At 39.3% G+C, this 72,089-nt stretch overlaps 1 long non-coding RNA gene and 1 pseudogene across 2 annotated transcripts; both read left to right on the top strand.

Annotated features, from left to right (window-relative positions):
- The first annotated feature begins 1,290 nt into the window (after positions 1 to 1,290).
- On the top strand, positions 1,291 to 1,465 carry LOC127485382 (U2 spliceosomal RNA; annotated as a pseudogene).
- Positions 1,466 to 26,770: 25,305 nt separating this feature from the next.
- Positions 26,771 to 62,510, top strand: LOC127493236 (uncharacterized). Of its 2 annotated transcripts, none has more exons than XR_011385324.1 (3): positions 26,771 to 35,195; positions 35,874 to 36,024; positions 60,104 to 62,510. It is a non-coding gene; the product is annotated as an uncharacterized lncRNA (long non-coding RNA). The 2 variants fall into 2 exon arrangements; XR_011385325.1 differs by lacking the exon at positions 60,104 to 62,510 and having other exon boundaries at positions 26,771 to 34,704; positions 34,845 to 35,195; positions 35,874 to 37,374.
- Positions 62,511 to 72,089: the final 9,579 nt, after the last annotated feature.

Below are 72,089 nucleotides of genomic sequence, written 5' to 3'. Positions count from 1 at the left end.
CAGTGGATGGAAGACCTCCCTCTCTTTCTGCCTCTCCTTCTCTCTCTGTGTAACTCTAACTTTAAAATAAAATAAATAAATCTTTTTAAAAAATAAAATAAACAATGGGTGATAAAAATCTTGAAATCTTTATTTTAGTTAGTAAAATCTGATTTGATCATAGGAATAGATTTGCAGACACAGATTCTGGCTTGCATAAAAGATTTTGTAGAGTTCAACAATGGCAGTAGTACTTCTGCCAGCTTCAATAAAACAGCAACTACACTAACAGCAGACACTCCCCTTCTCATTCCTCAGTCGTCAACTTTCTAGCCATTGTCACTTAATGTGCTGCTGAGAGAGATCCCTTTAGGAGTCCAGAAAACAATTGTCAACTGACTGTCTTTCTAGGCTGAACCATGGCACCATTAGCGACAAGGAAGTGAAATTGATTTGTAGGAGGCCAATATTTACAATGCACAATCCATTGGGTTAGTTACAACTATTCAATTTCCGAATGAAATAAAGGACTTACTAAGTAAGAAATTATACTTTGAAAGGACGAAAAAAAAAAAAAAAAAAGCTGCTGGATGATAATGCAGTTTTGCTTTATTTGATATATTTATAAGTCTGTGTTTTTCTAAGATGCTGTATAACACTTCTGTGTCTCTCCTGTGATAGAATGTATTCTTTCATGGATTAAAGCCACTTTCTCATTTTTTTTGAAACTGGTTGAAAAAGATGAAGACATTTGTGACTCACCAAAACATGCTAGCTTGTGACTCTTGCTCATAGAAGCCTGTATGTCTGAGAGACATATCCTCCCAAATATGGGCATAACTGGGCTGTTGCTGTTACTGTTGGCCTTCTCTGTTTAATCCAAAGATCAAAAGCAAAGTTCAGCGTAGTTATAACCTTCAGAAAAGGGATAGGGAGGGCTATTTGCATCCCCACAATGTTGGCTATGACCTACAATTGGGAATTAATTATTTTATTCATTACAAATGTATGAAAAACTTATTGTGACCAGACATTGGTGGAGATGAGAATAAAACTGCACAGTCAATGACCTAATGGAGGTACAAGCACAGGATTGGAAAAGGACTATAACAAAGAAAACCAAAATTTACGATGGAAAGACTAAGGTAGAAAAACCAAGCCTGGAAGCAGGTGGGAGCTTCCTCAGGAAATATCTAGACCAAATCAGGTCTGTCAGTCCCACATTTATTAACTATTCCATCAGGTCTTACTATTATTATTCTCATTTTTAAAATGTAGAAGTAGATGTTTAGAGTTTAGAGCTGACTTTTCATCACTTCTCTGCCTTTTGGCTAAGATCAAGTGTAGTACCTGTTCTTATCAGAGCTGACTTTCCCACACTGGTTATTTCCAAAGCATTAAAGGACAATTGGGGGGCCGGCACTGTGGAGTAGTAGGCTAAGCCTCTGCCTTCAGTTTCAGCATCCCAAATGGGTGCTGACCAGTTTGTGTCCTGGCTGCTGCTCTTCTCATCCAGCTCTCTGCTATGGCCTGGAAAAGCAGTGGAAGATGGCCCTAGCACTTGGGCCCCTGCACCTGTGTGGGAGACCCAGAACAATCGCCTGGCTCCTGGCTCCTGGCTTCGAATCGGCGTTGCTCCAGCCGTTGAGGCTATTTGGTGAGTGAACCAGTAGATGGAAGACCTTACTGTCTGTTGTGCGCTCGCTCGCACTCTCTCTCTCTCTCTCTTTCTCTCTCTGTAACTCTCTCAAACAAATAAATAAATGATCTTTTTTTAAAAGAGAGACAATTAGGAAAACAGATATAAAATATCTTGCAGAAAATCTTATGAAGAAGGTCTAACACAAATCCCTCCAGTTGTGACCTGAGCTGCTGCTAAAAGGAAACAAAAAATATTTAATTCTGGACAATAGTTTAACTAGAATTAAATGATGCTTTCTTGCATTGCTTCAATAAACATGTAGTATTATCTGCTTGGTGACTGATCTAGATGTTTGGAAATTTAAAGATGGGTAGACAAAATGGCAGACTTTGAAAACATCCATCTGTTGGAGGTAGAGCCTGGAACAATGATCAAGTCTTGTCGATTTTACTTCCATACTCTTCTCTCTATCTCCAGTGCCAGCAGCCATCATTTAAAACACGGTTTTATAATACATACTTTTTAGCTTCATCATCTCATATCTTACTTCCTTTCAACATATTCCATGTAGCCAGATATCTTTTTAAAATCCATAGTTGCACATGTGGCTTTTCTAAAATATGCTTATTTATTTATTTGAAAATCAGAGTTAGAAAGAAATACAGAGAGAAAGAGAGAGAGATTTTCCATCTGCTAGTTCACTCCCCAGATGGCCACGGTGGTTAGGGCTGAACCAGATTGAAACCAGGACCCAGGAACTTAATCTAGGCCTCCCACATTGGTGGCAGGGGCTCAAGAATTTAGGCCATCTTCCGCTTATTTTTCCAGGCCATTAGCAGGGAGCTTGATTGTAGTAGAACAGCCAGGACATAAACCAGCATCCGCATGGGAAGCTGGCATTGCAGGTAGCAGGTTTGCCCACTTTGCCACAATGCCAGTCCCGTACATGAGTTCATGTCCTAGCTGCTCCAGTTCTGATACAGCTCCCTGTTGATGGCATGAGAAAACAGTGAAAAATGGCCCAAGTGCTTGGGCCCCTGCCCCCATGTGGGAGATGTGGATGAAGCTCTTGTTTCTGGCTTTTGCCAGGCCCAGCCCTGGCCATTATGGCCATCTGGAGATGGAAGATGTTTCTCTGTGTGTGTGTGTGTGTCTTTCCCTCTGTAGCTCTTTCAAATAAATAAATCTTAAAAATTCGGAAAAATAATTAGCTCTTTTTGAATATATATGGACTTTTTTTCTTTTCATCATTCCCTAAATGCACAACAGCTATTTACGTAGAATTTACATTGTATTGGATAGTGTAAAGCATCTATATACGGTTTAAAGTATATGGTTGGATGTGCATAAGGTGTATACAAACACTATGTCATTTTGTATGAAAGATTTCAATATCCATAGGATTTTGGTTTCCATGGAACCAATACCCATGGATATTGATAGACATCTGTACTAGAAAGTAGAAAAGTTGTCCTTTTAATGAGAAACTATTATTAAGTTTTAATTTAAGGTGCCAGGAAGAATGTCTATAAAAAGATAACAGGGTTATTGTCAATTTCATTCCTCTTTCTGCTGAAAAATTATGTATCAGAAAAGAAGCAAGTGAGAGAGACAACCTAGGCATGGTGATAGTTTGAGTTTAGCAGGTGTGATAGTGATTTTGAGAGTCAGATTGATTGGATTAAGGATTACCCAGAAAGCTGGTAGAGCATTAATCATGTACAATGCATCATTAAGCAAGAAGAACAACTTTTTCTGCTCAGAGAGAAATCCAGGTAGCTGGAATTTCATCAAATTATTGGACCGACCCCTGTTTTGCTATGAAGGTTTTTCTAAAGGATATTGGCATTTGAGAATGTGGGTTAACAGTCAAAGATCCATCTTCAATCTGCACAAAGGCAGATTATTCAATTAGCCGGGGGCACAAATGAGGAAGATGAACAACTTCTTTCTCTCTATAATGGAGTCAGAATTCCTTTCTTCAGTTGTTGGATGTCAGGATTCCAGGTTCTTTCTAAACACAAAGATTCCAAGCCTTTTTGTCCAGAATTCACATCAGTGGTGCCCTGGGATCTCTGAACTTGAGCCTTGGACTGAGAACTACACCACTTATTTACTACACCTTCTGATGGATCTATCTTACCAGCTGCCTTGGTTCTACTGCTTTCAGATAGCCCTTCGTGAGATTTCTCATCCTCTGTGATTGAGTGAAACAATTCCTGTAAATAATTTCTTCCCTCTCTCTCTCTCTCCACATACACAAAGCCAATTCATGGGAACTTCAAAAAGTTTATGGTAACAAGTAATTAAGATAAGTTTATGTGTGCAAAAATTTAAATAAATACATGTATAGTTTTTATAATATGCATTTTCCATGAGCTTTTTGAAATCCCTCATATACGTGTGTGTGTGTATGCATGATATCAATTATGCCTCTCCAGAGAAGCTTATCTAGAACAGAAGTCAAGTGTCAGAACTCTGATGGATAGGAATTCCTACATGACGTATTTAGTTCTGCAAACATCTTCATATGAACATGATGCATTCTGTTATCCTAGTGAACACTGATGGACCTCTGGCCTTAAATCAACTTTGAGCTTGCCTAGGGCCTTTGGAGTCTTGCCATGAACCATAAAGCACAGAATGCTGCACAGAGTGGAAAGATAACATTATGAAATTTATTTCTGAATAATTCCTCTCTCTCAGTAGTTCTTAATGCTTTATTTCACCTACAAAATCTAGCCAGATTCTCTTCTTCACTCTACCCTGGTTCTAAACCTTGCTGAATTATTTTGCTGTGCTCAATTCAATAACTTCCTTCTTTGAAAAACACTGAACTTCAATTGTGTTCCTGTTGGCTCAGTTACATGAACTCCTGAATAAGTCTAGATTAATTTCTACCAGCATTCCTAAGTTCTAGGCCCTTAGCTATGTTTCACAAACCCAAATAAATGGAATCAGATTGATGTGATTATGTGTGTTCTTTGAGCAGTCACATAAACGGGAACACAGATCTAATTCAATATTCCCATATGTGATCTACTCATGCTTAATGCCAATATTTTACAAAAACTCAAAAATTTTACCAAATACTTAGTGTTTACCACCAGCAGTTCTTATTGTCTACTTGGAATTTATTGATGAAAAGCTGTACCAGTCCTCCAGATTCTGCATATTTTTGAGAGGAGTATTTAATCCACAGGAAATGACAAAGATCATTAAATGTTTAACAAGATGCCCTTGGGGTCTCATTCGTTAATTCAACAAATATTTATTGCATGCCTACAATATGCCTGGCACTGAATTAGGGCTATAATGATAAACAAAACACAAGCCTGGTCTTTGGTCTCACAGACTTTACAGTTTAATGGGGTAAAGAAAATTAATCAGGAACTTACAATATAGCATGCTAAGTGCTAAAATAGATGTCAGGACAAGTCTTTATGGGAAGGCAGCTTTGTCAATAGGCAGGAGGAGGAGTACTTAGGGAATGCTTTTCAGAGAAGATGACTCTTAATTTGATGTGTGAGGAATAGGCATAATTTAGCCAAGCAAGTGCAGGGCGAGTGTTGGGGATGAAGGGAAGGAGACTCCACTGAGAGTGAGGGATAAGCCTCACAGGGTACTACAGTGAGGAATGGTGTGCAGCAAAATAAACTAGAGAGCAACATGAGGGCCAGAGCATGAAAAGCTTGGTCCAATAGCAGGGTCTTTATCTGAGTGCTCTAGAGATTATAATGGTTTAAAGCAGAAATATAATGTGATTGGATTTACATTTCAGAAATTTCTTTGTTATTTTAAAATGAGATGTGAAACTCCAGTTTTCAAAGGAAAATGATGAACCAAGAAAGATTCATAGGAGGTGCTCCCTGGGTTTTCTTTCAGGTCATAGGTTCTCTTAGATCTACTTGGTTTCCAGTCTCTGGGTAGTTTTTAGATGCCATTCCTGAGTGTCAGGCCCACACACAAACCCAGCTGTGCAACCTTGTCCTTCTTCAGTTTGGAAGAGATATTGTCATCAGCCTGCAATGTATCTTTGTATGGTTCTCCAATGTATAAGTCAAAAAGTCTTAAACCAACAGATATGTTGGACAGAGAAGATTGGGACTACCTTATTTCATGAATGGGAGGAACATGAACTTTTCATTTGGGTAGTAGTACGGTCAGTTTCTTTTGGCCCCAAAGGAGTTCTATGTAGTAAGGTAGGTGGACACCTGTCTGAATTGAGTGACAGATCTACAGAGGAGCCCTGTGGCTGACAACAAATGGCCTGAATATTAGCTGGCTCTGTTCCAAAAGCTCCAAAGTCATTTTCTATCTGAGGGAGGCCACATCTCTCCCTGGGTATAGCGATTTCCAATTACTTTAAGAGGAGGAAGGAATAAGGGAAATTTCACAATCCGACAGCCAGGCCCCTCTGGGAGGCTTGTCCTGAATGCTCCTCACCTCTGAGCTCCTTGTACACTGCCCACCCACAGACTCCTTTATGAAGTTTAGCCAGCAGAGCTCCCAGGCCCCAGAGGGAAATGGCCTAATTAAAATCACACTTCACACTGCCAAATTGGATATGCTAGCCTCAGCTCCAAGAATGTCTTGGAAAAGTATCTGGAGTTGAGTGAGTCTTTCCCAGAAGGGACTTTTTCTTGTAAAAAAAAAAAAAAGGCTAATTCAGCAGGTGGGGGAGGCAGGAATCTTGGTTTTAAATTTTCTGCTAGTCCATGGCACTTTACTTGTTTTCTGTCTGTGCCTCTGAGACTCGTTAAACATGAAGGGGCTTCCATCTCCTCTCTTCAGATGAATACTGCCAGGATGACAAGACAGGGCTTTAAGCATGACCAGTGCTTACAGATTATAACATCAGATAAAATGAGATTTGTGTTTCATTTCTTGCTCTATGTTTCAATAACTGTGCAGGGCACTTCATCGCTTGAAACCAGGGTTTCCCTCTGTTAAATGGGCATAGTTCGCAGATGCGTAAAGTAGTTGGCACATTCTATGTACTACAGAAATGATATCTCTTAGAGTGGGTTAAACCACTGTTTGTGATGCCTGCATTCCACATTGGAGTGCCTGGTTCAAGTCCCAGGTCCTCTGCTTCCAACCCACTTTCCTAGTAATGCACATCCCGGGAGGCAGTGGATGATGGCTCACGTACTTGGGTCCGTCCCTTTGCATGAGAGACTCACATGGAGTTTCTCTATCTGGCATTGGTCTGGCCCAACTCTGACTGTTGTGGGCATTTGGGGTGTGAAATAGCAGACAGAAGTGGTACCTCTCTCTCTCTTCTCTCTCTCTCACTGTCACTATGTATTTCAAGTAGATAAAAACAGACAATTTTCAGAAATGATGCCTTCTATCACTATTATTTATCATATTCTTTTGTATTACTAAAATATTATCAATAGAGGATTAGATTAAAGAATTAAGAAATTATTAATCCCCCTTGAATTCCAGCTATTCATTGATTGTTGGATCTTAGAAAAGTAATTTTGCCTCCATGAGCCTCAATGTTGCTTTCTATGAAAAGAGGAATTTGGAGTAGCCAGTCTCTAAAATTTCTTCCAGCTCTAATATTCTAGAATTTTAGATTCATCAAAGATTGACTTTCATTGTTCACTTATCCATTCAATCAACAAATATTTCAAGTATAACCCAGTGCTTATTCAGTGCTTCCTTTGTACCATACACTGTACTCCACAGTATATACAGATTGTCTCACGCAGACCTCATGTTCATACACTTTGTAATCCCAATATACCTTATGTTTATTTTAACATTTGCAGAGAGATTCATTATCTAATTTCTTTTGCATGGAGATAATAATTTTATAAAATTTGATAACAAAGATAAATTTAATAAGTAAGTGATTTTCATGAGACAGATACTGTGCTTAATTCTGGGCATGCTGTTTTGGACTTTTGTATCGCAATAGACTTTCTTAGTGTTACTTTCTCCTGGACCTCAATTGCTGGTACCAACTCCATCATCACTATTCCTCCGCAAGCATGGTTCATAAGTTTACTTCCATGATTAATTTTTGTCTACCTTATTTAGTTAAGAAGGTTGCCAAGTTAGCTAGTAAAACGTTATTTATGGGTATGTCCTTGAGGGTGCTGCATTTGAATTAATGAAGATCTCACCTATGTGGTTGGGGATCATCAACATATTGAAGGACCAATAGAACAAAATAGTAGAGAAATAAAATTTCTTCTATCTTTTTCAACTAAAACATACATTTTCTTCTGCACTGGACATTATAAATACTTATTCTTGGGCTTTTGGACTCTAGTACTTCAACCAATGCCACCTCTGTTCTCCAGCTCCCTATTCCATTTCACTGGTTTTCTGGACTTCAGACTTGGATTGGGAGTTACACCACTGGATCCTTTGGTTTTTTAGGTATTTAGTTGTAACTGAATTATACTACCAGATTTCCTTACAGCTTACAAATGCCAGATAGCAAGATATTTTATCCTCCATAATCAAGAATTACCTTTACAATACAATGGTCAATCTCATTTTCTGAGGTCTTCATGACTTCTCTGGGGCTGACTAGCATATTCTCTAGGAAGGTCAGTCACCTATCTCTCAGATGCAAAGCCAAACTGACAAACTACATGTCATTTTTTTCTTCATTTTTTCCACATCCAAGATTCAATGTGAAAAACAGAAGGCAGGCAAATGAAATCTTTTCCTTTCTCTGTCTCATGTTCTGAAGGCTGAATTCTCTATACAACCTGCCTGGAGTGTTGCATATGACCAAGTGAGTCCCTGTCATAGTATAGCTATGGATCTCTATGTTTCATCAGAAAACAGTGGGCAACATAGCAACTGATGACTTTGCATTGTGTACTCTCCCACCCCTCACTTTTCTTCTCAGCATTCATAATTCCCTGGATTGCATCTGCCCAAATTAAGTATTGGCACTTAGCCTTTGGAACAAGCACTGTTTTTTGGGGAAGTATGGTTAAGATCATACAATATCATATTGACTTCTCACTGTACCCATAAAGATGGGAACTATTTGAATTTACTCTTCAGAATCCACTTGAGGTTACAAATTGTTTTGTATATCAAGTCTCAGATTCTTAATTACTTCATTTTGTAGGTTCTCTATGTCCAGATTACTTCTGCAAGCTTTTTTTTTTTTTTTTTTTTTTTTTTTTTTTTTTTTTTTTTTGACAGGCAAAGTGGACAGTGAGAGAGAGAGAGACAGAGAGAAAGGTCTTCCTTTGCCATTAGTTCACCCTCCAATGGCCGCCGCGGCCAGCGCACTGCGCTGATCCGATGGCAGGAGCCGGGTGCTTATCCTGGTCTCCCATGGGGTGCAGGGCCCAAGCACTTGGGCCATCCTCCACTGCACTCCCGGGCCACAGCAGAGAGCTGGCCTGGAAGAGGGGCAACCGGGACAGAATCCGGCGCCCCGACTGGGACTAGAACCTGGTGTGCCGGCGCCACTAGGCGGAGGATTAGCCTAGTGAGCCGTGGCACCGGCTTCTGCAAGCTCTTTTCATGTTCATGTGACTTCTCTATTTTTCTATGCTACTCCAGCACAATTTAACTGCTTGACAATCAAAATTTGTAGAAAAATTTTTGTGAAACATTTTTGCCTTATATTTACTTTAATCATTTCCTTTATTTAAGACACTTTTCCTCCCTATTCATATATCTTCAGTTTTTTGTCATTTAACTGCTAATTTCAATGCCAGTTTTCAGATTTCCATGATTCCTCCAGTTGATGATTTCTCCCTTCTCCTGGCTTTTCTAGTAATTTTTCTCCCTGTTGCTTTTTTTTTTTTTTTTTTTTTTTTTTTTTTTTTTTTTTTTGGACAGGCAGAGTGGACAGTGAGAGAGAGAGACAGAGAGAAAGGTCTTCCTTTTCCGTTGGTTCACCCTCCAACGGCCGCCGCGGCTGGAGCGCTGAGGCCGGCATCCACGCTGATCTGAAGCCAGGAGCCAGGTACTTATCCTGGTCTCCCATGTGGTGCAGGGCCCAAGGACTTGGGCCATCCTCCACTGCACTCCCTGGCCACAGCAGAGGGCTGGCCTGGAAGAGGGGCAACCGGGACAGAATCCGGTGCCCCGACTGGGACTAGAACCTGGTGTGCCGGGGCTGCAAGGTGGAGGATTAGACTAGTGAACCGCGGCGCCGGCCCCTTTTTGTTTGTTTTTAAAACATGAATTTTCTTTTGTTATTTTTTAAAACATGGATTCTTTTTACCAAAAAAAAATTTTAAGGTAAAATACACGCAAATGGAAAACTAGTCAAAGTATTCATAAAAGCAAAAACGTTTTCCCATGCCTTCCTTCAACTTCTCTTCTTTGTATGATTCCATTATTATAACTTCCTTTTATATGCATTGGGGCAAATACAAGCATGTACACCACAACTTCCTATGTAAATGATTTTTATAAGTCACAAATATTGATGGTACTAATGATGCTGTTTTAGTTCATTTTAAATTAAATTAGTTCCCAGAGTTCTTGGCACAGTATTATATTTAGTTCTACCTATTTTGTTTTGTTTTATTTTTTCTTTCCGTTTAAGCAAAGATAGATTTTAAAATTCATTTTGCTTTGAGAAAAAGGTGGAAAATATCAGGGAATTAGGTTTTTTTGTTTTATGTTATATTTAGTTATCTTCTATGTTTATCTTGTCCAAGATATAAGCCACACTCACACATCTTTGTTGTCTTTGTAATATTTTGCATAAGACTACTCACTTAGCAGGTGTAAAATACACATGTGTTGTTTTGTGTCAGGACCTTCTGCATACTTTCTTTTTTTCCTTTACCCATCCTTAGCCAAAATTCTTGACCTGATTGTACTTGGCTACATAATACTGAATGAATCCCTTTGATCTTAGTATCTCCACTGCCTAGGAACGTTGTTGCATAAATCAAAGAATAAATTTCTCTATCCTTGTGCTTGTAACCATCAATTCTAAATTGTCTTTCAATAGGTTTCAACACCAGTGTAGCTGTCACTGTTGTTGCCAAAATAAATTCCCTTCCATCCACCAGCAATTGTCAGTCTAGGCTGCTAACAACTTGCAGCACTCACAGCCAGACAATCTCCCTTGATCAATGGTGAGTCACAATGCTACAATAGCCTGGGAGGCAGCCCTTGCCTTCAAACTCCTTGAGAATCCTGCAGTAAATAACTGAATTATACTGGGACATAAAACCAGGTCCATCTGCCTCTGGATAGGGCAAGTGTATGGCAGCAATTATGCTTCACTGTGCCTGTTGGACTAAGATTAAGCTTTGCCTGACTTCTTTTGCGCTATTGGCAAAAGTCTCTATATCTTTCTCACAAAGAATGTTTTCTAGTTGGTAGGGATTTTAGAAAGCAAAGTAAATTGTCGGAAAAATACACATACACAAACACACAAAAGCAGCATTTCAATGTAGCATAAGCACAAAAATGTCTATCATCCAAGCTTTGTGCAGTATCAACCTGTCTACTCAGCAATGTTCTCCCATTGATTACTCTTGCTTTCCACAACCCCAAAGAACAAGTGCAAATTTCAGTTTTCTTCCAAAACTAATTGCACATCCTTCTTAAAATCAGAAATTTATTCTAGGTCCTTGTATACCTCTGCATCAAAGGCCATAACCCTATGTATATTGCATTTTTCAAAGAATTTCTTATTCATACAGCAGCCTAGATGTCTTTCCTTTTTTTCTCTTCATACTTTGTTTTCTGAACTCACAGCTGAATCTTCTACTGGCTCTTAGGGATCAAGAGCAATAATTTGAAGTGGCTTGGTAGAAAGTTCCATGGCAGAAGGCCAATTATCCCTTCCAACTGTTCAACCCAAAGAGAATGGAGGGAGAAAAATAGAGCACTCTGGAGGCAAGAATCCTTGAAAATCCCCTTCTCATTTAGTGAGAGTGAAAAAGTTCTATTCATGACTTTTACCACCAGGTTTAGGCATCTGCTGAAAAACAACAAGGAATTTGGAATATCTGCTTAAAATGAGTGTAAATATTTACCCACATATGCTGAAATATTCTTGTGACATTTAGTCTGATGCATACTGCCAGGAGAGAAGGAAGCTCCTGAGCCAAACACAGGATTTTTTTTTTTATTTTTAATCTGTCCTAGGAGTCGAGCAAACATTTGCAATGATATAAAATGTATTAAATTCACTGACCCTGGAATTCATAACTGGTCATGAACAGAGTACTATCTTGCTCAGAACTCCAGTGTTTGCAAACTTTACATTCCATACTGTTCTCAATATTCAAGAACATGAAAAGTCTTATTCATATAATCATTGTTATAATTAAACAGAAATGTTATGAACATTTGTCTTGATACTGTAAAAATCACATTATGATTAGTAAATTTATGTCACTATGTATAGAACATGTATACTAGATGAAGTATTTTTATATAGATGATCCAGAACATACTAGGCAATCCAATGTTTGTTGACCCAACCACTCATTCATACTTACTTGGCATAGGCTCTGTGCTAAGCATTGAGCATGTGATGTGTCATTTACTAGGAGGATTGATGAACTCAGTACTGAATGTAATTTTTAAAAATGTTAATCATGTCTTTTTTTAAAGATTTATTTATTTACTTGAAAGTCAGAGTTACACAGCAAGAAGGTGAGGCAGAGAAAGAGAGAGAGAGAGAGAGAGAGAGAGAGAGAGAGAGAGTCTTCCATCCCCTGGTTCACTCCCCAGTTGGCCCCAACGGGTGGAGCTGTGCTGATCTGAAGCCAGGAACCAGGAGCTTCTTCAGGGTGTTAAACCAGTGCCCATATGGAATGCCAGCACTGCAGGCAGCAGCTTTACCCACTGTACCACAGTGCTGGTCAGTACTGAATGTATTTTTTTTATTTCAACATGGAGAAAAACTGACCATCAAACTGGACAAATCATTAGAAAGGGTATTTTATTACTTAATAATCATGTATCAGATCCTAGACCTAGTAGGAGTTGAGCTGAGTGTGTTGGGACTGGGGGCAAGGGGCAAGGGGCAAGGACAGATGCCGATGATTATGGACAGCACCTTACATAGTGGATGTCCACTTCAATGAGGGAAACCTGAGTTGAGTTCCTGGCTCCAAGCTTTGGCCTGGTTTAGGCCAATCTGGGGATTGAAACAACAGGTGGGAGCTCTCTCTCTCTCTCTCTGTTTGTCTCTTCTCTCTCTCTGTTTGTCTCTTCTCTCTCTCTCTCCATCTCAAATAAAGAAAACAACTTAACAATGCAAAATGGAAATGCCAGAGATTTACAGGTGATCTCTCTGGCTGTAAGAGAGGGCACATGCAGGGGTAAATGATGGAAAGAACTCAGCTGTCACACTTTTGCAGGTTCCAGATCATAGACGGATTCTAACGCTGTGCTAAAGAGTTCAGATCTTTCAGCAAGTGGTGGAACCAGCACCAGAATTCCGGAGGAGCACTTGGTTCTCTTTCCTCTCCCAGTGATACACCACTATGTCTTGTGTGTTTGCATGTGTGTATGCACATGCGCATGTGCTGAGGACTCTATTTGCTATTGTTGCATTTGGAGAGCCGTGGGGGAGTTGATGAGGACTGGATATTCATCTAAGGGCAGTGTAAATCACAAAAACATTTCCATTCCAGGCACATTTAATGGCTTGAATCAGACTAAAAGAAGTTATATGAACAGAAAAATTGTTTGAACATTCCAAAGAAGAGAAAAAAACAATGTTTGTAATTGGATAAGAACATTTGTGACTTCCTTGGGGCTACTAAAGTGCTTGAATGTTATATGTGTTCTTTGTAAGTTGTGAATGTTCCTTGTAGACACTTTTAACAGGATGCTTTTATTTATTTATATTTTAAGCTGATGATGCTTTGGAACATTCCATCTGGTCTGCTGTCCAAGCTGAATGTTCCCTAGAACTGCATTAGTGGGAGAGGAGGCTCACATCCTTTCCTTCTGCCTCAAATATGTTCCCTATTTCTTTACTTGGCCAATTTCCATGAATTCTTCAGGTCTCAGTGAAGACTTTCTTGAATTCCTCAGCCTAGGTCAGCCCTCCAGTTATGTTCTTTTTGTAGTGCTTTGTATTTTTCTTTTTGTGTAAAATAAAAATTTTACCTTAGGTATATTATATAATTATATATTAAATATTATTCAAAAATTATATAACTCCGTGCATGTTCATGCTCATTTTCTCCACCATTCCATAAAACGCCTGGGCTTAGGGAGGGTATGCTTCACTCAATTCATGTGGGTGCTTAATGAATGTGTGTTAAATGAGTTAATGAAAAACAGATTAAAATCAGGATAGATCATCATGATAAGCAATTTGCTGCTTAAAATATATAATTACTGTTATCAGAGGATGAAATTTATCTTGTAGTTTTATGAATTATGGCTTCAGTGAGTTATTGATCATTTACTCTGTATCAGGCTCTGCACTAATCATTTGATATGTAGATTTTGTACTTAATCTTCACAACTTCATAACAGTATATGAGATGCATACTTGTACACAGAAGTAGTACAGGAAGTAGTTTCCCCTGCCACAGACTTTTTCCAAGCTCCTTGAAAAAAGTAGAGCAGTATGAGTAGTTCTGTCCACTTCTGAGTAGAGGCACTGAGTCTCTGATATTTTATTTCCATGGTCCACCTTCCTTTTCTACAATAAGCTTTGAGATAAGGCATTGAAAATAGAGTCAGATGAAAGGAACCCAATACCTGTAAGACTGAATGTTAGATGAACAACTCCTAAACACAGCCAAGTAGTATTTGAATAGGACATGACTAAGCAATGATCTTTTACTGCAATAGAATAACATGAGGATGTCAAAGTATATCTGGTACAAAACAGAGCATTACTCACCCTGACTAATATAGTACAATTATGGCCATTGTATAGAGAAGGAAAGTGGAGCTTAAGTATACACTTAAGTCTTCAAAATCACAGAGGTGTTAAATTATAAATTATTACTGCCAGTAGTGACTCCAATCATTTCATTGCCTGAATGGGTTTAGGGAATGTATGTAGCTGCCTATTTGGATATTGGTAGCTTGAGAACTTGAAGGTTAGCTGACATGGAATATTACACATGACTGAAGAAACTTCAGTTTTTACAAGTTAAGAATGATGGCTAAGGAACGCTATGAGAGGCTTTAGTAATTACAATATCAAGTCAGTTTGTGGCATTCTCAATGCTTTTATGAATTAGGATACACATGTGCTAAGTGCATTATATAAATGGTTTTAATATAGAAGCTATAGGAAACAGGTGATTTGTGTCCATTTTAAAGATTAAAATGTTGAGTCTTAGGAAAACTAAGTGATTTGTCTAAGCTTCTGTAGCCAATAAGCAATAGAATTGAGAATGCAGTACAAGTCTGTCCAACTCACTGTATCTTGGTCATATGACCTCTTCCCTCAAGAAGGTTTAATTTCGTTAGTCTCAAATAAAAGGGCATATAGCTAAGTCACTGTCCCATACATGTTTCCGGTCCATGAAACTGTTGTTGCGTCTCCACCATGTCACAGCAATTTCATTTGCAATTTCATTGTAAATCTATTTGAGAAACTAGCCTTATATACATTGTTTCCTTAATTTTACAGAGAAAGAAAAATGATATTAATAATGAGTAAATGGCTGACATGCAAAATCTGAACTTGATTCTAAGGACAGAGGTTTTTTTTTTTTTTCCTAAGATTTATTTATTTATTTGAATGTCAGAGTTACAGAGAAAGAGAGGCAGAGAGAGAGAGAGAGAGCGAGAGAGAGAGAGAGAGAATGTCTTCTATCCACTGGTTCACTCCCCAATTGGGAGTGAATTGCAACGGCTGGAGCTGTGCTGATTCGAAGCCAGGAGCCAGGAGCTTCTTCTTGGTCTTCCATGCAGGTGCAGGGGCCCAAGGACTTAGGCCATCTTTCACTGCTTTCCCAGGCCATAGCAGAGAGCTGGATTGGAAGTGGAGCAGCTGGGAAAGGAACCAGTGCCCATATGGGACACTGACACTGCAGGCAGCAGTTTTAACCATAAGGCCACAGCACCAGCCCTAGGACAGAGCTGTTTCACAGTAGCATTAAGTTAGGGAACTCCTAAGAATAATTAAAGAGTTCAACCAATGGTATTAAATAAAACAAAAAAATACTAAAAATAATAAAATAGTAGAGAAAAGCAGTGAAATATGGCCCACGTGCTTTGAAGAAGCTCCTGGCTTCAGCCTGGCCCAGTCAGGACATTTGGGGAGTGAACCAGCTGATGGAAGCTCTTTCTTCTCTCTCTGTAACTCTGTTTTTCAAATAAATAAATAAACCTTAAAAAAAGGCAGGGAACTGAGATTTCACAAGTAGAAGGCGATAGATATTTCAGCTATGCTGAAACATCACTGTATATAAGAAGCAGCTGGCAGCCTGTTAAACTTACTAGTGAATGGAATCAACTTCAGATTCTGACTCATATGTTTGAAATGATAATTAGGAATCCATATCTTTACCAGCTCCCAGATTAATGTGCTGTAGGTGAGCTTAAATTTTAGAGTCTAACAGTAATCATGCAGGACTCTCAGCCTGGACAGTAAATAAGGTTCAACTTTTGAAATCCTTTATTGCTGTTCCCAGCACTGAGGGAGAAAATGACACATCTTCTTCTGGAAGGAGGCGGGGGCCTGGAGCTTCTAGTCCTGAGCATTCTGCACTTGGCTTCCGTTCTCTGTGTCGATTAGGCCTTTCAAACCAATTACCATTATACATTGCTGAGATTTATAGTCCTTGGTATTTGAGGTTACAAGACTTCCGTTCTCAGGAAGATGCTCCATGCCATCACTTCTAATCAGCTTAGCACAACGTCTGACTTCCCTTCTGTAAGAGGGCACAACAGTTCCATTAGAGTATTAATAGCCTGGCAGAACAGCTTCAATTGCTGTGCTTGGGGAAACATAAAAATCAGCTTTAGGGTACAAATTTTCCAAGAAATGGCCTCCTTGTAATCAAAATAAAGTCAATGATTCAACAAAAATGACCAAGAAAAAAATCATTAACTTCCAATACGTAGAATATAGCACATAAAAAATTAGTCTTTCTGTGGAGTGGGCAAGCTGGGCTTCCTAGTGCTTGCTATGGTAAAGAAAGAATTATTTCCAAGTTAAAATAATAAAATAGTATGTTAGACTATCAATTTATTTAATGTTTACTAAATGCTATGAATGGATGAAGAAGTACATGAGTCTTAAACAACTGGATATGTATCTTCCACAACCATTATTTCATTCATTTGTGCATCCATCCATTCATCCATCCCACCACTTAATCAAACCATTATTGAGTGCTATTTGCTAGTCATTATATAATAATCTTGAGCTATTAAAATGCTTGCTTTTAGACAATTTATAGTCCACTCAGGAAAGAAAAATAGTTCTTCTTCATTTCCTATAGAATTATGAGCATCCTAATATCGTGTCTCTCGTGTTCCAAGCAGACATTTTCAGCTTATTTTCCTATGTATTTACCTAAAAATGTATGCACCTTTGCATTTTTTGCTTCCTCAGACTAAAATGTCCTTCCTTCTTCACTCATTACTGTTTTTGTGGAAACTTAATGCTTTCCTCCAAAGCTATCATCCTTCTCTTTTCATGAAGTCAATCCTGTTCATCTCATTAAGCAAAGTAATTCCCTACTTTGAGCGGCCAAAACAATTCTTAATATTTACAGTTATATTCACGCTTTATTCCACTCATGGAAATTTCTGTTAATTTGTCTTCTCATCTCATGGATTTTCATCCCTATGATTAAAATATAAGAAAACTTCCACAGTCTTTATAACCCTTATAATGACTCATCACTTTTGAAGACTGGAAATTTCAGTGAATTAAATGGAGGCATCCATCAGTAATGTATGATTATGCCCTGGTAAGGATTACCCTCTTGCTGCTGAACTTCTACTATAAGTAAAGCTCTGTTGGCAACAGCCATCACAATAATAATAGTATTTTTATTATTAACATTCTATCGAGAGTATATTCTTGCTAGTTTGGGGGCTAAATACTATGTATTTCTAATATCACATATACTTAATATCACTTGGATGAAGTAGCTATGGTTATCACCATTTTAGAGATTGGAGTCTGCTGCCTAAAGCAATCCATGTCTTGCCTGAGGCCACACTGCTGTATGACCTGGACCCCATGTATAATTAATGCTTGAGAGCTCATGCTCTTGGTCATTTGGGGATGCCACTTGCTTGCTAGCTCCCTTGACTAGATTTCACACACTGCAAGTTATACATAGAAAAGCATCCTCTCTTAAGAGAGCTAGTTTCTCAGATCATCCTCATTCTGGAAAAATTGATGTGATATGGGAAAGTTGTTTTCACTTCCCTGCTGCAGAAATGTGTACTCCATGAAGCCATGGAGAAAACCAACACAATTAATTAATGCTCCATATATTTCTTGATCTAGGCAAATGCCACATATGAATGACAAAATGCTATCGGATCCTTTTTCAGTAAAGAATATACATGTTGCCCTTCTAGGAAGTGAATCCTATTCTAGCCCCTGCAAAATTTTTATTCCACTTTAAGATTTTCCACATCCACATTCCTTTTCTCACTCCTTGGAAAAGTAGCTGGTCTGGTGGAGTACAAAATTGTATGGTTCCTGTCCCCAGAGAAGCATACAAACTCCACATCAGTAGGTTAAGGATCAGCAGTGCAGAAGTCCTGTTCCCATTCCACACTTCCTTCTGCAACTTAGGTTAGAAAAAAATAGTATAATTACATTAAATTAGCTTCTAACACAATAAGCATAGTAAACAACACATGAGTCTTTTCTACCTCTTACCTTGTACTTTCTTCCCATCCTAATAATATTTGGCATCTCAAATGCTGTCTAGGTGTCTATTAATCAGCTCTGACTACTCACCATGAACTATTGGCTTCTACCAACAAGATGCTTGATAAAGCATTGTCTCTGGTGTCAGTACTGTGGAGTTAGAAAAAGTTGTCCTAATAAACATCTTCTGTAGACCAGGTATAGAATTCTACATACTCATCTCAGTGGTCATGTTCCCAATTCTATGTGACATCTCCAGCAATTGGAGGAGATTATGACTTCCTTTGTATGGAGGAGTCTCCCAGCAAGGCTGCTTACTTTTGACCCGAAGTGATATAGAGCTTAGTTAAACAATTCTTTTTACTCTACCCATCATTTTCCTCCCTATACCCTTTTGTCATTCAGCTCCTTTTTTTATGACAATTTGCTTAGCCTACCTATAGTCCAATCCATCCTTGTAATCCAGTTTTCAGCTTTCTTTTCTGCTCATCCCTCCCATACAAAGTTCTATGGAATATGTTTGTATATGTCTGTACCCAAATTGTGGTGCTTTTTTTCTACTTCTTCTAAGTAGACTCCAAAGCCCTTGATTTATTAGGTTATCTAAACAGGGCCTTGGGACTAGCAACACGGCATAATATCACATGCCAGATCTTGGCTCAGTCATCAGGATCCTTATTGTATTTACAAAGCACTTTCACATTCAACATTTTATCAGAGTTTCATAAAATCCTTGTAGAGTAAAGCACAACATTACCCTAATTTTAAAGATTAGTCAGAAAATACTAATTGATCAGTTGTAATATGTTAATATCATAACTAAGAGTTCAGTATAGAAATATCAGTATGTTGCAGACTGCATCCTAAGAACTGATAGGTTAATGGGAGCATGATTAATGCCATTTTCTCTACCTGTATATTTTCTTCTTTATTTCCTTCCTTACCACTTTCCTTCTTTTCTTCTGTCCTCCCCTCCCCTCCCTCCCTCCCTTATCCTCTTCTCCTCTCCTCTCCTCTTCCCTTCCCTTCCTGTCTGTCTCTTCTTTCTCCTTCCTTCTTCTCTATCTCCTGTTCCTTCCTCTTTCAAACTGGAATTTTTCTCTGGAAAATTATCTCTGGTTTGGCTTATGTTGGGAATTAAGGAAATATGAGTAAAAATAAGATGTATTAAATCTAAAAATTATACGTAGATAGGTATTTTCATATGTGCTCTTATTTCTGACTTTCAAAATAACTTTACGGAGTAGACATTATAGTCATCATATTTATTCCTTAGGCATGGCTAAATGATTGATCTATGGTCATATATTTGCGGGTGGTATCATCAATCTGATCATAATCTTTAGAAACAGTGATATAATGGAAGTTAACACATTTCTGTAGGAGCAACTGTTACTTGGGACAAGATGCTGGAGAACAGGAGGAATGCGTATTGGAGGAATTCAGACCCAGAAAAGACAATGCCTCACCAAAACACATGTAATGTTTTATGTGGCCCATCACTGATTGCATACTTTCTACCATTTTAATCGTATAATCTAAAATTTTAAGACATTCCCATACAAGCTTGGGTTTCACCGTTATCCCCTCCTTGGAAAAGACAGAGGATCCTGGATATTGGAGTTAAATTGCCGCTTTTAAAATTTTTCAAATTAGATGTTTATTTTAGTGCATGCACATGTGTAGGGAGGTGTATTTATCTAAAAGCCTCAAATATGCTCTGAATTAGCACAGGGAAAGCTCAGAGCCATTTGGCTCATATTCTACTAAGTGAGAAAGAGGGGTTGAGACAGCCAGCAGCAGAAGGAATGGGGAGTTTTCTGTCCAGTTGTGGCTTTCAATGCTAAGAAGTGTTTGGGTATGATCAGTTGGGAGGATCAGAAAATGGAAGGGGGATTCTATTTTTTAAACCTTCCTAGTCTGTTCACTGGCTCAGAAATGCTCACACCTGCTGTAGACCATTCCTGTTTTACAAGTGTCCATGGTCTGGCTGGCTCCATCCTGAGTTAATGTAGGGTTCCTGCTTCTAAAACTTTCCTTTTTATTATAGGAGAAATTAGTTACCTACATACACACAAAATGAATATAAAGTTGGGTCTTATTTGCTCTTTTTGAAAATAAGCATGATTTAAAGAAAAGTAAGAAGGGTTGGGTTTTGCCTTGTAACTTAAGAACATCTATGAGGAACTCACAAATTCTTCTTGTGGAGTGTGGATAACAGTTGAGATGTTGTGACAAGGCCATATTGACATCTAGAGACCCAGCCTTGGACAATGCTTCTGGAATAGAAGGAAACTTTATTCTATTATATTTAGTATTTTTGCTTCATGGGAGAAAAAAAAAACAATTGTAGATATTACTGGGTAGGTAGGAGAGCTCCTCTCTATCAAACTGGAAAATGCCACGTTTGAGGTTGAACTAGAATGATAAAAGCCATGAAAGTAACGTCAGGATATCTAGTTCCTCTGTCTTGTCACATTCACTGTCTACAATAGAAGAGGGTTTCATTAGGTTAGATCAGAGATGGGATATTTCTAGTCTATGTTTTGCTACCAACAACTTCCATGCTCATAGCAGATATCAATCTATTGTGATCTTTCATGCTTTATGAGTTCAGCTTCAGGATTCCTTTTAAGAGCCCTTTTGAAGAGCAGCTGTCTACTAAAATGTATTGTTCATCACCAGAAAACATCATTGTTTACATCCTTCCTAGATTTTTTTTTGTGCAAATTTTATTGCCAGGATAGAATTATTTATCTTCATCGTACCTACACATTTTCCTTTGGAAGCCATGTCTCAGTCCTACCCAAAAAGTGGAAATGTTTCAGTTGTGTCTTTTTCAAGTATGTATGAACTTGTCCACAATAAGCTTTCGGCAACTTTATAAAACTTGGAATTAGTGTAGATAAGAAAGCCAAATGTTTGGATACTGAGCTGAAAGCATTTTGAAGTGTTGCGTGTGATCGATTTGAATCCAAACATTCAGTTGGCGATCTCACAATAGACTTTCGGAAACCCTCTCTTCTGTTGTTTCAGATACAGTCATCCAAATGAACAAGAAACATGCTCCAAACATGATGCAGACTTTTACAGCCTTGTTGATCTTCATAAATTTTGACATTAAGAGGGATCAAGATTCAGGAGGTGTCAGATAAAACATATTTGCTTTTTAAAACAATATTCTCTTTCACAAACTCAGACAAAGTGGGATTAGATGCAGTGACCAAGAGATGGGGAGAGACCTGGTGTACAGACAAGGCAAGAGCAATGGACATGGAGTCATGAATATGGTGGGTTTTGATCCACATTCTACTGTTACTTTCTAATGCTGGATCTTTCTCTTCTCTTCTTCAGATGTGCATCTTTGGAGTCTATTCCTCCTATGATTTATGATTCTATAAATCTGAATCACAGGTATGGAGCAGTGAAGGGGTAATCCTGCATTTCCCTAGAGTTCACCCTGTTTATATTGCTGTACTTTCAACTGTTTAAAATTTGAAAAATCAAAGAAATGCTCTAAATAAGGGCTTTCATTCTTTCATATTTTTTTTGTTATTGATGTAATAGTTTTATTATTACATTATTTTTTTTAAACTTTTATTTAATGCATATAATTTTCCAAAGTACGACTTATGGATTACAATGGCTTCCCCCCCATACCATCCCTCCCACCCACAACCCTCCCCTTTCCCACTCCCTCTCCCCTTCCATTCACATCATGATTCATTTTCGATTATCTTAATATACAGAAGATCAGCTTAGTATACATTAAGTATGGATTTCAACAGTTTGCTCCCACACAGAAACATAAAGTGAAAAATAATAGATGATTTTTTTAAATGATGATGAAATCAGAGCAGACCTATTGTCATGTTTAATCCCAGTGAGAGTCAAGTTGGGAATTGATAATTTCTTTTTTTTTTCTTTTTTTTTTTTTTTTTTTTTTTTACAGAGGATCACTTTAGTATGCATTAAGTAAAGATTTCAACAGTTTGCACCCCCATAGAAACACAAAGTGAAATATATTGTTTGAGTACTCGTTATAGCATTAAATCTCAATGTACAGCACATTAAGGATAGAGATCCTACATGAGGAGTAAGTGCACAGTGACTCCTGTTGTTGACTTTACCAATTGACACTCCTGTCTATGGCATCAGTAATCTCCCTATGCTCCAGTCATGAGTTTCCAAGGCTATGGAAGCCCTCTGAGTTCTCCGACTCTTATCTTGTTTAGACAAGGTCATAGTCAAAGTGGAGGTTCTCTCCTCCCTTCAGAGAAAGGTACCTCCTTCTTTGATGACCTGTTCTTTCCACTGGGATCTCACTCGCAGAGATCTTTTGCCAGAGTGTCTTGGCTTTCCATGCCTGAAATACTCTCATGAGCTTTTCAGCCAGCTCCGAATGCCTTTAGGGCTGATTCTGAGGCCAGAGTGCTATTTAGGACATCTGCCATTCTATGAGTCTGCTGAGTATCTCACTTCCCATGTTGGATCACTCTCCCCTTTATTTACTCCATCGGTTAGCGTTAGCAGGTACTAGACTTGTCTATGTGTTCCCTTTGACTCCCAGTCCCTTCACCATGACCAACTGTGAACTGAAACTGATCACCTGGAACAGTGAGATGGCATTGGTACATGCCACCTCGATGGGATTGAATTGGAATCCCCTGGTATGCTTCCAACTCCACCACTTGGGGCAAGTCAGCCTGAGCATGTCCCAAATTATACATCTCTTCCCTCTCCCATTCCCACCACCATGTTCAACAGGGATCACATTTCAGTTAAATTTCAACACTTAAGAATAACTGTGCATCAATTACAGATCTAAACCAGTCATATTAAGTAGAACAGATAAAAAAAACTACTAAGAGGGATAATGTATTAAGTTGTTCATTAACAGTCAGGGCTATGCTGATCAAGCCACCATTTCCCATAGTGTCCACCTCACTCCAACAGGTTTCCCTCTTGGTGTTCAGTCAGTCGTCACCAATCAGGGAGAACATATGGTATTTGTCCCTTTGGGACTGGCTTATTTCACTCAGCATGATGTGTTCCAGATTCCTCCATTTTGTTGCAAATGACTGGATTTCGTTGTTTCTTACTGCGGTATAGTATTCTAAAGAGTACATATCCCATAATTTCTTTATCCAGTCTATCGTTGATGGGCATTTAGGTTGGTTCCAGGTCTTAGCTATTGTGAATTGAGTTGCAATAAACATTAGGGTGCAGACCGCTTTTTTGTTTGCCAATTTAAATTCCTTTGGGTAAATTCCAAGGAGTGGGATGGCTGGGTCTAACGGTAGGGTTATCTTCAGGTTTCTGAGGAATCTCCAGACTGACTTCCATAGTGGCTTGACCAGCTTGCATTCCCACCAACAGTGGGTTAGTGTCCCTTTTTCCCCACATCCTCGCCAGCATCTGTTGTTGGTAGATTTCTGCATGTGAGCCATTCTAACCGGGGTGAGGTGAAACCTCATTGTGGTTTTGATTTGCATTTCCCTGATTGCTAATGACCTTGAACATTTTTTCATGTGCCTGTTGGCCATTTGGATTTCCTCTTTTGAAAAATGTCTATTGAGGTCCTTGGCCCATCTCTTAAGTGGGTTGTTGGTTTTCTTTTTGTGGAGTTTCTTGATCTCTTTGTAGATTCTGGTTATTAACCCTTTATCTGTTGCATAGTTTGCAAATATTTTTTCCCATTCTGTCGGTTGTCTCTTCACTCTCCTGACTGTTTCTTTTGCAGTACAGAAACTTCTCAATTTGATGCAATCCCAATAGTTGATTTTGGCTTTGACTGCCTGTGCCTCCCGGGTCTTTTCCAGAAATTCTTTGCCTGTGCCAATATCTTGAAGGGTTTCTCCAATGTTCTCTAGTAACTTGATGGTGTCAGGTCGTAGATTTAGGTCTTTAATCCATGTTGAGTGGATTTTTGTGTAAGGTGTAAGGTAGGGGTCTTGCTTCATGCTTCTGCACGTGGAAATCCAATTTTCCCAGCACCATTTATTGAATAGACTGTCCTTGCTCCAGGAATTAGTTTTAGATCCTTGATCAAATATAAGTTGGCTGTAGATGTTTGGGTTGATTTCTGGTGTTTCAATTCTGTTCCATTGGTCTATCCATCTGTTTCTGTACCAGTACCATGCTGTTTTAAGAAATTAACTTTTTAGCTTGTTTCCAGTAGCCCCCAGTTTAATAGTCAAGGACATTCAGAAATTTTATTATTATAGTATGTATTGGTATACTTTTGTTCATATATGTGCAATCTTTCTTTGGATTTTCTCACTTCACTCTTTCCTGTTAAAGTCTTCCCATCCAGCACATTCCTTTCTATTCTTTATATGTTATATAATCCCGGGCATTCTTGAAAGGCGATTGTTATGTCTTCTCTTTGAAGACATTTCCAGCTATCCAAAGTCAAATTCTTGTCATCTGCTACATACTCTATCATGACAATATTGTTGCCTTTGTTATTATTTCTTCATAATTCTGCTCATACATTTATTTCCCAATTTTCAATAGGACTTGTTGAGGCACAAATACAATAGAAAAAGACCCTTTTTAAAATTATAATCAAAGTGGTAAGTATTCTTTTTTTTTTTTGGACAGGCAGAGTGGACAGTGAGAGAGAGAGACAGAGAGAAAGTTCTTCCTTTACCGTTGGTTCACCCTCCAATGGCCGCCGCGACCAGAGCACTGAGGCTGGCGCACCGCACTGATCCGATGGCAGGAGCCAGGTGCTTCTCCTGGTCTCCCATGGGGTGCAGGGCCCAAGGACTTGGGCCATCCTCCACTGCACTCCCTGGCCACAGGAGAGAGCTGACTGGAAGAGGGGCAACTGGGACAGAATCCAGCACCCCGACCAGGACTAGAACCCGGCGTGCCAGCATCGCAGGCGGAGGATTAGCCTATTGAGCCACGGTGCCAGCGTAAGTATTCTTACATACGCGTTTTTATATACAATCTTTATAACCACACCGGAAGTGTACCATTTTCTGTTTGAGGTAGGATAATTGAATCTAGAGGCAACTGAGGTTATGCATCTAGTAACTGACCGAGATGACATTGAAACTTAGTATTGTGTGATTCTAAAATGCATGATACTTTTACTACCACATGCTTCATCCTCTTTTCCACAGATTCTTTAACTAGTAGGTGAGGAAAACTTCATATCAAGTGCTAGAAGGGGACTGTGGTAATAGGTAAAATAAAAGCACACCTAAAAAGAATCTTGCTGAATAAACCCATAGTAATTCAATTCCAAAATTACTACTGAGTTTTCTGGAAGCCTAGACAAACTGAGGATATCCATTTTTGGGCATCTAGGATGAGAAAGCTGTCTGGGGTCCTACTTCTGAGACAATACATTGAAAACACCGAGGAATACATTGGAAGTTGTTCTCAGTGATACTTTGATAATGAGTCCAAAAAAATGTTTTGCAAGATAATTGCATCCACTCTGGATGAACACTGAAAGAATAGTGCTAAATCATGGTTCCATAAAGACAATTTTCCAGGGGCCTCAGTGATCACGGTTAAAGGATGTAACTTTCTTCTTAAAAGGCCTAACCTAGGGATAAAATGTAGTGCATTAATGTGTATTAACCCAGTATTTCCTTGAGATAGTAAAAGTGTTTTTTTTTTTTTTGTAAACAATGAGATGTATTTTTGCTTAGATTTTAATAGGAGAGAGTCTGTTGTATAGTTATATAACTATGGATATACTAAAAGAAATAATTTTTAGGATATAGTAATCTATATTTGCAAATGGCAGAAAGTTGTAAGAAAATAGTATGTGGAAATTTGTGGCTTTGGGATTCTTTGGGAGGAGAGAGTTGTTGACAATGTTTTCCCAGAGGAGGCAGCACTTGAGCTGATCATCACTGAATAATTTCAAAAGAAAATGGTGGTAAATTCTGATGTAGACATAGGTTCTAGGCATAGAGATAGCTCAGAAGATGAAATGATCAACACTCTGAGGATGAGTAACAGTAGCGGTGAAATTTGAAATAAATTTTGGAGGGCAAATCTTCCCTGAAAGCAACAAGGAAGGGCTTTATGAGAAAAGAAAACTACATATGCAATGGCACAGAGGAACGAAACATGAACTAGCATTCGCTTTACCAGCTTGCATTCCCACCAACAGTGGATTAGTGTGCCTTTTTCCCCACATCCTCGCCAGTGTGGGTGCAAACTGTTGAACTCTTTATTTAGTATATACTAAGTTGATCTTCTGTATATAAAGATAATTGAAAATGAATCTTGAAGAAGTGGATGGGAGAGGGAGTGGGAAATGGAATGGTTGTGGGTTGGAGGGAGGTTATGGGGGGGAAAAGCCGCTATAATCCAAAAGTTGTACTTTGGAAATTTATATTTATTAAATAAAAACTGAAAAAAAAGATATAGCATTCACATACTAGGTAATTTTAAGTTGGCTTGTGTGGGCACCACTTTCCCTTGAAGAAAAGAATCAAAAAATCAGGTTAGAGGTCTACAGAGTCAGATGATGAAAGAAACAACAAGGAGTTTGAAATACTAAAGAGTTTGAGTATTGTTCTGAGCAGCAAAATGTCTGTATTTTAGTGAAAAAATAGTAGTGATTAATTGTGAAGAGTGACAATAGGAATGTGAGGCCGGAATCTGGGAAAATAAGGACATTAGTATGATTTTTTCAGGTAACAGATGAAGCAGCTGAGGACGATGAATTGAGGAGTTGGTTAGAGTGTGATAGAAAGAAAGGATGACATGAGATCAGGGGTACTGAGGCAATAGAATTGACTGTGGCTGGGTAGGAGTATCAGGTAGGAAGGAATCCAAGATGACTCTGTAAGTGTTAAGAACCATAGGAGGAAGAAATAGTCTGTCCTGTTCTCAGAGTAACCCAATAATTTGCTCAATGTCTGACTCATAACAAGAATCTAAATTACTCATTGTTAAAGACATAGCCATTTCTGGTTTGAGTGACTGGCAGAACACTGGTGGTGCAACCAGAGATCCAACAAATAATGCAGAATGTAAGATACTAGCTGATATCCATAGGGCTTTTCTAGAATTAGGCCGTATTTATCTAATTATTATAATAATGGACTATTTCTTGAGCTCTTACAAAGTAGGAGGCAGTTGGTTAAGTACTGTGCATATGGTATTGTAATTAATGGTCATGAATTATGACTTCAATGGTCATAAAGGAATTCTTCTACAAGAATGAATGATTGCTGTAATAGCTTTCTTAGGAGTGAAGAAACTCAAACTCTGAAAGGTTAAGGAAACCAGCCAATGTCACAGAGTTAGTGAGCAGCAGAATCAGGTTTAGGACCCAGATCAGTGTGATTCAAAGCCTACAATGTTAACCATGGTGCTTAGAGATGGAGAAAGAGCAATTTGCTCAAGTTACACAGTAAGTAAGGGATTTACATGGGCTAAAGCATCTGTTTCTCTTATAGTGGATGTTTTACCTAAAAAGGCTAGGTAAATCTTGATGATATCTTACTACATCACTCAGACTATAGATACTTGCAAGCTATTTTGGGGAATAGCCAACACTGTGCTGTTTACTGGATAGGTACCAGTAAGTTCTCTGCTTCTATTAAGTCTCCAGGCAATGAGATGCCTAGTGCAATGACCTCACTACTAATGATAGTGAGTACCAGAGCACAAGAAGTGATTTTATTCTTACTATTATTTGCTAAAACCAGAAGTCTTAGCAGCTGTAATTAATATTAGTAAGCAAAAATTTCACAGAATACTGGTATTTTTCACATGCCTGGCCAAATCTTAAAATATTAAGAAAGAATATTGGGTTCATAACTTGTCATATTTGCATGTGAACACCCAGAATCAAGTTTCTATATCAATGGAGAAGGAGACTTATCAAGCAATATGGTCTGGGTGACCATAGAAAATTTTCCCCTTAAATATTTATCATTATTAAGCAACATAAAGGTTCATTGACAAAGGACATTGAAGCATCACAACAGGGGGTGAGATTGTCCAGGACTGAATCTTATCTATGGTTGTTTGTCCTATTTTTTCCTGGAGATTTCTAGTATATTATCCTCCCTGTTTTCCAGACCATACTCGCTGGTTGAGTCAATTCCCTTCATTGACCAGCTTCTGATAAACAGTAACTTCACTTTATTTCCCTGAGTACACTCCCTTTTTCTGCAAATATTTCTTTCCATATTGAAAAAGGGTTTTTTTTTTTTTATTCCACATGCCCTTTCTTGCAAGGCTTCAGAGTGAACTACAACAGTCATCAATATAAGAATGCAAAGAAAAATAGCTTTGAGGGGGTGGGCATTGTAGAACCCATGGTAACCCCATTTTGGAATGCTGGTTCAAGACCTGTTTTCTCTGCTTCCAATCCAGCTTCCTGCTCATGTGCCAGAAAAGGCAGCAGATGAATGCCGAAATACTTGGGCCCCTGCCACCCATGTTTGAGGCCCGGATAGAGTCCTGGCTGCTGATTTAGGCTAGACCCAGCTCTGGCTGTTGTAGTAATTTAGGGAGTAAACCAATAGATAGAAGATCTCTCCTTCCCTGCCAATCTGCCTATCAGACAAATAATAAGTCAATATTTTTTTTAAAAAAACAGCTATGATTTACTAAGACCCTGTACTAAATAATTTTATGCCTAGCACTTTGTTTTTAAAGTTTTTTTTTTTTTATTTCATTTATTTTAAAGGCTCAGTGACAGAGAGAGGGGGGAGTGGCAGAGAAAGCTCTTCCATATGCTGGTTCATTCTCCAAATGCCAGCAACAGCTGGGACTGGGCTGGCTGAAACCAAGGTTCAGAAAACCATCCAAGTTTACTATGTGGGTAGCAGAGGTCTAAGTACTTGGTCCATAATCTGCTGCCTCCCAGGGTGCACATTACCAAGAAGCAGGATCAGAAGCAGAAGTGTGACTGAATCTCAGGTACTCTGATACGTGTACCAAAGATCAGCTTAGCCTGCTAAGCCACAATGCCTCTTCCTTGGCATTGTATTTAATCCCAGTGAAACTCAGACAAGGTAATGATGATTACATTGTAGATCTTTCTGGACTGGCCAGCTGGGCTTCCTTCCTCCATCCCTATTTCCTCTCTCTATCCCTCTCTCCCTTTTTTCTTTCCTCTTTTTTGTTTATCTGAATTTTTAAATACTTTAAAATGAAGCTGGTTTATTTTGTAAAAGGAAAAAAAACCTCAATGTTATTTTTGAAAAGTAAACTTGTCCTTATTTGACTGCATTTCTGCAAAGCAGGGGCCACTGACTCTGAATTTGAAATGTATTGCAAGAACTCAGGTTAGCTGGACATTTCTGTGAAGACTTCACAAGCACTCCTGATAGATTTACTATGTAGGAATATGAGACCAGACTGAGACTGACACTGGGATTCATACATGTTTATTTACTTGTGTAGCTTTGCATTGGTTGAAGGGGATGGCATGGAGAAGGCTTCCGAGAAGGAAGCAGGGAGGGAAAGGTGAGAACAACTGGGTGCCTATGACATGTCTGGCATAATCCAGGAACAGAGCTTGAAGGAGATGTTTATACAACAGCCTCTGTGAGGCCCAAACGTACGAAGAGGGCATCCTTGGTGTTCAGAAGATAGAACCCAGCACAAAACTATTACAAATAAGCTCCTACTCACTCTAGAGTGAGAATATAATCAAATTTCAGCATTTGGAGGATGCCTGAGAGTGAAGAATGTCTGGAGGGACTAGTTCTGGGACAATCCTTACAAGAGAGCACATTGTAAGTGTTGAGAGCCACTCCCCAAATGTGTTCTTTGTCATCCAACATAGAAGGTGGGGAGGGGGCACAAATGGGGAAGTTAAGGAATAACATGATCAATGCCACACAGTTCCTGGAGTGAATGGACTCCTGTATGACACCTGCCATTTGTAAAGAGTTAAAAAGTTGAGATTGGAATGAGAGTCTTCTTTCATGTGGAATAAAGAGGTTATAATCTTTAATGTGACCCTTTGTATACACAAAGTACAGTATAATGTCCAGAAACTGACATTGTAAGAAAATAGCCTTAGCTTCCAATCCTAGAGATGGAGAAGACTGGGAGGTATCTAATACCTTCGGTCAACTCCACAGTCACCCAAAGAGAAAAGTTCTTAGCCTCTGAATGACTCTTTTGATGGGACCCACAAGCTCCACCTTTCTTTTATTAAAGTTGTTTGATTTCTCTGTCAATAATGTTTGCAGACATGGACAGGGATATTTTGTCTGTGAGGTAGAGTGAGGGCTTAAGCTCAGTCTATGCTATTCTCAACATTTAAAATCAATTTTCTTTTTTTATTTTTATTTATTTATTTTTGACAGGCAGAGTGGACAGTGAGAATGAGAGACAGAGAGAAAGGTCTTCCTTTGCCGGTGGTTCACCCTCCAATGGCAGCTGAGGCCAGGGCAATGCGGCCGACGCACCACGCTGATCTGAAGCCAGGAGCCAGGTGCTTCTCCTGGTCTCCCATGTGGGTGCAAGGCCCAAGGACTTGGGCCATCCTCCACTGCACTCCCTTCCCACAGCAGAGAGTTGGACTGGAAGAGGAGCAACCGGGACAGAATCCGGCACCCCGACTGGGACTAGAACCCAGGGTGCCAGCATCACAGGCGGAGGATTAGCCTATTGGGCCGCGGCACCGGCCTAAAATCACTTTTCTCCAAAGAATGGATTTCTTCTTTTTTCATTAGTCACTCATATGTACCATTTGGCCACATCTATGACTTCTGGACACGACAAATGCTCATCAGGTTCAATAGAAATCCTCACAATTCTATATTCTTTAGGCTAAAATAACCCAAGTGCAGAAAACAAACAAAATTGTAATCAAGTTCTCTGAAACAAGTGCTATGCTAAACATATTTCATTTAGCATCTCATTTAACCCATCCAATGTCCCTTGAGAGGAAACTTCATTCTAGTTTTATAACTTACAAAACTGTACTGTATAAAATTGGAGTTCTGCCACCAGAATCAGGACATTGACTTGAATTCATTCCACATAGTTACTTGTGTGTTCTGCCAATTGTTCTTCCAGTTTTTGAAATTATTGGGTTCTTCCAGTTGGATCTCCCTTTTGTAATTTCACGGAAGTCCATGAACTTTAGTTCCTAGTTTATTACCTCTACATCAATTAACTGAGATTGCCACTAATCTCTGACTGATTAGATCACATGGAATGTTGCTAAATTTCAGCTGTAAGAATTCGAGAAAATAACTTACCTCTAAAAGATATCCATCTGTCTAATATCAAAGCTATCCTTGCAATAATCATTTCCAGTTGTAAAGTCATTGACTCCCTTGTCCAGTCCCTTCACATGTTCTCAGATATTTTAACAATTGCCCAACATAATCTAATCCTCCCTTTAAAATAAGCCTTCTTGGCTTATTTTATTTATATATTTTATTTTATTTTATTTATTTTATTAAAATAAGCCAGCACTGTGTTGTAGCCACTAAAGCCACTTCTTGCAATGCTGGCATCCCATATGGACATTGATTTGTGTCCCAGTTGTTCCAGTTACACATAGAGAGAAGCAGAGGCCGAGAGAGAGAGAGAGAGAGAGAGAGAAAGAGAGAAAGAGAAAGTCTTCCATCTGGTGGTTCACTCCTCAATTGGCCATAATGGCTGGAGCTGCATGGATAGAAAGCCAGGAGCCAGGAGCTTCTTCTGGAGCTCCTACGGGGGTGCAGGGAATTCAAGGATTTGGGCCATCTTCTACTGCTTTCTCAGGCCATAGCAGAGAGTTAGATTGGAAGTGGTACAGCCAGGACTCAAACCAGCGCCCATATGGGATGCTGGCACTGCAGGCACTAGCTTTACCCCTACACCAGCCCCACTGCTCCACTTCTGAACCTGTTCCCTGCTTGGGAAAGCAGCAGAAGATGGCCCATGTCCTTGTTCTCTTGCATTCAAGTGGGAGAAGGAAAGAAGCCCCTGACTCCTGGCTTTAGCCTGGCCCAGCCCTGACCATTTTATCCATTTGGGGAATGACCCAGTGGATAGAAGGTTTCTCTCTCTCTCTCTCTCTCTCTCTCTCTCTCTCTCTCCCTATCCTTCTCTGTAAATCTGACACTAAAATAAATAAGTAAATATTTAAAAATAGAAATAATAAATCATTTTTTAATTCCTCCACTAGAACATAGCCTTGGATCTAACCAATTCTCATTTACAGCCCAATTTGTTTCCAGAAGAAACAAATCCTGCAAGCAGCCTTGTTCTCCATCTCTTTGGCAGACATTTACACAAATGGTTCTATGGGACTGCATATTCATTTTACTTGCTTCCTCCTCCCCCAATTTGAATGTAAACTGATGAAAATTCTGTGTTCACAGAAGTTACAAAACAAATGTTTGTTGACTGCTGTAGTTCTTTTGTTACTCAGTACCCCCAATCCACTCTGCCCTGCCTCTCGCTTGGTCACCTGGTTAAATAGGCTCTTGATGAATGCTTACTAAAAGGAATAATGAACCAGCAACAACTAAATATAAGGTGCTGTTGTAATAATTGGCTTGGTCAGACAGATATTTGGATACCATGTGGAATTCTGTGGCAGCAGTGGAATGCCATTGGGTATATGGAGGTCTGGCAGAGACCAAACTGTGGTTATATCTGGGCACAAGAGGGTGAGGGTGAGAGCAGGAAAAATCGAGCAGGAGTCATTGTGTCTGGGATGAAATGGAGGGTTTGAGAAGGGAAGAAAGAAGCTGAATAGCAGACTGGTTTGTAAGATTGGGAAATCAGGTGTGAATAATGGACAACAGCACTAACAATCATAATAAATGGGTAATATTACATAGCTAAATGGACAATTTCAAATTTGGATGGCAGCTTAATTGTTTTTGGAGGTTTCCAATTCTTCATTGTCAATAGGAAACCTAAAGTGAATTTTGCAGAAGAAAAAAAAAAGAAAATACAATGAAGTATTTTTTAAAAGATTTACTTTATTTATTTGAAAGACAGAGTTACAGAGAGAGGAGAGGCAGAGAGAGAGAGAGGGAGGTCTTCCATCCGATGGTTCACTCCCTAGATGGCCACAACGGCTGGAGCTGCGCCGATCCAAAGCCAGGAGCTTCTTCTGGGTCTCCCACATGAGTACAAGGGCCCAAGGACTTGGGCCATTTTCCACTGCTATCCCAGGCCATATCAGAGAGCTGGATTGGAAGAGGAGCAGTCAGGACTAGAATTGGTGCCCACATTGGATGCTGGCGCTTCAGGCCAGGGCGTTAACCTGCTGCACCACAGTGCCAGCCCCACAATGAAGTATTTTTAAAGTATAAGTAAAGATATGATGGTGGAGTGTCTGGGTGAAGCACAGTGATGTCTGGAACTGATTTTGAAATGGATTGCATATAAGATAGATTGATAGAGCTCTGGAGATGGCTATACATATAGTAAGACAAGTAAAAGTAAAATGTTAATTATAGAATTTAGGTGGTAGCTATGCATATGTTCACAATGAAATATAGTTAAACTTTATTGTTTGAAAAATGCATTGTGAGGAAACTGCCTCAGTTCCCTTGAAAAGAATCATGTTATACAATGAACAGATAAGAATTAGTTCACTAAGTAGGATATTTCAGTATAGTACTAAATCTGTATATTTCCACCGGGCTTTTTCCATCCATTCACTACAGTGTGATGACATAGAGGAAAGATTTCAGAGACAGACTAACTTGTCCCCAATTTTTAGCTTTTGATAAGTCACTAACTTCCCTGTCCCACAATTCCTTCATCAATCAACAATAAAATAATGATTTTATTTGATAATTCTAGGGTTATTGTGAAAATCAAATTAGTAAACGTAAAATGCTTAGAAAGGGCTACAAAACAAATAAGCTCTGTGTCAATGTCACCAGTTCTAGTCAGAATAACAATCATTAAATCTTCCTATTTGCCATTTTGGAATGGGAATAATTAGTCTGCTTTAACATAGAAGAAACTGAGGGTTTTTCTAATTTTTTAAAAATATTTCATTTATTTATTTGAGAGGTAGCGTTGCAGATAGCAAGAGGGAGAGACAGAGAGAAAGGTCTTCCGCCTGCTGGTTCACTCCCCAGTGGTTGCAAGGGCCAGAGCTGAGCCAATCCGAAGCCAGGAGCCAGGATCTTCCACTGGGTCTCCCGCATGGGTGCAGACGCACAAGTGCTTGGGCCATCTTCCACTGCTTTTCCAGGCCACAGCAGAGAGCTGTATCAGAAGAGGAGCAGCCGAGACTAGAACCAGTGCCTATATGGGATACTGGTGCCACTGACTGAGGATTAACCTACTGTGCCACAGCGCCGGCCCTGAAACTGAGGTTTGGAAAAACATTCTTGCCTAAATTCATGTAGATTAGTCAGAGAGTGATACTGAGTCTCAACTGAAGCCTTCTCTGCCTCTTTCAAATTTTGCTTCTCTTTGTCTCCCAACTCTGGATCCAATGTTTGCCACCTCCAGATTGGAAAGGAATGCAAAGTGTTCAGCTGAGTACCTGGTGCATGTTAGGTATCTAAAAAGTAGATTAATGATAAAAGTTCATTTATAGCACTTACTGTGTCTGTTATCCTGCTAAACACTACACATTATCTCAAAGAATCCTTGTAAAAGCTCTACCAGTTTAATTTTACAGCTTTTACTCCCTTATTTTCCAGATGAGAACAGAGGCTTTAGAAAGGGTATATTGCCCAACATCCCACAGAACGCAAGTCTGAGTCATCAACCCATCTGGTTCCAAAGCCCATGCATTTTTAACAACCCTGCAACACTTTCATGAATGAAGGGAAGACTGCTTCAAAGCTTAGCCGAATGGTAAAAATTAGGAGACATGAGCCATTTTACCCTTAATCCAAAGCTCCCCCTGAGTCCTTCTCATCATAGATGCATTGTATTACTAGCAAATGTGAATGTTTTGATGAATGAGACAAACACTCCAATTGCCTGTACATTGCAACATCTTCCCTTCAAAGGCCAGGGAGTGTAGACTGTACGTTCTTTGTCCAGCTTGTCTGAATGCGTCAACGCTGTCTGGGAGGCACAGAGGTGGATGCTTTCCTAGCAGGGGTGAGACCCCCTCCTGAATGTCCAGCTCCTGTATTTGTAATGTTGCCATGTGCTGTACCACTGGGCCAAGGAATGAAGGGGCCCATGGTCCCAGCCACCTCAGATTACGCAAGCCGAGAAAAATGTGCAAATCGCATGAGAAAAGCAGGCAGTCCCCAAACATCTTTATTTGTTCATTTCTGTGCCCTGACGCTTTGATTGCAGTTTTGTACTTAGAAATTTCAAGATAAGTATCAGCAGCTGGACACTGGGTAAATCAGAGGCACTGACTCTGTGTAAATACTGGTTTCGAAAGCATGAATTTATATCCAACAGCTTGGAGCACAGGACCCACGAGAAGGGAGGGGGTTAGTGTTCTGGCTTTGGCAGTGTCAACCTTCTGAGGAGCTAATGGACATGTCTGTACATGCCTGAACTTGCCTGCAGAGCCAAGTGGAGATTTCAGGAGCTGCCAGATCCAGACACGAGCGGTCTGCTTGCTCGGAACCAAAATGGAACAATCAGAGGAAGCGAAGGATTAGGAAGGAGAAGCCGAAGATTACAGGCTGAAGTCTGTTAACAGAGCAGAGGCTGCATGGTGAGTGACAACACTGATGACAATAAACTAAATTGTCACCTATTGAGTAGCCACCATTTACAAGATCCCATGTACATTAACTTCCCCAACAATACTGAGGTTTGGATGGGATTTCACACATTTTTGAAATTGAAAAAAAAAAGTGATTGGATCAAACAGCAAGTCACTCAAAGTCAGAAATTAATAAGAGGAAACAGGTTTGCTACACATGCCTGTCAGATTCAAAGACCAAGTTTTACCTTGAACTGCCCTGATGAACCAATAATAAATCCAAAACCTAAATCCTAAATAATAAACATTGCATACAATTCCAATTTTCAGTTTCTCCTATACATACTGGATATAGAAGGGATAAAGATGCCAAAGAGGGTGTTGCTTTGAAGACAGTGACAGTTCATATACTGGTTCTAAATTTTAGTTAGTATACACCGAGTTTTTCCCTAATGACAGAACAATCAGAAGGTGATTTTATTTGTGAAGAGAGATAGAGTGCGCAGACAGGGAAGGTGAGGGGAGAGAATGAGGGGGTGAGGGAGAGGAGAAGGGGAGAGGGAGAGATTCTTCTGGAGCTAAATTAACAGGCAGAAATGAATTGTTGGCATAGTATGAACTCAGAGGAGGGTTTGTTGGTAAGCTCTTGCAAGAACACACTGAGAAGAATATGGTCTGGAAAAGGATGAACAACACTGGGTCTGACAGCAGCCTGGTCATTTGAGCTAAGAATGGATACATCACTGTAAAAAAATTAGAATAATGCATAGAGAAAAGAAAATGATGCTGCAGTTATACAGATGTTTAGGTCCTTTGCTTGCAAATGACAGAATCCAGCATAAGGCAGCATAAGAAAAAACATATAGGAGCTAATGAAAGCACAAGGAATTTCTCTTGGAATAGTAGGAACAGTAAATACAAAAATAGGGAAGTAACATTGCTAAGATGCAGGAAAATGGTTAATTAGATAAAAGCATCACTCAAGCAGCTATATGGATCAGAGAAAGGAATAGTGGATGCTAAAATGCCACAAAACTCTTCACTATTTTTACTGAGATTCGGCTACTTTTCTTCAACAAAGTTATTGGTTCTCTTAGCTATGTAAATAATAATGCTATTTACTGTGATAGGGGACATTGGCCAAAGGCAAATATGAGACAGGAGAAATAGATGAATGATATCTTTAATTCTGAACAAATTGGATTTGAGATGCCTGTGGGTCCTCCAAGAGATGTCCATAAACACGTAGATGGATTCAAGTGGATTTCAGAAGAAATATATTGGATAGAGTCATGAATGAGAAGTCACTAGCACAAAGATGTCAACTGGAGGTGTAGTAGTGGTAAGGACATCCAAACAGAACAGGGAAAGAAATCAAATATATAAACTTAAACAAACAAACAAACAAACAAACAAACAAAAAAAAAGTGAAAGCAAGAGTGATGAGTCAGAAAAATTTAAAAAAAAACTTTCAGATTCCATAAAAGTAGTCAGAGAGAAGAGGAAATTAGGAGGAGGAGCACTTTCATAATGGGGAGTAAGGACAACTGAAAATTGGCTTTTCCATAAAAGGTAAGGAGAATACTGGAAAAATCATCAAAATAAACTTTTCAGAATCTTAGAATTTAATCTAAAGCTTGAAAAATTCTGAAGAATCTTTTTATTTATTTATTTATTTTTGACAGGCAGAGTGGACAGTGAGAGAGAGAGACAGAGAGAAAGGTCTTCCTTTGCCGTTGGTTCACCCTCCAATGGCTGCTGTGGCCAGTGTGCTGCAGCCGGCACACGGTGCTGATCCGATGGCAGGAGCCAGGTACTTATCCTGGTCTCCCATGGGGTGCAGGGCCCAAGCACTTGGGCCATCCTCCACTGCACTTCCTGGCCACAACAGCGAGCTGGCCTGGAAGAGGGGCAACCAGGACAGAATCCGGCGCCCCGACTGGGACTAGAACCCGGTGTGCTGAGGCCACAAGGTGGAGGATTAGCCTAGTGATCCATGGTGCTGTCTCTGAAGAATCTTTAATAAAAAAAAAGCTAAATGTCAGTAAGAACAATATAGAGTGTTGTGGCATTTTAGCAAACATTATTACTATTTCCTTCTACTCACATAGCAGCCATGGAAACCAATAGCTTTACAAACATGGTAGCTGCAAAGACTACAAAACTAGGAGCCCCTGAAAGGGACAGAAAGAGATTGAAGTCTAGAGATTTCCCAAAAGTCCAATTCCCAACTTCTACTATATATTTTTTATGTAGCAACTCAGTGGAGTACTCCAAAGGCATTGTCTGTATTTGACCCAAGGTGGATCTTGATGACTGGAAAAAGCTATGTGGCCAGGGTGTTTGCCAAAAACAACCAGTTGACCATATTTGTTTTTTGTTTCGACTTTTTTTTTTTTTTTTGACAGGCAGAGTGGACAGTGAGAGAGAGACAGAAAGGTCTTCCTTTTGCCATTGGTTCTCCCTCCAATGGCCACCGCGGCCAGCGCGCTGCAGCCGGTGCATCACACTGATCTGAAGCCAGGAGCCATGGGGGCCTCTCCTGGTCTCCCATGCGGTGCAGGGCCCAAGCACTTGGGCAATCCTCCACTGCACTCCCTGGCCACAGCAGAGAGCTGGCCTGGAAGAGGGGCAACCGGGACAGAATCCGGTGCCCCGACCGGGACTAGAACCTGGGGTGCTAGCGCCGCAGGCGGAGGATTAGCCTATTGAGCCGCAGCGCAGGCAGTTTCTTAGATTTGACACCCAAAACAAGTGGAAGTAGAATAAGAAGGCATACTGGAAAAAGAAAAATATCATATAATTTCCCTGATTTTAATAACTAATATACAGCATATAAAAATAATGTACATGAATGACATTTTGAGATTTTATTATTATTTATAGTCCTTGAATATACTCCTAAAGAACAATGGTTTTTATACTTACTACTTGCTGAATTTCTTATTTAGTGGTGGATTAAATTTGTGATTATAAAGTAAATTGAAAGTATGTCATTGCAAAAATTAAAAGAAAAATAAGAAAGAAAGTAGGAGGGAGGGTGGGAACAAGGAAGTGAGAGAGGGTAGGGTGGGAAGTGTCATTGTATTCTTAAAACTGTATATATGAAATACCTGAATTTTTTCCTTAATATAAATAAAAAAATTAAAAAGAACATTTGCTTCAAAAGACACTACCAAAAAGTGAAAAGAAAAACCATAGGATAGGAAATATATTTGCAATTCATATTTCTGTTAGAACTTGTACTTACAATGCACAAAGAACTATCACAACTCCACAGTGTGAAGATAAATAATCTAAAAATGGGCAATATACCTGAATACTCAGTTCTCTTCAAAGAAGATACAGAAATGGGCAATAAACCCATGAGAAGATGCTCAATATCACAGCCCATGAGGAAAACATTAATCAAAATCACACTGAGAGGCAGCCATGTGACACTACTTGAACTTTGAAATTCCAAGTTGGAGTACATGGGCTTTTATCCTATCTCCGATCCAAATTTCAGCTTCCAGCCAATGTGCGATCTTGGAGGTAACAGGCGATGGCTCAAGGAATTAAGACTCTGTTGCCCACATAAAAGATCCAGGTTGAAGCCTCAGCTTCTGACTTCAGCCTGGTCCATTCCTGGATATTGTGGGCATTTGGGGAGTGAAATATTGGGTATCTTTGTTTCTTTTCTTTCTCCCTCTCTCTTTCTCTCTCTTTTTTTTTTTGTCTTTCAAATAAAGAAAAATTAAGAAAAAAAATACTGAGACATGACTTCACACCCACCAGGATGACTATGACTTAAAAAGACAAAAATAACAAGGTCCACAAAGGTGAAATGGTATAGAAAAGGATGCTATCAGACGTTACTAATGGAGATGTCGAACTTTGCACCTATTTTGGAAATCACGTTGACAGTTATTTAAAATGTAAAGCAATGCCCTTCTAGGTAAATATCCAAAATAATGAACATGAACTTAGACAAAAAAAACTTCTATGTGAATGCTTATAACAGCATTATTCATAGTATATGAACATTGGGGTTGACTCAATTTTCCACCAACAAGTAAAAGGATAAACCAAATGTGATATATCTGTATAAAGGAATATTATTTGGCCATTAAAAGGAATATAATACATGCTACAAAATGATGAACCTTGAAAACATTATGGTCACTGAAAGAAGCCGGTCACAAAAGGTCACATTCTGAATTACTTCATTCACATAAAATGTCCAGAATAGCCAAATCCACAGAGACAGAAAATAGATTAGTGGTTGCCAAGGACATGATGGAAGAGGGGGATTGGGAATAACTGCTATAGGGTATGAGGTTTCTTTGAAGTGATGTAAATGTTCTGGAATCAGATAGTGGTTAACATTGCACAACTCTGTGAATATGCTGTGAACCATTGAACTCTACATTTCCAAAAGGTGAATTTCATGGCATGTGAATTATATCTGAATAAGAGTTTTTACAGGAAAAAATAGAAATAAAGAGGAAGCTAAGAGACATGGTGAAAACATATGTTGTAAGTCCATTTAGATAAGGAATGAGAAACATTTGTTGAATTTAACAACATTGAGGACTTTGATGAAGTTGGCTAAGGATACAGGGGAGATGGAGAAAAGCAGTTTGATTCTTCAACAAATATTGTGTATCACATATACCAAATTAACATGTGCTGTTGGGAAGGGGAACAAATAAAGAAATCCAGATGGTAATAGGTTAATGTGAAAATAGGAAATTAGAAACGGGAGACTGGGGGCACACACAATCCTTACCAAAGTTTGGCTGCAAAGGACAGAAAATAAATATGTTTGTGCCTGGAAGAGGACATTTATTCAGTTTTATAGATACTTAACTAAACTGGGAAAAAACATCAGTATCTTAACATGGGTAAACTAATCTCAAGTGCGATGGGAAGGATTCAAGGGAGAAAGAGTGAGGGATTTGATGATGTGCTGTAGGAAGTGGCTAGCTGAAGGGACAAAGCTGTGGAGAAGTTCACCAAAACACTGATGGAGTAATAACCTTTGGATAGATAATTTATTGTGATAGTAAGGAAGGGGGAAGACAGAGATAGATGCCAGTTATCTGTAGGAGGAGAACATTGAAGAACTCTGCTTCTGTTGGATTCTATTAAAGAGAGGGCTTACTGGCAGAGTCACAGAAGAATTGGTGGAACTGCCATACCGAAGTGGAATGGGTACAATAGCTATGAGGGAGGAAGCGTGGGAGTAATATGTAGAGGAAACACAAACGTTTTCTCTTAGTGTTGTTGAGGGCTCAAGCGGGTTTTGAGACCACCAATTTGTTGTAGCCCCAACCCACAGGGTTACACATTATTTTTATTCTTTCTTTTTTAGTAACAATGTTCAAATTATAACACCAATAAGGCAAGTAAGAGGGTCAGAAAATATTCTGTAGTAAAGGAAATGGAAGTATTCTACAGTAGATTCCTCTTATTCCTGGGGGATATGTTGCATGATCTCCAGAGAATGGCTAGTCCTGAATGGTATCAAACTCTATAGATACTGTTTTATCCTGTACATACATACCCATGCAGGTTTAATTTAAATAAATTACACACAATAATTCAACTTTCATGGAAATGTGGCAGCAATTTCTTCATCAGCAAAAGCAGTCAAAATCCATTCCGAACCTGTGAAACCACCTCTCACTTGGAGTAAATGGCTTAGTGTCACTTGATTCAGGGATCTCTTGCTGAGGTTTCAAACAGGCACAATGTTTTTTTAGCACAGCATGTTTCTGCTAACTGGGACATACATTCTGTTTCCATACATACATGAGTGTGTGTTGCCGTACACAGAGAAACACCTGTTTTAAGTGAGCAGTAGGCCAGAGGATTGCCCAAAGGGCAGATGAATGAGACAAAGGAGAGAGCGCCTGTCAACACCTCCAGTCCTGGTCTGCAGTGAAAGAGCCCTCCCAGTTTTTGGCCACTTAATGTTGTAGGGGGTGGTGCCTCTACAGGTGTGAAGCCACCTGGGAGTTATATGGCACCTCCACAAGTTTCACATGGAGCTTAACATCCATATTTTCATGGTGTCTTGGATGAAGCAGAAGCATCCTGGGAAAGGAGTTGTTCTGATTGATAAGTAGGAGGATAAAATTACATACAGGGGCTGGCAGTAACTTCCAACTCAGCACACCTAAATTAACTACCTGCCTGCTTATCCTGCATCAGTTTGAGGTGTGATAGCAAAACTGGCTAAGATTTCTTTTTCCTCCGCCAGAAACTACACAGATGGAAGATTTGTTCTCACCATGGATCTTAGTAACTTTGTTGAATGCCTACCTCCCCTTTTTTGAGAAAATATTTTATTTATTTATTTATTTGAACACCAGAATTAGAGAGAGAGAGAGAGAGAGGAGAGAGAGAAAGAATGAGTCTTCCATCTGCTGGTCCACCTCCTAGATGCCTGCATTACTAGGCGATGGCTGAAGCCAGGAGCAAGGACCCTCTTCTAGGTGTCCAACATGGGTAGCAAGGACCCAAGCACTTAAATCATCCAATGATTTTTCCCAGCCCATTAGCAGGGATCTAGATCAGAAGTGGAACAGCTGGGACAGGAACTGCTGCCCATATGGGAGTTTGGCTTTGCAGGAGGCAGCTTTACCCACTAAACAGAAACGCCAGCCCCTTACTTTCCCATTTAAGTTGAGAATTCATGTATTTTCACATAAAGGAAGCACTTGATAGTTTCTGTTAGGCATATGTGTATTGCTAACATCACTCTTCTTGTCCTTTGGGGCCGTTATTCAGTTAAATAAAAGTTAATCAAATACAAGTATGATGCCACAACAGTTCTGATATCTAAGGCGGCTAATAACAACCAATGAGAGGGTAGATACGCAGTTAGTGTGTGCTGGAGAAAGGTGTGACTTGCATTCCGGGGAAGGTAGAGTGGGATGCTGTGAGGTTTCCTCATGCTACTCAGAAAGGTGAAAGGCTAGTTTTTATGTCTGGTGCATGGGTTGTGAAAGATTTCACTAGATCCAAGGATCTAGTGTAAAGATAGGCATTATTCTATATCCAAGGGAGGGATGGGGCAGGCAGGCACCACCTGAATGTTCATGGGGTAAGCACTTAAAAAGGTTAGGGATGAACAGTTTTTTTGTTTGTTTGTTTTCCCTTCTTTTTTGAGGTCAGAATAAAGCAGATGTTGCTGTCTGAAGGACCTTTTAGCCACTGTGTGGGCTGGGACCAAGGCACTTGGATGTTGTTCTAATAACTAGGAAGTTTTAATAACTATTCTGGTAATTGAATGCCCTGTTGTTGGCTGGTACATGGCCAAGCTTCTGACCTAGGGAAAAGCACAGTAGGGGGAAGGGCTTCCCTCTAGAGAGTAAAATGGAGTTACTTAGAAAATAGAGTAGTTTTTGAACTTATAAAATGTATGCATTTTTTATATGTTTTTTTTTTGACAGGCAGCGTGGACAGTGAGAGAAAGAGACAGAGAGAAAGGTCTTCCTTTGCCATTGGTTCACCCTCCAATGGCCGCCATGGACGGCGCGCTGCGCTGATCTGATGGCAGGAGCCAGGTACTTCTCCTGGTCTCCCATGGGGTGCAGGGCCCAAGGACTTGGGCCATCCTCCACTGCACTCCCGGGCCACAGCAGAGAGCTGGCCTGGAAGAGGGGCAACCGGGACAGAACCCGGCGCCCCGACTGGGACTAGAACCCGGTGTGCCTGCGCCGCAAGGCGGAGGATTAGCCTAGTGAGCCGCGGCGCCAGCTTTGCATTTTTTATTTCACTATTGGAAGAGACCGGTACCTGAGATGGCTGGATCAGAGATCCTTACCTCCATGTAAGAAAATAATTTCAGACATGAGATGGAGAACAGCAGTAAGCATGCTAGCAAAATTTAACAAAGAGCGTACCTGACAGAGGAAGCAGGCGTCTCAGTGAAGAACCAACTGTCTAGTCTTCATTGAGACTGGAGTTTTTATAGATATGGATATAGCCTGCCATTTCTCCTTTCCCCATCCTCTTCTGGGATTCTGGTGTGTAGAGGGTTTTTTGAGTATGGGATTCTTGAAATTCTTCCCAGTAATCTGTCAGTATGGTGTCATTGGACCTAATAGCCCCACTAGCATAGGGAGGGGAAGATTCCCCTAAACTGCATCAAGGAGAGGGCTGGTACCCAAGTATAAAGGTTGTGGGACATGGGCAGGACTTTTTAAAATTTAATTTAATTTTTAAAAATTTATATAAAGTGAACAAATTCCATATACACAGCTTTAATAACATAATCATACTTCCCACCTTACCTTCTTTGCTCCCTCCTTCACTCCCATCTTTCCTTTCTTTCTTATTTTTTTTAATTTTTACAATAAAATGCTTTCACTTTATTTTTTAATCACAAGCTTAGCCCTCCACTAAATAAAGACTTCAACAACTAGAAAGTAGAAAAAAAAATCACTGTTCTTCTAAATGTTTCCAAAGTGTGTGTTTATACTCCCTCCCTCATTCAATGCATACACTCACAATTTTGCTCCACAGCCCCTCTCACATACCTAGGCTAATGCACAACTTGCTATCTAATGAACTAAAGTCTGAACAAGACTGATAAGGAGAAAAAAAGGGAACAAAAGATTAGAGGTATTTTTTCCTGCCTTCCTGTTCTGTTTTATATTCCTGCCTTTTTCATGATGTTTCTTCTACTTTTGTTCTTTCCTAAAGAGATACTTATTTAAAATTGTTTTATGTGCCCAGTTGATTATATTATTGGTGAATGAGTAGCTCAATTGTCAATTCTGGGATAGCTGTTAATCACCAGGCACTTGGATGAGGTTGAGGCTAGTTTAGGCTACCAATTCAGTTTTTGCAGGGTGCTTTTTATCTGATTGTCACAGCAAACCCTTTTTACAAATAAAGCAAAGAGACAAAATCTATTCCAATGTGGCGTGGGATAAGTGAATAAAATTCTAAGAAGTTTAGGGACAACCCTCAACAATGAAGTACATGGTTGAAATTATTATACTCTTTTCTGTTCTGTGTGGACAGATAATTTAATTTGCACATGAGAATTTATGAATATGTTCTTTTGATTCAGTGGGGAGTCTTATTTTCTTTAAAAGATAATATTAATCATAAAAACACTTGAAGAATATTTATCTACCATACATTTAAAACAGTTATTATTCTATCAAGGTATTCTGTCATTGGTTTTTCTAGGCCATCTTTTCAATATATTCATTCATTTCACCCCAGCCCTTCCAAACTTTTTTTTTTAATTAGGAATCAAATATGAGCCAGACACCATCATTAAGCATGATATGAGAAAGATCCACTACTTTCAAGTCATAAGTACTTATGTATGCATATTTGAGTATATGACATGCTATTTTGGATGGAGTTAATTATTTATATTCTTTTTAATTAACATGCATGTGTTTACATTGCTTTCCTAGGAAACTCATGTGAATTTTAATAATGCTTCTTCTAGTAATTTTTATTTGCCTGGAACTGTGTTTTAACTCTGAAAGTTGTCAATCCCAGAAAACTTATAGTCCAGAGGTAAATTTATCCATGGTTTAACTGACAAGTACTCTCAGAATCCTGGAGAAGTTCGAAGGTGGGAATAGAATCCTCAAATTAGTATAGAACAGGCTGGCGCCATGGCTCACTAGGCTAATCCTGGACCTGCAGTGCCAGCACCACAGGTTCTAGTCCCGGTCGGGGCGCCGGATTCTGTCCCTGTTGCTCCTCTTCCAGTGCAGCTCTCTGCTGTGGCCCAGGAGTGCAGTGGAGGATGGCCCAAGTGCTTGGGCCCTGAACCTGCATGGGAGACCAGGAGAAGCACCTGGCTCCTGGCTTCAGATCAGCGCAGCACGGCGGCCACAGCGCACTGGCCATAGCGGCCACTTGGGGGGTGAACCAACGGACAAAGGAAAACCTTTCTCTCTGTCTCTCTCTCTCACTGTCTAACTCTGCCTGTCAAAAAAAAATTGAAAAAAAAAATAGTATAGAACAAATGATTCCTTGACACTAGCCCAGGAAGATAAATCCAAGAATGGGAAATCATTTATTTTTGGTAATATATTCCTAAGAAATCAACAGAAGAAAGGGAGAAGAAGTGGGAGATGGAAAAGGAGAGGGAGAGGAAGAAAGTAATGGAGAATGAAAAGGAGGAGAGAGGGAGAAGAGGAGAGAAAATGAGTTTTTCACACCAAACATAGGGGATTTAGCAGATGAACAAGTCTGTATTTCTCGACACGCCTTATGTGGATACATGAGGAATTTTTTTTACTGTGAATTCTAATTTAGAGTTAAAAATACACACACATATTATTCTCAAAATAGATCTGAACTATACAAAAAAGAAGTATCAATATCTCCAGTTTAGAGACAAACAATTCAAGAACCATTTGAGGAAATTGCCTGAGGATACACAGCCGTTTAACGGTAAAATCAGGCTTTTAATTGAGATCTGTTTGATTCTAAATTACTGTTTCCTCCTCTTGTCTCCTACCTCTAAATCTGGAGCTGACATCCAGAAGTTTTTATCATCCCAAGGTAACAGGCAGCTCTTAAAGCTCTTGAGTTCTCTGAAGGAAAAAGAAGAACCATACAATAGGTTTTTCTACTTAATTCAATTCACATGCAATTCAATTAATATTTATTGAGGGTCTTCAGAGGACTTGAAACTACACAGTATTCCTAATGAGGTGAAGTTTGAAAATTTCAGTCTTCCTGGTGTTAGAAATGAAGACTTTTCCTCCTGGCTTTTAAGAAACTCTCATTCCTTCAGTGCACATCAAAGAACATTTGAGGGCAAAAGGGCTTCTTTTCCTCTATCTAAAATACTCATGGTGTTTTAAGGAGTCACTATTAACAGAATGTTATTATTATATCCATCTCCAATACTTCTAGACAGATGTGCAACATTATTAGAGCAAATCTGCCTTGTGTGTGACTATTCTGACCTCAGGAGGCAAATGTCCAATAATGACAGTCACTAATAATGTTAGTAACTTTCATGCAAGTTTTAATTCCCTCTTTGTTAGCCATTTTATATTTCAAACTTCCAAGAATCTTTGGAACACAAGGGAAACAATGCCATGGGATTCTAGTTTCCATGATTTTCAGTTTAAATTTCTCTCATCTGTTCTTTTATTTGTTGCTTCATTTATTCAACAAATATAATGGAGCTAGAGACAGTTGACATAATAATGAATAAAGACACACTCTTTCCTACAATGGGGCAATCTGGTGAGGCAAACAATGGAATAAAAATATGGATCCAGGAGAGATGGTGTGATGGTCAGGAAAGCATGGAGTTAGAAGCACATAGAAGAGGCTCCTAATATGGGTAAAGAGTACTCAGAGGGAGACGTCTTTTAGAGGTGGTGTCCATACATCTCATTCAAAGGTGAAGGATAAAAATAATTATCTCATGTGGACATTGAGGTTGGGGCACAATGAGGTAGAGGGACCAGTTACAGGATCAAGGGGTAATGATGTCACTTACTAGAGGCAGCACAAGTTTATTGTGAGTAGTGACTAGAGTGTAAAAAACAAAATAGTGGCCATGGGGAAGGCTGAAGGGGTTGACATGACTGGACTGTGCAAGGCTTGCCTTACATGTTAAAGGGAATATGCTTAACAGACCACTGACGAGTTTAAGTCAAGGTTAAATGTGTTGTCAGTGTTTGTTTGGGGGAAGAGTCCATGTGCTACAATATGGAAAATGTGTTGGCAACAGACAGCCTCACAGTGTCCATTACAGATGACAGACAAAAAAGTAGTTGGGCCAGTTTGAATCTGGTTTGTGCTCCTTCCATTCAGTTGTTCCTCCATCTAGTGAGAGATGTGGGGAAGACAACTTCATCCTGAGTGACTCTTTCTCTGGACCTTTTTAGAAGCCTGTACTTTTTTTTTTAACTTTTATTTAATGAATATAAATTTTCAAAGTACGATTTATGCATTACAATGGCTTCCCCCACATACCGTCCCTCCCACCCACTACCCTCTCCTTTCCCACTCCCTCTCCCCTTCCATTTACATCAAGATTCATTTTTGATTATCTTAATATACAGAAGATCAGCTTAGTATACATTAAGTAAGGATTTCAACAGTTTGCTCTCACACAGAAACATAAAGTGAAAAATAATAGATGATTTTTTTTAAATGATGATGAAATCGGATCAGACCTATTGTCATGTTTAATCCCAGTGAGAGTCAAGTTGGGAGTTGATAATTTCTTTTTTTTTTTTTTTTTTTTTTTACAGAGGATCAGTTTAGTATACATTAAGTAAAGATTTCAACAGTTTGCACCCCCATAGAAACACAAAGTGAAATATACTGTTTGAGTACTTGTTATAGCATTAAATCTCAATGCACAGCACATTAAGGATAGAGATCCTACATGAGGAGTAAGTGCACAGTGACTCCTGTTGTTGACTTTACCAATTGACACTCCTGTCTATGGCATCAGTAGTCTCCCTATGCTCCAGTCATGAGTTTCCAAGGCTATGGAAGCCCTCTGAGTTCTCCGATTCTTATCTTGTTTAGACAAGGTCATAGTCAAAGTGGAGGTTCTCTCCTCCCTTCAGAGAAAGGTACCTCCTTCTTTGAAGACCTGTTCTTTCCACTGGGATCTCACTCGCAGAGATCTTTTGCCAGAGTGTCTTGGCTTTCCATGCCTGAAATACTCTCATGGGCTTTTCAGCCAGATCCGAATGCCTTTAGGGCTGATTCTGAGGCCAGAGTGCTATTTAGGACATCTGCCATTCTATGAGTCTGCTGAGTATCTCACTTCCCATGTTGGATCACTCTCCCCTTTATTTATTCTATCGGTTAGTGTTAGCAGGTACTAGACTTGTTTATGTGCTCCCTTTGACTCTTAGTCCTTTCATTATGATCAATTGTGAACAGAAATTGATCACTTGGACTAGTGAGATGGCATTGGTACATGCCACCTTGATGGGATTGAATTGGAATTCCCTGGTATGTTTTTAACTCTACCATTTGGGGCAAGTCAGCTTGAGCATGTCCCAAATTATACATCTCTTCCCTCTCTTATTCCCACTCTTATGTTTAACAGGGATCACATTTCAGTTAATTTTTAACACTTAAGAATAACTGTGTATTAATTACAGAATTAAACCGGTCATATTTTGTCTGTTCTACTTAATAGAAGCCTGTACTTTTTATAAATACAGATGGAACCAAAGTTTGGTGTTGCCTTAGGAGAGTTTACCTGGGAAAGACAAGGAACACATCTTGCTCTTTGAAATTGACTTTAATGTTGGCTAAAGACAGGTTGAAGATAGGACCCGGGAGGTTGGAAATGGTGGGAAAACATCACCAAGGTGAGTGAATATCTCCTCTGCGTGATGCCCTATGACAAAAGGAAATTATGCAGAGGCAAGGCTCTTCCTCATTGCGCCTCCTAGTCTCTGTGTGACAAGGACCCTTAAGGTTAAAGGACATTCCACACGTTTCTATACTTATAACACACTGAAATAAAGAAGAGATCAGTTCATGCCAGTCTTGGGAAGACCTTAATAAATAATGTCATTCAAGGAGGCTGAAGGAGGCCTCCAAATTCATGCCAAATTATTGATAAAAGGAAAATAAAACAGATTTCTCCCTCATTGAAAACAATGAATGATTATGTTTGCTGTGAACCGATTTTCCTCTGCAATTTGTCTGACTTTCACCTGTGGTGTATTTCTTTCCTACCCAGTCATGTAAATATGCATGCGTTTTTCTTTTTTCAAATCACTGATGTAATAAATCCCTGGGGATACTTTTTTCACCTCTGCTTTATCCCCAGTCCTACATGCAGAAGTTTGCATCTGGAAAATTGTCAATAATTATTGATTGGCCATCAGTAGTGGAGACTAGATAGAGAATGCTACATAAACTCACATCATGAGGAAGAACCTCTAAAATTTGGCCTGGAAATATACCAGGAGCACTATATCAATCATTTGATTCATATTATTTTCTATTATCCTTGCTGCAATTTTGGGGTACCTCTCAAATTCTGATCTTGGGGAACCCAATTACAGGAGTAGAGTTGATGGAACAGTATCGACCTTATCAGCACTGAAAGAGTTGGGCAAGAATGTGCATTAGAGTTCGTCCAGATTTAGAAGTGCCAAGATGATCACGGTAGCCTGGTCTGCCCAGAGCACTTATTTCCTGGGAAAACTAGAGCGTACATTCTCTACAGGTTTACAGGTTTAAAAAAAGGAAAGAAATGGTGCAGAGCTATGAATTCCACATTCTTTGTCCCAATTAGGTCAATGAGCAGTGGAGGGAACCTAGAAGTCTTTGTTTATAAAGGTCCTACACAGAAACACACAACCTTCCCTTCCACAGTCCTTTCATTTTTTAAAGGAAATAGATGCAATTAATTTACCTATTTATGAAGGAGAAAATGAAGGTTCTGCAAGTAGACTTGCTCTAGGTCACAGGGCTAGCAAGCAGCAGGTCCAGATTTGAAACAAGGATTGTTAGCAGGTCCTGTAGCTCTGTATTACATGACTTGACTTCCTCCCTCTCTAAGGTGTTCATTCCAATTCCCTTAGTCAGTTCCAAGGAAATTCTTTAAATGGATGCTGATTTATTAGCACACTAACTTCATTTGTTAGGGTATTTTTCTGGCATTTGAATGGAGACTGATGAAGGCCAAGTATTTGGCAGTGCTCTGCTATTTCAATTGCAGGTGAGATTTTCCTTGTAGCTGAACAAGTGATAGAGAATATAAATCATGAAAGCTAGGAGAAAATGATTCAGGACAGCCATGATCAACCATGCTCCCCCAGAGAGTGTCCTTATTGTGTGTTACTGAACCAGATGGGCTGGGTGAAATCTGCTCCACTGAAAGACTTCTCCCATAGGCCACTGGATCACCTTAAAAGTAAAACTGCAGCTTTGTGCAAGAAGAATACATAGAAAGTTGTATCTTTTTTGATAGCTGAGGATCAGGGGGTTGTAACTAAACCACCCTACCTGGCATTTTCTAGGTTTCTCTGAAAATATCCTGAGTCCATAAGAGGGCAGGGACATAAGAATCTCTGTTTTAAGTTCATGTCAACCTGTATTAGATCTGACAAAGCAGAACATAATAAAATTATAGCTGGAAGGGGCTGAACATATGGCATCTGGCATCAAAAAAAAAAAAACTCAAGAGACTCTCAGAAATTCATTTCATCTTTCAGAACTTCTTTTTCCTTATTGATAACATCAGTTGATTTCTGTTTTATCTACTCAAATTGGAAACTATGTTTACAAAATAGTGGTCAAACTCTAGAGAAGTGCAGTGTTAATAATGGAGAACTTAGAAGTGAGTAGATTTAGTTTTCAATGCTGGCGGTATTGCTTATTGGTGATTTGACTTGGATAGCCACTCAGCCTCTTGGAGCCTCCGATTATCTACCTAAAAAACATGGATGGATAATAATAAAATCCCCCTTCTGGGGATGTATAGGAATGATGTAAGTAAAATATTACGTATAGTTCTTGACACATAATAAACATGCATTTAAGGGTAGCTGATTTCATTCTTACTATAATATTGGACACTATTGTTATCATCTGGACGTTAGCAAAGATACATTTATAGAATAGTGTAAACAGAAACATTTCTTGAGAAGTAACCTAATGTCCACAGGCTTTTTGGAGATACTCAAGATGATATGTCTCTCCCTACTACAATTATTACTTGAATTAGGACCAAGGTAAAAATGATTTCTAGCCTTAAAACAAACATATTCCTGTTTTCTCTTCAGAAGGGATATTTTTTAATCTTGTAAATACATTTCTCTATTTTCTTTCTTTCTTTCTTTCTTTCTTTCTTTCTTTCTTTCTTTCTTTCTTTCTGACAGGCAGAGTGGACAGTGAGAGAGAGAGAGAGAGAGAAAGGTCTTCCTTTGCCGTTGGTTCACCCTCCAATGGCCGCCGTGGCCAGCGTGCTGTGGCCGGCGCACAACGCTGATCCGATGACAGGAGCCAGGTACTTATCCTGGTCTCCCATGGGGTGCAGGGCCCAAGTACTTGGGCCATCCTCAACTGCACTCCCTGGCCACAGAAGAGAGCTGGCCTGGAAGAGGGGCAACTGGGACAGAATCCAGAGCCCTGACCGGGACTAGAACCCGATGTGCCGGCGCCGCAAGGCGGAGGATTAGCCTAGTGAGCCGCGGCGCAGGCCTATTTGTTTTCTTTTTTTTTTTTTTTTTTTTTTTTTTTTATCTTTTATTTAATGAATATAAATTTCCAAAGTACGTCTCATGGGTTACAATGGCTTTCCCCCCCATACCGTCCCTCCCACCCACCACCCTCCCCTTTCCCACTCCCTCTCCCCTTCCATTCACATCAAGATTCATTTTCGATTATCTTAGTATACAGAAGATCAGCTTAGTATACCTTAAGTAAGGATTTCAACAGTTTGTTCCCACACAGAAACATAAAGTGAAAAATAATAGATGATTTTTTTTTAAATGATGATGAAATCAGATCAGACCTATTGTCATGTTTAATCCCAGTGAGAGTCAAGTTGGGAATTGATAGTTTCTTTTCTTTTTTTTTTTTTTTTTAACAGAAGATCAGTTTAGTGTACATTAAGTAAAGATTTCAACAGTTTGCACCCCCATAGAAACACAAAGTGAAATATACTGTTTGAGTACTCGTTATAGCATTAAGCCTCAGTGTACAGCACATTAAGGACAGAGATCCTACATGAGGAGTAAGTGCACAGTGACTCCTGTTGTTGACTTTACAAATTGACACTCCTGTTTATGGTATCAGTAATCTCCCTATGCACCAGTCATGAGTTTCCAAGGCTATGGAAGCCCCTTGAGTTCTCCGACTCTTATCTTGTTTAGACAAGGTCATAGTCAAAGTGGAGGCCAATGAGCTAACATTTGTGTAAATCCTGTTTTATTCAAAGGCTCATATTCAATGAAGCCTAAAATGATTTATTTAATTTGACACAATTGGTCATTCTTGAAAATTTTGAACTTTTTAATTTTTGGACAAACTACTCTTTCTGAAAATTCTACCTCTCTTCTTGCTTCTTGCACTCTGGGTGCCTCATTTATTCCACATTTTTATTGCCATATTAGTAAGCTTTTCCTCAATTCTCTTGACAAAGATCTGAGAGAAACTACTCATGAAGGGAGGAGGCATGGTTTGCACTATGTTCTGGGAAGTTTGCAATCCAACATTGAGGTGCCTCATTAGTTTAGCATCTCATAAAGGTGGCAATGGTAGACTGTGTATCATATGTGGATGAAACATCATATGGTAAGCCAGAGAAGACAGAATTATACAGTCCTACATAAGCCACACTTTCACTAGAATTACTCTCCATTGACATCCTCCTAATGACCCAAAGGACTCTCACCTGGTCCATCCTCCAGTTATCGCAAATGAATCTGCACTCTACTCTATTAGTAATACCAATCCATAATTTTGAGACTTAACCATTTGCATGCATGACTTGAAGAAATAAATCATATTCAATTATAGTAAATGTGTTATGCCCACAAATAAGCTAAAATATCATTTACTATCATCTATACAAAAAAAAAAAAAAAACCTGAGGCATAGAATGATTTGAAGATTACTGACAAACAAAATTTTCCCCACTGGTTTTACTGTACCATCCTGCTGAATGATCTAGTTTATGTATTGATCTGAACAGCAATGCTGGCATAGAAGAATACCAAATTTATACTTGGATCTCTAAACTATCTCTTGAACATTCAAATGTTATTTCAAAATGAATAGTCAATATCCTAAAGTCAACATGTTCAGAATCAAAGCTAATATTCCTTATTTGAAAATATTCTTTTTCCTGTAGACTTTATTTTTCCAATACAATTAAATAATTAATGAAGTAATTTTTAGCATTCATTAGGGTATTAGCACTGTGTTATGTATGTTTTACATACATTATCTTACTTAATTCTTAGAATAACTCTGTAGGATAAGTTTACCATTATTTCTATCTGAGAAATATGTTGTTTGCCCAATAGCAGTTGTAGCCCTTCTACAGATAAGACATTGAATTAAATGGCATGTCCTAACACATGTGTGCCAGCAAATTTGTTGGAGTCCTCTTTCTTCTTCCCTTGTCACATTCAATTAGTCATCCATACCTGATAATTTATAAACCAGTAGTTCTCATATACTGCCATGGATTTGAATCACCTGTGGACATTAAAAATTGAATGCTTTGGCCCACACTCAGAAATGTTAACTTAATTGATTTGGGCTGTATCCTTGTTATAAGAGCTGCTTAAATCCACATAATTCAATGGATAGCCAAATTCAAAAGGTTTAATTCTCTATGTATATATACTTGGGTCATCATCTCCGCTTCCTCTACCTTAGCACAGTTTCATGTTCTCCGAGAAATGGCAATATCCTTAATCTGTATCCTGTTCTTCCATCTTAATTCTTTGCCATCCATCCTTCTTGATGACTGTCAAAATGATCTCAATGTAGTGCAGATCTGACCAGCTCACTGGATTAACTCTGCCCATGGCTTCCTATGGCCCTTAAAGCAAAGTCCCAGATCCCCTTTCATCCACTTCTAATTGTGCTTGTTAAGTTCCTTCCTCTGAGTAGAGATGCCTCAGTGACAAAACTCTTTGCTAGAATGCACATTCCTCTTTTAGCAAAGTCTTGCTCTACTCTGTAGGACTGTGCTTAGATGTCTTCTGTTTCTGAGGTCTTCTTTATTGACTCCATCCCTGATGGAATCATCTGCTCCCTCCTCTGTTCTAATCCATAATGTTGTTAAAACACAATTCTGAAGTAACAAAGTCTACTAGAGTGTGCGCTCATTGAGAGCAGGAAATGCTTCTCTCATTTTTCTGTCTTGTTGATGTACCATGTCTTATAACATAATTATTATGTGTAAATAATGATAATAGCTAGAGAATTAAAAAAACACATATAATAGTAGTTTTTTTAATGTAACATCCTTTTATTTTTTTATTTTTTTCTTTTATTTAACTGAAGTAGGATAGTTCCATGCCCAGAAGAGATTTATGAAATTGTACACTATTGTTGGGTACCAGAACACAGAAGAGTCCTGCACTCCAGCACAGACGGTTGTGTTGATCTTGAGAAAGTCAGTTCGCCTCTTGATGTGACAGTTTTCTATTTTGTAAAATGGAGACAATAATTTTTGAATTTACTTCATGAGGTAAGTAAAAGATTTTAATGTGGCCCTGGCTATAAGATGATTAGCATGGTATCCTGCACAGAGACTATTTAATATGTATTTTATTTTACTTCTCCATGAAGCCTTCCTTGTTATGCCAATCTTCAGTGATGCCTCCTTTTTCTTGTTTGGACTTATTTGCTTAATAAATATTATTGAATTCCATTATATGGCACAAACTTATCTGAAGTGTTGTGCATTTAATAATTATTAACTTTCAATCAACATTTATTATTTACATGCCATTGTGTATGTAATGAAGTCTTATGCATGAGGAAGCTTCGAAAACTTTTAATAATAGGATTAAAAGATAAGTTCGTCAGGACTGGTATTGTGGTGTAGCGGATAAAGCCTGCTACACCAGCATCCTATATAGGCTCTGATTCATGTCCCAGCTGCTCCATTTCTAATCAAGCTCCCTGCTAATGACCTTGCAAATGTAGTAAAAGATGGCCCAAGTCTTTGGGCCCTATTATGCATGTGAGGGACCCAGTTGAAGCTCCTGGTTCCTGGCTTTGGCCTGTCTCTGCTCTAGCTATTGCAGTCATCTGGAGAGTGAACCAGCAGATGAAGATATCTCTCTCTCTCTCTCTCTTTCTCTCTCTCCCTCTCCTTCTGTAACTCCGAATTTCAAATAACTAAATACATGTTGTTTAAAAAGATAAGTTCATCTTGGTGAAAATTTTTTTGAAATTAAAACATAGTGTTTCCCAATTTGCTTTCATTTTCCAATCTTTGTATGCATACATTTAAATGATCTATTCTTCAATTCCATTTTTCATACTTCAAGCATTTTGATGTATGCTCATGTGTATGTGGTGTGTCTTTGTGTTTAAGTATCAGCAGGGGAAGCAGCAGAAAGTCCTGCCTCAAAGAACTTACTTTATAGTGTGGAAAGAGCGAGAATAAACAAATCAGATATATAGAATACATAATGGAGGCAAGTGCTATGGAGAAAAAGAAGAAAACAACAAAAAAGTGCTGGGGAATGATTGTATATTTTAGAAGAGTGGTTAGCTGTGTACTTGTTGAGAAAGTCCTATTTGATGAAGACACACATATGATAGAGAAATCAATCATTTATGTATTGGGGAGCCCTAATTCCAGGCAGGGGAATAGCAAGGAAAGCAATGTAGTCGTAGCAGAATGGCAGTGTGGATAGAGGTGGGGATGGAGTCTAGAAGACACAGGGGAACATGAGACTGGATGGAATAGGTTTGGCCATTGGTTTTAAGGATTTTGAATTTTACTCCTGCATGAGATGAGAAGCAACTAAGGAGTTGTGAGTTTAGGAGTGACATTACCTGACTTGCTTGCCAGGTTCAGTCTAGTCAGAGGGTCAAGGACAGCCTGGATAAATAAATACAAAATAAGGGAGACTTAGGAGAAATCTGGATGAGAGAAAATAGAGCCTTGCACTGAAATGGTAACAGTGAAGATAGTGATGAGTAGCTGGGTCCGGCATGTGTTTAGAGGTAACGTAAATCAATCTGTTGCTAACTTGGATGTGAACAAAATATTTTTTGTTCTAAGTAACAAGAAAAATGGAGTTCCCATGAACTGTGACCAGGGAGTCTATGGGAGGAGAAAATTTGATGGGGAAGAATGGGGAGGTTAAATTTGAAAATAAGATTGAGACAAACAAGGAGAAATATCAAGTACACCATAGTATACGCCAATCTGAAGTTTAGAGAATTGGTCCAGATTAGAGGAAAATAGAGCTTTTGGTGTATAGCTAGCACTAGAAGAAAGGAAAGGGAATGAGATCACCAAGAGAATGAATGCCAATATAGAAAAGAGAGAGTCCAAAGGTTAAGCTGTGAAATACTCTAACCTCAAGGCAATACATTGACAAGTAGATGTAGACAAGACATCTGGTGGGGAGCAAGGAAGAGTAGCAGTGAGGAACCAGGAAAACCAGGATGCAGTGGAGAAAATATTTCAAGGATGAGGATGTGATCCACTGTATACTAAGGTGCTGGACAATAAGCCAAGACAAAGTCTGAAACTTGACTGCTAGGTTTAGCCGTATGAGCAACAATGACAACCATGACAATGAAAATTTTGGTGGAGAGATGGAAATGACAGCTTGATTTAAAGGTGTTGGAGGGAAAATGTATGAGCTGCCCACTTACCAGCTGTGTATCTTTGTCCAAGTTGCTGAACTTCAGATCTTTCCTCCCTCCCTCTCTGCTCCCTTCCTTCTTTTTCTAGGTCTGTAAAGCAGGGTAATAATGTCTATTTAATCAGGAATTTATAATGCCATGTATGTGAAGCATGGCAATTTATGATGTGTCCTAAATATGATAGTTCTTTTCTTCTCTGTCAGGATCCAACATTTTGAGTCACCAGTGGCTGGGTTAAGATTTGCACAAGTAGATATTCATTAAATGTCCATTGATGCAGATGAATTAAGTCCAGTTCTCATTATGGTCCAAATGCTTGATTATTTGTTTAGCAAACGAACAAGTGTTCCTATTAAAGGTGAAAGCACAGTGCTGGAGGCCACCATCAGCTTTTCAGGAAAGAAGACTTTTGGCTCAGAACTCCATGGAGCTTCTAACTGTAAATAAAAATTGCAGTGACTTCTGCTTGGAAGTGGGGATGAGAGGTCTGAGAGTAAGTGCACTCTGTCCGGGGCAGCCTCCTGCGGAAATGATTTCCAGAGCAGAGTGCCAAAGTGCTTTCGTAAATGACTCTGGCTCACCCCTTTTCCTATCTCCTGCCCTGCATATGCAACATTTATAAAAATAAACATTTGCAGGAGGCATTTGGGAGGAGGCCAGATTGGAGCACCCTGCAAAGAAAATAGATACAGCAGAGAACTTAGAACTCCCAAGAAGAAAGGGGGCTTTCAGGAGAGGGAAGAGAGGGATCAGTGGATATTAAGGAAGCTGATGGAAGGAGAAGTATGTATGAATTTCAAGCTTCAATCTTTCCAAGCTTAGCTTTTTCTGTCATTCCCTAAGCTGTGTCTCATCCCTTCAAATATAATGCATGGTCATTGGAGTAGGGTGCCTCAAATGAGTACTCATTTTTTTTTTTTAATTTGGATTATTTATCCAGGAATGACATGTTTCTAGACACCCACTTTGAACTAGGAACTCTGCTCCTACTATCACATCAATTGGGTGTTAGATGGTCTATAGCTAAACAACCTGTTCTTCGTGCTTAAAATTTAGCTCTGCATTGCTACACTCAACTCAGCAGACATAATACCTTCTGGTAGTAAGGATTTCTGCATCACCACTCTGGTGGAACCAGACTCTTCTTCTTGTACACTGCAGTACTCTTCAGAGTTCTCTCACTTATCACCTGTGACAGAGTGTAAGATTTTGTTTCACTCTCCTGTGTGTCTCACTGCCTAGAGCAGTGCCTGGGCTGTTGTTGGTACTGTGTTCTGAATCTCAGTGTCCATGCCCAGATTCACATTTTGGAACCTAATACGTGATAGTACTAGAAGGTATGCCTTTGGGAAAACACTAAGTTGTGAGAGTGCTAGCTTCCTGAGTGGGATTTCCATCCTTGCGAAAGAGATTGAAGGGGGAATCTTTGCCTCCATCTGTGAGGAACAGGCCTCCTTTATCACACAGTGAATCCCCTGGCACCTTGATTTTGGATTTCTCATCTGCGAGGACTGTCAATGACAAATTATGTTTATTATGAATTATCCAATATAAGAATTTTTGTTACAGTGGCATAAATAGGTTAAGAGAGCAGTTATTCAAATAACATTAATGGACTTCAAAAAGTTCATGGAAAATGGAATTTAAAGATCAGTTTATTTACTTTTTTAAAGATTTATTTATTTCTTTGAAAGGCAGAGTTACAGGCAGAGGCAGAGAGAGAGAGAGAGAGAGAGAGAGAGAGAGAGAGGTCTTCTACTGCTGGTTTACTCCCCAGATATCTGCAATAGCCAGAGCTAAACTAATCCGAAGCCAGGATCCAGGGGCTCCCTCCAGGTCTTCCATGCAGGTGCAAGGGCCCAAGCACTTGGGCCATCTTCAGGTGCCTTCCTAGGCCATAGCAGAAAGCTGGATCAGAAGTGCAGCATCCGGGACTCGAACTGGCACCCATATGGGATGCCAGCACTGCAGGTGGTGGCTTTAACTACTACGCCATAGTGCCGGGCCCAGTTAAGTTTTTTTTTGGTGAAAAATTTTTTGATCCAAGCATATTTTTTCATAGTATACATTTTCCATGAGTTATATTGAAGACCTCTCATATAAATAAATGATTAGCATGACCACTAGTCAATTATTTTATGTATGTCTCCACTATTGGACAGTGAATAGTTTTATGGAAAAAGTGTGGCCAGCTTCATCTCCATTTTTCTGTGTTCCAGCATATAGAAGTTGCTTAGAAAATGTTAATGGGATAAGGGTATAACCAAATGCTTTCATCTTTAGATTTCTTTTAAATTATTTTCTAATTTCTTATATAGAATACTCTAATGTGTATTACAGAAAATAGAGAATGAGACAGAAAGCACTTGAAGGGAGGTCACAAAGTAAGATAGTAATAACCATCATGGTTATCATATTTGACAACTATTTGCTGTTGCACTCATCGACTCAATTATTTGTTGAGCATCCACTCTGTGCACACACCATTCTAACAATGTGAGGCACTGTAGGAAGAATGGATATGAAGAGGTACAGTTAAAGACCAGTGGCAAGATAAGAGTACTAGAGAGGGCTATGAAAAGGCATAGTAGAATCCAGCTTGATGTTGTCCGAGAAAAACTCTGAGAGGAAATAATATTGAAGCTAAGGATGTGTTGGAATAAATTGTTTAGTCAAGTGATAAGTAGCCTGGAGTGTACGGAGAAGTTTACCAAGGCAAAAGAGTTAACATTTACTTTTTTTTTTTTTTTTTTTACAGGCAGAGTGCACAGTGAGAGAGAGAGACAGAGAAAGGTCTTCCTTTTGCCGTTGGTTCACCCTCCAATGGTCGCCGCAGCCAGCTGATCCGAAGGTGGGAGCCAGGTGCTTCTCCTGGTTTCCCATGGGGTGCAGAGCACAAGGACTTGGGCCATCCTTCACTGTACTCCCGGGCCACAGCAGAGAGCTGGCCTGGAGAGGAGCAACCGGGACAGAATCCGGCGCCCCGACCGGGACTAGAACCTGGTGTTGCGGCACTGCAAGGCGGAGGATTAGCCTATTGAGCCGTGGCACCGGCCAACATTTACTTTCATATTAAAACATGTATGTAACAAAGTTGAGGACCATTCAGTAAAAAGATAGAAGCTCAACATGGCCAGATGGAAGCTTGCAAGTGGATGGAGGCAGCAGGTGGTGAGAGAAACACAAGGTTGAAGAATGTAGGATATATTTCAAGTAAAGATCTGTTATTTATGAGCAGTTTAGATTTTGTCCATTTTATTCCTTCAATGTTGATCTCCATATACAGATAAAATTATTAGTAAAATAGGCTATCCAGAACTAGTAAAACAAGTACAGAGAAATAAATTAGCTGAAAATCTCTTGTTGCTAGAAGACTTCAAAACTTCAGCACTCTCAAATCCAAATCATGCCACTTGGGATGGAAACTATGTAACAACTTTCATAGCAGTTATAATTAAATGGTTGGGTATGTCTGGATTCAATGTTTTCAGAAATATTCTATGGGTCTAACTGTATAGTACAAGAGAGAGCAAGGACTGATTCATGCTGTCTTCCTAGGAAGGTTGAGAAGAAAGAGCAGGCAGCCCCACCTGTCAAGGATCTGGCATTTCCTGCAAACGCATTGTGCAATTCTCAGTTACACTACACAGACCACTATTTATTGGTGAATTTGTTCTAAATGATTATGATTCTTCATTTACTCCTTTTCCTTGTTGGAACATTTCTCTGCCATTACACATAACAGAGATTTTCCTAGAAATCCAGAAAACTACTACTGCATGCCAATAAGACTAGTGATTATGAAATTCTCCAAATTCAAAAACAGTTCATGTAAGTCAAGTAAACCAGAAGGAAATCTTACCACTGGCCTGTACCTCTCAGTTTGTAAACTAACATGAATTATGCTGGTCTAATAGCAAATGCCTTATCAGTGACTGTCACCTATAGATGATGGCTTGTTTACTGCCATATGTAGCATTTGAATTAATCAAGACTTAGGTATTGAAAAATGTATGGAAATTAATGTCAATCTTCCCATAGTAAGATATTCATACTTCTTTGTTGGTGCTTATCATATATTTTCTTAACATGATTATAGAACATTTCACTAGGTACTTAGTACATGTTTATTAAATGCATAAAGAACTAAATTGATTAATATAATAAATAGGTAAATAAGTAAAAGCAGATAGAATTAATTCTTACATGGCTCTAATTAGGTATTTTGAGCACAGGAACTACATATTTTTACCTGCATGTTGCCATTAAGTCCAGCATGGTATTTGATGTGTAATGGTTTGCAAATTAATGTACGTACATTACTTGGGAATATTATTACTCCTAGGAGAGTCTATGCCTATATTCTGTGGACATAGTCCACAGGTACAGAGTATATTCAATGTATAGTTTAAAAATTCTCCACAGTGCCTAGAATATTATTTGGTGCTTAGTAAGGTTAGATCAAGCAATACATATTTTATATCATCTTTGGGATTTGTGTGTCTTCAAAAGTGAGTCATGCCTGCTGTTGGAGGAGCCTTGGAGGCTTGAGATGGGTGCGGCCTCCCAGTGGAAAGAACAGGTCTTCAAAGAGGGAGGTGCCTTTCTCTGAAGGGAGGAGAGAACCTCCACTTTGACTATGACCTTGTCTAAACAAGATAAGAGTCGGAGAACTCAAGGGGCTTCCATAGCCTTGGAAACTCATAACTGGTGCATAGGGAGATTACTGATGCCATAAACAGGAGTGTCAATTTGTAAAGTCAACAACAGGAGTCACTGTGCACTTACTCCTCATGTAGGATCTCTGTCCTTAACGTGCTGTACACTGAGGCTTAATGCTATAACGAATACTCAAACAGTATATTTCACTTTGTGTTTCTATGGGGGTGCAAACGATTGAAATCTTTACTTAATGTACACTAAACTGATCTTCTATAAAAAAAAAAAAAGAAAGAAAAGAAATTATCAATTCCCAACTTGACTCTCACTGGGATTAAACATGACAATAGGTCTGATCTGATTTCATCATCATTTAAAAAAAATCATCTATTATTTTTCACTTTATGTTTCTGTGTGGGAGCAAACTGTTGAAATACTTACTTAAGGTATACTAAGCTGATCTTCTGTATATTAAGATAGTCGAAAATGAATCTTGATGTGAATGGAAGGGGAGAGGGAGTGGGAAAGGGGAGGGTTGTGGATGGGAGGGACGGTATGGGGGGGGAAGCCATTGTAACACATGAGTCGTACTTTGGAAATTTATATTCATTAAATAAAAGATTAAAAAAAAGTGAGTCATGAATCACTAATATCAAAATATTAGAATCAAGTTGGAATAGTTCCTAGGTCTCACTCCAAGACCAAGCATGAGATTTTTTTTTTACAAGTTCTTTGGGTGGTTCTGATGCACAGTATTCAGAGGATCCTCTTTTAACCCAAAAGTTACTTGAGAATGGAATTGGGTTATGCATCAGTGACTCTCATGTAATTCAGTATAACACCCAGCGTATACCTATTCTTGTTTATTCAGGGGAGGATGTCTCAAGCCATTTCTGACTGGCTGTGATGACTGTCAAACCCGTGGTATTTCAAACCAAGGAGATCAGGAAACAGATGATCCCATAGCATGAGCTTATATAGCACAGACATTTCACTAACAGGTTTCTGGATGTTAAGAGAGAGTCCCTAAACCTGGGACTGTGATTTTCCAACACTGCCTACTGTTTGGGGAATCTATATTTTTTAAGCAGGCATATTTTTAAAGGAGCAATTGAATAATAAATATGTACATAAATAAATTTGATATGGATAAGTCTGGAGGAAACAAGGAAGGTTTGAGAGAGGATACAAGTTGCATTTTGGAGTAGGATGGTCAGATTAACCTCCCAGAGACAATGTCATCTGAATGAGAGTTGAAGAAGGTGCGAGAGTCAGCTTTGAAGAAAATCATTACAAGTGGCGACAATAGCCAGTGCAGTATCCCAAGGCAGAAGGATGTCTGTCGTATTGGAAGAGCAGCAAAAGTCAGACTGTGAGATGAGCAGATTTAACCAAGGTAGACCACTTTAATTGTCCTAGCATCCTCACCCACACAGATTTGGGTTTACTCTTCCTAACTCTCTCCCTTAGCATGTTCTCTGTTAGAACTACCTTGATTTTAATTCCCTACATAGAAGAGCAAACTACACATACCATAGGATTTCATTCCAGCCATTCTCTTTTTCTATAGAAACCACAATAGTGGATTCAGTCTGGAAAAAATCACTAGGATAGAATAAAAAACATACCCCCCTACACAAATTCTAAGTTACAAACAAGTCTGGAACTGACATCTCAAAATTCTGTGTTTCAAACACAGGCTTGGAATTGACATCCCAAATGGGTTTCTATGAGAACGCTCAGGGCTAGGTCTTCATCTTGTTTCAGTATGTCAATGGAAGTCACTAAAGGAAACTGATTTCTTATGTTTCCACAACTTGAACGTTTCATCGTGGAGTGGAATTTATAAAATGGAAAGAAAAAATAATGATTTGCGGCATAAGTAACAATGTTGCTTTGAAGACTCTTTCTTCCCCTATGATCTGGATTTCATTTAGACTGAAAATTTTGGTAGATGGATGCACATAGGGTTATTACCATTGTTAGAATTCATATTCGTAACTCGACTTTAATACCACAGAAAATCCAGTGACAGATCTCAGAATCCTGGACAACATTTTAGATGAAGTCCTTGACTCTCATAACTTCCGTGATCTCATTCCCGAGTCTTCATGAGGAAGCAAAATTTGGGATCCTTTACCCATGTCTGGGAGGAAGTACATAATACTAGTCTTTGAAAGTATGAGTTTAGTAATCTAAATCTATGTTGGCTATTATTTGATACATTTACTAGTGTGAAGACTATGCTGAAAGGCCTGGATGATGTTAGAATATTTGTGATGAATTAACCAAAACACATTTTTTTGCTTTCTCCAAATTTTTTCCTCCGTGTCTGTGGTGGTAGTCTTGATTCTGCCACCAAATAACTGTGGCTTTGCCCAAGATGCTTAAAAGCCTTCAAACTCTGTCCCTCTCTATGACAGTCTTGCAGCTTACATGGGAAGACAAAAATTTGACACCTGGCTTTTCTTTTGATTGACTTAGTGACCTGAAGCCAGATATTTAGACAAGCTGCTGCTATTGTTTCCTTGGCTGATCAAGATACTTCATAGGGGCCGGCACCCTGGTGCAGTAGGTTAATCCTCCGGCTGCAGCACCGGCACCCTATACGGGTGCCGGTTCTAGTCCCGGTTGCCCAAGTCTTCCAATCCAGCTCTCTGCTGTGGCCTGGGAAAGCAGTAGAAGATGGCTCAAGTTCTTGGGCCCTTGTACCCTCATGGGAAACCAGGAAGAACCACCTGGCTCCTGGCTTCGGATCAGCGCAGCTCCTGCCGTTGCAGCCATATGGGGAGTGAACCAGCAGAAGGAAGATCTTTCTCTCTGCCTCTCCCTTTCACTGTCTGTAACTCTACCTCTCAAATAAATAAAATAAAATATTTTTAAAAAGATATTTCATAAGATATTATGACAATACATATGCAGAATGGGAGTTGCTGGGTAACTATTCAGTGATATTCAAGTGAAAGAGGCATTAGTAGCCATTGCTCTGTTGCTGAACTCTGCTCTCAGCTGTAAAATTCTATGACATCTAGAGCAGTCATTTAAATTTACCTGATTTCATTTTTAAATTTTTTCTCTTTTTTTAAATTCAAAAGTTAGTTACATAAAAAGGAGAGACAATGAGAGATATTCCATCTGCTGGTTCACTCCCCAGATGGCTGCCTCAGTAGATACTGGTTCAGGCTTAGTCAGGAGCCAGGACCTTCTTCCGGGTCTCCCATGTGGGTAGCATGAACCCAGGCACTTGGTCCATCATCCACTGCTTTTTCCAGGCTGTTAATAGGGGTCTTAATGTCCCTAATCTATTTTGAAAAATCAAAGCAACTCATAGGACCAATGCTGTGCTTAGTGGCCTAAGCTGCCACCTGCAGCACCAGCATCCCATATGGGCACCAGTTCTAGTCTTGACAGCTCCTGTTCTGATCCAGTTCTCTACTGTGGTCTGGAAAAGCAGTAGAAAATGGCCCAAGTGCTTGGGCCCCCACACCTGCATGAGAGACCCGGAAGAAGTTCCTGGCTCCTGGCTTTGGATGGGCCCAGCTCCAGCCATTGTGGCCATTTGAGGAGTGAACCAATGGATGGAAAACCTTTTTCTCTGTACCTTCTGTGTCTGTAACTGGGCCTCTCAAATAAGTAAAATCTTTATAAATGAAAAAAAAAATAAAAAACAAAGCCATTCACATAGGCATTTTCTTAACCTACTAGAAGGATGAGTATTTCTTCATGAGAGGTTAACCCTTCTGAGACCCAAATTTGTCTTTAAGCCTTTAAATCTCTTCCTGTTCTTCTCTGGTAGATTCAGCTTATGTTAATAATTAAGGACCCAGTGTCCAGGGCCGGTAACATTATAGACTCTTTCACTCATTAGCTGTGTGACCTTGAATAAATTCCTGGTTCTCTGCAAACCAAAAGTCTGAAAAGCAAAGATAAAAATAGTACTTACTTTTCAGGGAACTGACTAGTTTTAATGAAATAATGGGTGTAATTGTTTTAGCATAGTGCCTGAGCCCATAGCAAGTGCTTAAAGCTGATTATTTTTGCTGATTCTTTGTCATTATTAATAATATTATATAATTATAAATTTAGTAAAGCTACATATTTTAAATTAGTTATTGGATTTAGTCTGTCTCAAATGGCTCTCTGTGTCATTAAGGTTGCAACGTTTAATGTGGGTATGATATTGTTAGTATATTTTGCTTGTGGATAGTCAGTTTGTTAAAGAAACAATTTCAATGCATTATTCTGTAGTCTGTGTTAAAGAAGGTGGGGGTAGTGGACAGTGAGGGGCTGAACCATCAGGTTTAAGTGAAAATCCAATGTAATTAAGATGCCTAGCTAAGAATAGAATTGAGATATTTGGACTCCAATCAATATGTACTTAAGACAGAGTTGCTTTTCAAGTGCAAGAAAAAGGGATTCTTGGCCTGAAATGTTTCTACCATCGTGCACACTATACCCTCCACTTGTGCTAACAAAACAGACATATAAATGTCACAAGAAATCTCTATGTCCAGGTTGCTTTTCCTGACTACTTCCAATTTGTCACACCCTGATTACAACCTGATGCCTTTTTGCAATAAGAAAAAACATGAATGAGGTTTATACATGTACTTGGTGGCATACAGAGCATTATGATCTCATAGACTTCTGTCTGAATCTCAGCTGTGTTATTTACATTGACTGTGTTACCTTGAGAAGATTCTTATATGTCTTCCTCCAATCTCATGTGATGGTTAAATGAAATAAATGTGCTCTCTTAAGTGTCTATCATATCCCAGGCAAAGTAAGAGATACAAAAAGAAATCTATAGATGGATTCTAACCTTAAGAGAGATATATTTATCTCTATTGTGTAGAGGGTGACCTCCATCTCAATCAGTAAACAGCAATACAATAAATGCTAACATGAAATGGTTAGATAAATATAGAAACTCAGGGCAGGATAGATAATAGAGACACATCAAAGTAAAACTGTCCTCAGCCAGTTAATAGTTACTTTAGGCACAGGTGTTAAGATGTTGACTAAGATGCCTGTGTCCCGTACAGGAGTACCTGAGTTCCATTCCTGGCCCCAGCTCCTGACTCCAGGTTCCTGCCAATGCAGACTCAAGGAGACAGTGATGTGGTTCAAATAACTATGTTCCTTCCACTCATGTATGAGACTTGCATTGAGTCACCAGCTGCCAGTTTTGGTCTGTCCCACCCCTGGCATAATAACAGTGAATAAGAGTTATCTCCTGCTCTCTGCCTCTCAAATAACTAAATAATTTTCAAAAATAGTTGCTGTTTCAGTTTGCTTCCCTCTGTCTCAGTTTCTGTATTTCTGAAGTAGGGCAAATGCAACCTATCGATAGGATAGCTGTGCAGAAGGTAGACACACACACACACACACACACACATATATATATATAAACATTTCACTCTGCACTCTTCTGTCAAAGCAACCACATCTTACTGTACCCTATACAACCAGGTACAGAATAAACCAGGCATGAGAGCATCAAAAAACAGTGTGGGAGACTTCATTCAGATCTATCTTTATTTCATATTTTGGGAGAGAGAAGTTTGGGAAGAGGAAGATCTGAGCAAATCGTACGGGCAGAAGGTCGCAATGACTACAGCAGATGGGAACCGGGGAAGCATGGCTTCCCATGGGGTGCTGTTTCCTCATATCACACAGTTGTTTCCCCTCCATGGTGTGTATTAAAAGGAGCAGAACAGCATGATGCCTTAGACACCTGAAGCTCCTCTATTTGTAGATGGAGATTTAAGGACCACAGTGAAAACCTGACCTGACAAAGGTATTAATAAGTGGATTGCTGCATTACAATTAGAGCTGAAATTTCTGTGGATGCTGCTGCTTCAGATGGTATATACTCTGTACCCTTCTGCAGAATGCAGAATCTCGGGAGAGGTCTCAATTCCTCAAGGTCTTATGTGTAAACCAGGAGTCAGCCTTCAAAGCCTAGGATCACTGCTTGAGGCTGGCAAAGCCCCAGATTGGCCCTATGTGCCTCTCAAGTGGCAATTCCCATGAAAGTTCTCACAAAAACATAGAGGAAAGAAATGAGATCCTTTATTAAATCAGTTTTAGGCTTGTTGCCTGCTGTCCTATCTTGGCCAGCTCAACTTTTTGGCTCACAAACATAAAATACAGGTGCTGATCTCGGGAGTCCAGAAGACTCCAGAACGTTGACCCTGGGGCAAACAATCACCCAGGTGCTCTTTTTACCCCAGAGCACATCTAAGCTTTATGTTACTGGTCAGAGCTGCTGAGAGAAACAAGCCATTCAACTCCTTGGCCAGGTAGCAGTGCAAGAACCACAACAAACAGCAGCATCTGGAAACATATAATCAGAATTGGCACACTTGCAGGGGAAATGCAATGCAGTATATTAAATTATTTCTACAACTGTGAGTCTGTCTTTAAAAGGGAAAAATAATCCCACACTATGTTTCATATTTCAATTTTAGAAGAGGGAGTCTTGGTTTTTAATGTCAAACTAATAGTTCAGGGTAAGGCATGCAGTTGTCTCTGTAATTTATTTTCATGTGCTTATTTATTTATTTATGGCTAGCAGAGTTCCAAAAACAATTTGAAGCAAAGGAGATGTAGTTATTATTTATTTATTTTTTCTTTTCCAAGTTTAGTTGGGCCAAAAGTTTCATTGAGTAGCTCATCAGTGCACTGGAAATTTGGGGGGCAGATAAAATATGAAACATTATCCTTGGCTTCAAGGTCTCAATCATAGGGAAAAAACATGGACTTTAATAATAATTCAGATGTTCAGAATGTTTGGTTTTACATGTTTTATCACAAGCTGAACCCAATTCAATCTTTTAAGTTGATGATTTGAGCAAATATAATTTTCTGTGACTTCTGCATGATTAACCTGATATTGAGAGGAGAAAGATTATCTGCTCAGATCCACCTAGCTGATAGATGGTAGAATAAAATCTATAATCTCAGAATTCTGAAATGCAAAATCATTATTGATTGAGCAGCACAGGCTTTAAGACATGAGAGAGAAGAACAAGAGAGAAAAGATAAGTAAGGATTTGGTTTGGTGGAACTGAGAACTGAGATTTATCTATCGATATATCTATATATCTATGTATGGATACACACACACAAACACACACACACACACACATAGTGAGGCCTTTCCATCCCTTCACAGAGGGTACTGATCCTGTCTACATATACTTCATATCTACTGGGTGCTGAATGCCTCCTGAATTTAAGCCCCTTGCCTTTTTTCCTTCTCAGAATGGCACCAAAGTTAGTTCAGACTACCCTTACAATTATCCCAGCTCTCCCACCTCTCCATGTGAGAGCTTAGTCTTAACATGGCCTTCACAGGGCCAAACATAATCATTGAGCACTAGTCATGGTAGGCTCCATGGGGCCTCCTCTTCACAGATGAACTGGTGGTGCAATCTGGAACTCATACCTACCAGGAGGACTTTCATCAATGGAAAACAGAACAATTCCTCTTTTCATTCTCCTTTCTTGCCTTTGATTGGCCATTGTGAGATGCAATCATTTTCTGTGGCTACTCCAAAGAGGTCTAAAATGATCCAATAAAGGTGTGCCTACCTTGTTAACACACTACCTTGTCATGACTTTACCTGGAACTATTTTCTATACTTATCTTTAGGAATCATGCTCTCCTTGTTTTCTTGTTCTCTCTGCTCACACCTTCTCAGTTCCCTATGACTCACCAAACAGTCCACATCTCAATCTTTGGAACTCTTCTCATGTAGGCTCAATATTTTGGGGGGAAATATTCATATCATTGATGAATGTCTAATGTATTTCTCCAATCTAGACCTGTTTTCTTGACTTCAGATGTGTTTAAGCCAACAGACTGATTACAGTATGTATGTGGTTGTCTACTTCACATCCCAAGCAACATGACTGAAAGCAGACTCTTCATTTTTACCATGTACATCAAACAAACAAACAAGAAGTCTGCTACTCAGCAATTTTCCTAACCCATGAAAATGGAAGTTGCAACCTATCACTGTCTCAGTCATCTCTGGCTTCCTTTTCCGACCACCACTCCTTCTCCAATGCATTGCAAATACAGCACTTATCCATTTTGCCTCCTTTTACAGCTTCCAATCTGATTCAAGGTCCCATTGCCTTTTGCTGTGTTACTTTTTGCAAATCCTAACTAGTGTCTTTGCTGCTATCCTGTCCCCCTATTTTCAATACAAAAGACTGAGGGGTTAGCTGACATATCTCATTAACTTATAAATTTCTCAACTTTTGCATCTTAGACAAGAAGACAGTCCTTAAAATAACTGACAATGTATTTTTTAAAGATTTTATTTATTTTATTTTTGAGAGATAGAGTTACATACAGACAGTGAGAAAGGTCTTCCTTCTGTTGGTTCACCCCCCAGATGGCCGCAACAGCCAGAGCTGCGCCGATCTGAAGCCAGGAGCCAGGTGCTTCTTCCCAGTATTCCATATCGGTGCAGGGGCCCGCGGACTTGGGCCATCTTCCACTGCTTTCCTAGGCCCCAACAGAGAACTGGATTGGAAGAGGGGCAGCCAGGACTAGAACCGATGCCCATATGGGATGTTAGCGCCGCAGGCGGAGGATTAACCTACTGCACCACGGCACTGGCCCCGACAATGTATCTTTAATCTATCTCTCCATGACTTCAGCCATGGCTGCTATCTTGCGCTCCTTACACATCTGCCAACATGCAATGTCTGCTCACTCCTGGAGCAGCTGCATCTGCTGTTTCTCTGCATAGAAGGAAGATACTCTGGCTTTCTCAACTCTTCAGGTCATTGTTAAGAAAATGCCTTTCAACAAGGCCCATCATCCTGCCCCCGTTAATAATTTCAAAGTATCTGTTTCTTCAATCTTTGTTTTATTTTCCTGTATAACATTTCTCCCATTCAACATGAGACATGTTTTACTTATTTATTTAGTTTATGGTGTGTATGTACCCTCTTACTGAGAGCACCATGAGACTGGGGTTCTTCTCCACCCTCTTGTCCCCATATTCTGTGTCTGGCAAATCAAAGGTGCTCAATAGATGTTGGCTAAATGAATGAGCACTCTATTTTCCCTGAGTGCTCTATGATTGCCTTCCTTTTGGGATCAATGTTTCCAACTGCTGATGTGATGAGAAGGGTGTGGTAAAATTCACTACTTCCTACTTAGAGCCAGATCAGAAGCTGCATCCTCCATGTGTGAAAAACTATAATACATCCTTTGGAGCATGACTGTGATTCTTGCCATTACCAAGGAAGCAGCAAGAGCATCAACATGAGAGAACATCACACTTATAAAAGGCTCTCTGTGACCTTCACTCAAGAGGCTTTCAGTCTCATAGGATAGATAAGATTTTCCCAAGTAGTTGCAATAGTTTGTTATCTGTAATGAGTTACAGAGTGGCATATGGGCATATGAAAAGAAATAATAGGTTGGGGAAAACTTTAATTTTTCATTCAAGCCAAGTCTTGCTGCTGTATTTTAGTAAGCAAAGGCAGATAGAAGGGGAACATTACAGGTATTTGAAAACAATAATTCTTATTTGGGAAGATAGACTCTGACAGAGGAAGATTCTCATAGCCATGGCTGAGTATCAGACTTCATTCAGGTTCTGAGGAGCATCGTCATGGTAGACCACTAGATCAACAAAGGCCTCACAGAGCCAGCCCTGTGGGTAATGGTTTGTGGAAAGATAATAATACGTAAAAATTCAGCTTCTATCAGCTGATCAGTACCCCCTGAAATCTCTTCAAAACAATTTGTAAAACTTATGGAATTTTAAGTACATTTTTTTTCTCAACACAATGAAGTATATGGGGAATGAACCAGCAGATGAAAGATCTAGCTCTCTGTCTCTCTCTCTCTCTCTCGCTCTGTAACTCTGAGTTTCATATAGATAAATAAATATTTAAAAAAATAAAAAAAACTCACAGAAACTCTAAGAGAAAATACAGATGCCAGATATGTACATGGCTTATATAAAAGGGCTGGTTAGTGAACAAGGGAGCAAACAATTGTTATCATTACAATGAAAATTCATGTGGTTAGTTACATTGAGCAAGGGCTT

This window comes from Oryctolagus cuniculus, chromosome 1 (genome assembly GCF_964237555.1).
Source record: "Oryctolagus cuniculus chromosome 1, mOryCun1.1, whole genome shotgun sequence".
NCBI classification, from domain to species: domain Eukaryota; kingdom Metazoa; phylum Chordata; class Mammalia; order Lagomorpha; family Leporidae; genus Oryctolagus; species Oryctolagus cuniculus.
Note: the sequence above shows the minus strand (reverse complement) of the source record. Positions and strands in the feature narration are given on the sequence as shown.